Raw genomic sequence first — 72,089 nt, 5'->3', positions numbered from 1 at the left:
CACAGTTTCGAGGTAGGGCTCGGATGCATGGATAAAAACATCCCACAGTGCGATGCAGGACAGTGAATCCGGCAACATTCATTACAGAAGCATGCACACTAGAAGACATGCAGGAACACGATTGTGCAACTTACACAGGGGAAAGAGGGAAGGACACAGTGGTGTGCGAGAATGCCCTGAGCAAGGGGGGAGTGTACTTTGTAGACGGGTCAGCATCGATTGACATGGACACGGGAGAAAAACATGTGGGTTTGGCAGTGGTGAGATTAGAAGACGGTGAATATGAGACACTAGTGCAGTACCGCCTTCCATCACATTTCTCGGCACAAGCAGCAAAACTCATTGCCCTAATAGAAGCATTACATGCAGCTAAAGGGTGCGCAGTGACAATTTACACAGATTCAGCTTACATGACGACAACAGTACATGGAGGTCTGGCTAGATGGGGGCGGAGGGGGTTTCGACGAGCAGATGGGACTCCAGTGCAACACGCAGAATTGCTGAAGGAGTTAATTGAGGCCCTGTGAGATCCCACAGTGGTAGCAATAGTGAAGTGCCAAGCACAGACGTCCAACACAGACATTGTGTCTTTGGGAAACGCGGCAGCGAACGCTGCTGCCAAAGAAGCCTCATACTTTGAGAAACATGAAGCAGGTGAGTACATGCTGCAGCACAAGACAAGCGAGGAGCTTCCAGAAGGGTACAATACGATGCCTATATCACAAATACTTGAGTTACAGGAAGGAGCAAGAGAAGATGAAAAGATGATGTGGGTGAAACGAGGGTGCAGCCAATCAGCAACAGACTTACTCTGGTGACAAAATAACTCAGGAAAAGTGGTAATGCCAGTAAAGTTATTAGAAATAGCGTTTCAACAACGACACTTCCCAGCACACAACACGAAACAACACATTGCAGCATAGATACAAGAAGAGTGGTTTGTACCCTGTCTTCAGGAGCACATATCTAGATTGACAATGGAGTGCACAACATGCCAGATATACAGCTCAGGAATGACACTACGTACACTCAGGGGAACAATTCTAAAACCGATTGGGCCATTCAGAGAACTACACATTGACTACGCAGACATGGGAGAAAGGTGTAATGGGGCACGTTACATGATTGTGGTTGTATGCCCATTTTCGAGATGGGTGGAAGCAGGCCCATGTGCACGACCTGATGCTAAAAGCGCTGCAAAGTTCCTAGTGAGGGAAGTATTTCCACGCTGGGGAATTTGTGACGTGGTTCGCTCAGACAATGGCACTCACTTTGTGAACGAGCTCTTCAAAGAAGTAACAACACTGTTGGGAATAAAACATAAATTGTGCTCGATTTATCATCCTCAACGTAATGGTGTGGTAGAAAAAATGAACGGCCTGTTAAAAGGAAGATTATCGAAATTATGCTTCTCATTAAAGAAGAACTGGATTTACTGTTTGCCCCTTGCGCTGTTTGAGCTGAGAAATCAGCCAAGCAAGGACCACCATTTGTCCCCGCACGAAATCGTGACCGGGAGACGAATGCACACAGCACACTCCCCACTGCGCGAACACTCAGATGCGCATAGAAGCGCTGCGATATTGGGAGATGAGTTCACAGAATACTTGAAAAAGCTAACAAGGGCAGCGCGCGCAATATCAAAGCAGCTCTCACCACCATTCACAAGAGAAGAGGGGAACACAACAGGGTCTGTTACGGAACCTGAAACACACAACTGATGCCGGGTGAATTCATCTATGTCGGAGCTTTGTTCGCCGGTGGAATGCACCACGGTTCCATGGCCCATACGAAGTGGTATTTTGCACCCCTACGGCTGTAAAAGTGAAGGGCCTTAAATACTGGATACATTTGACGGATGTACGAAGGGCATATAATAGCGTGCAGGAAGAGGTGGATGAGGGGGCACAGACAACAGCAAACAATGCAAATGAAAATAATGAGTGAATATGAACATGTGTGTGGCGGAAATGCACCTGATTGAGAAAGTTGTTGACGAGAATAATTACATTTAAGGGTATCTAAAAAAAATTGAAAAAGAATGTGGATTTATATGTAAATAATAATGTGATAAAAATGTATAGTGCCTGCTCCCTTGTCTGTACATCCCCAACCCTACTCCCCTACCCACTTCCATTCCCCTTCAATGATATCTTGGCACTGGTAGTGCCAACAAAATGTTTACATGCATGCACTTAATGCACTTTTATATCTCAAACAGGAGCTACCATGGCATCTAACGGGCAGCCTGCAATGGATAGATTTATTATATATAGAGAATTGTTAGCTGAGAGATGTAGATATTCATATGAGTGTGGATTATCTGTGTGCATTACATTGTTTTTTACAATTATGTTTTGCCTGGTTACGTATTGGTTCATAGCGTTCATCTCGATCGAGATGAACGAGGGGGGAGGGATTAACAGGACTAATGTGACTAATGCAACAGCAATTGTAAATACTAAAGAAGGTGATTTTTTGGTATGGGATGGAACTAAACTTGTATGGGGATATTACACGACACCATCCAATGCTGTCATCTCGAAAAATGAAGGTCTGCAGGGAAAAATGCAAAACAACACAGTGTCCCAGCAAAAAAAATCTAATTACAATGCCCGCAGTCTAAATGATCGAAACCCCTCTGCCATATCCTGGTTGTATAACACCCCCACCAGCCAGCCCGCCCCCGTAACCAAAAACACACTGTTAGATAACATAAAGGAAGAAAATGAAAAAATGACAGCAACATATGAAATATTATATGATGATTGTGCAAAGGGGGGCAGGAAGGAGGAAGGGGGGCCCACTTTGTCCATCGCCCATGAAGCCGGGAAATACATTAGGCAAAGAAATAACAGACGGAAAAGGGAGGCGGGGAGGAGGAAGTATGATGAGTATTATGGGTTAGGACTAGACAAAATGGAAGACCCGCTACACCCCCACCAGACAAATAAATATTATGCGGATATGAGTGCAACAGCTAAGCAAACAACAAATGAGAGCTGTTATGTCTGCTCCCTCATTCCCTATGCTTCAGGCACGCCCAAAGTATTGTTACCCAAAGAGTTGCCTATTGTAGATGCCCAGTGTCTCCTTCATCTCACGTTGTGCAGAATTAAGAACACCTTCCAGGCACATGAAGTGACTTTTAGAATGCTGCAGAATGAGAAAACTGCTATCCAAAGACAGTAGGAGTGTATGTCTGGAAGAGCCATTTTCTATAATACAAGGGACAGTTTTTTCAGACAACAAGTGGAAGGACGAAGAAGTAATGTGTAAGGCTGAAGCACTGAGGGGTGTGGCACCAGAGAAACTGCAATGGATAGAAGATACATGCACACCAGTATGGAAGGAACACATCTCAAAACTAACTTGGGTAACGGCCATTGAAAAACCCTTCAAGTTGCAGAAGGAAATAGACTATGAACTGTGTTTTAAAGGAGAGGGGAAAGCCTCCATGGGGGCAAACAAGAACTGTAACAAGACCCTCACCATCCCAGATCTAAGAAAAGGGACAGCGGCCCTCATGGACACGTATTGGGTATGTGGCAACCAGGCATACCTGCACCTCCCACAATCATGGAGTGGCAGCTGCTCGATGGCCACTCTGCACTCAGCACTAATGGTAATCCCAGAAAGCCACATTGATGGGAGCAAAAAGATGCGAGAAAACACCCAACACAGTGCGGCCCAGCCAACTGTAGAGCCACAAGTATATGTCCTGTCTTCCGGGAACAAGGAAGGGGTGCTGTCCCGAAACAGACGATCATCGAACTACATATCAAAGGCATCGTCAGAATTTCTGGCACAGATCCCGGATAGGTATCGATTATTCAGCTCTGCAGAAACATTCTTCGCCTCACTCATCCCAAGTATCCAGGCGCGAGCAAATGCAAAATGGCTCCAAATGACACGTTGGGAGCTGATCCAGCTGGCAAATGACACCGAAGAAGGGTTCAACGTAATAAAAGTGGAACTAAGAGCATTGCGGCTGATGACCATGCAAAACAGGTATGTCCTATACCTGTTGACAGCGATGGACGGAGGTGTTTGCCGAAAAAATCGGAAGTGCCTGCTGCACTTTCGTACCTTCCGAAGACGCAGACGACGGCTCCCTGTCCCATGTGATCGAAGCAGTACATAACCTGGGAGAAAGAATGAGAATGGAAGGTGGAGCAGAAGAAAGCACGTGGTTCGACAATATCTTCTCCTGGGTTCCATCGTGGCTGGGAATGACTGTGAAATTTTTGATGCCGGCTGTAGTATTCCTCCTCTTTATTTTTTGCCTGTGCCAGGTGGGTCTTCGATGTTGTGCTAACGCAGTACCGAATGGTGCAATGATGATGGTGACAATGGGTAACACCCGCGGTACAATACAAGCTATGCAGGAAGTACAGGTACAAACAGGAACAGATGACACACCGAGATATCAGCTAGTGACTAGGTATCACGACAAGGATATAGTAGATAAATTGTGGCATACTACCATTAAGGAGCCCCGCATACTAGAATGGTACGAGGAGGTATGGGTAGACTTGGAAGCGGAGAGCGGATGTATATACCTGACTTGTACCCCAGATGAATATGCTAGGAGAGGTGAGAGGGGTGTGCAGAGCATGGATGCCAATAAAAGGCACACCTGCATGGGCTGAGGCATTAATTGACGAGGAAGAGTGTAGGAGATTGGAGGGTTTAAAGAATTTGTTACTTAAGTAACAAAAGGGGGGAAATGTAGGGGAGGATTGGTCCAAAAGACCCCCCTCCCCTGCACCCTCTCCCCTGGTGAGGGCCATGGCTCGTCAGGGGTCCCCTCCTTACCACCAGGGCCCAGGTGGTGGATGGCTCACCTGGCGAAGACATTGACCAAACCTGCTGAATTTAGCTAGACCTCGGAAACCATTTTGTCTAATGAAGATGGTGTAGGCCCGGCGCACCGCAGCGCGGCCCCCACCTTTGGAGAGTTTCAATTATCCCTGTGGCCGCAGCTCCCTGGCAGATCCGCTGTGAGCCCGTTCCCACGAACAACACGGACATGAGCTAGTGTAAAATACCAACACTGTAACATTTCACCTTCCGCAGTGTATCGCTGCTCCCAGCATGACCCGGCCAGCAGAGCCTGGGTGGAAAAAGAACTGTAAAATGGTCCTTTGATAAAAGCAAAAGTTCCCAAATACTAATGACAAAACTACCTGCGATGGAAGCGTTCTCTCCACAACCTCTTTGACTAAAAAACCTGTAAAATGTATAGATATGGCAGAATGCGTGCTCATATGACATTAGGAATGAAGCACCCACATCACTGCAGTTATGCACAAATAGTAAAAGCGTCCCGGGGGGTTTTTGTTATGCGTATCATTGAAAAGATTACACCCCACGGTCCCGCGCCATAACCAAACTAATGCTGCTAGAATGCAAAGAAAGACAAATGCAACCATATTGAGGGCTTGTGTAAAGAGTGCATGAAAATGCACATTTCATGTGTGTGTGTTCAAGCCCACTATGTGCCACTGCCGTCAGTTGTAGTGGCGAGTCGTTTCTATGCGCTCCACCATCCTCACTACTACCTCACTTACTACGAATGTATAAGCATATAACAAAATGTTGTAGTTGTTAAAAACATAGTGTACGAGTAATGTGCTCGGATTGGCTATATGAGAGACATTAACAATGTTAGAACATGAACTTTAGAATGTCTCAATTAGTATTGTATATTATTTGAATGTTAATGATACTTCTATCTAAAATCAGCAACACACGAGGAAAAGACCTTTGTGAGCATGTGCAAGGCCATTTCCCCTCCATCCCAGCAAAACCTGACAAACGAGAATGCAGAGGCCCGTGCCGCGCTGCCACCACCTCCCCCAACTCGGCTGGAGCCGCTTCAAAGATTTGTAGTTCCCTCTGCAGCGCCCAAGGCCACGGCCCGCCACCTGTATTATTTACAACCCAGCAGTAAACCTCAGCCTGAAAACACAAATCCAGAGGCACCCTTTCTTAAGCCCCACGACCCACCGGCCACCCTTAGGTTAATGGCCCTTGTAGAATTAGGACATCCAATATTATGGCAACATCACAGCAACACATCCATAATGACTTCTAACAAGACATGATGACATGTACCGCCTGTCCCATGCCCCGAGACCCAACCCCACGACCTATGGTACCCGGTCAACAGGACGCTGGTAACCATGTACTGATGAATCGCCATCAAACCCCGCTCTAGGTGCATTCCTCCTGTGTTGCTTTAACCTGTAGAATAACCTATTGGAAGATTTACTAAAGAAGATAATATTGCAAATGACTGAATGACTGCGGTGTGCATGGCCTAGGGCAAAGAAGTCAGGAAAAGACATTCATCTCTGACACTGGCCACAGTGGCACAACGACACCGCCCGGATGAACCCAGCTGAACCGCCAGGCCGAGCCAAACCCACAAGGCTAACCAGTGACATCCTCCAGCCGCGGCCAACCACATCGCAGCAGCACCTATAGCTAGTCGTCGCCACCCAATCCCACTGAACTTGTGCCCCCTATAGTATGTAGGTTCTGATGACGTTTTTTGTAAATATATATGCTTATCTTTGCTATTGTCAGACAGAGCGCTCTCAGAGTTTGCAGAGTTCTTTGCATGCCCTATTCTGATTGATAAACTCCCATTTACGCTCACCCGCACTTTGTCTTGGCCTTATTACCATCCTGGGAGAGTCCATCATTGTCTCTCATTGCAGCGAGGATCGTGCTGGTTGGGGACGCTTGCCTTCAATATACACATGTTCTAAATAGAGTTGAGTATTATTGGGAACTGGGATCTCTGCTGGAGACCTGGTACTCTTCCCACTCAGAGTAACCAATCCATATCCAGCCACTCCTTGGCCTAGTGGGAAGTCCTTCTCGAGGAGGCCCACACTAATGATGGCCTTCTCCATGAGTCCAACATTCACTATGGCTTGCTTGTGTAAGGCCTTGTAAGCAGGATCTCATTCCCTATGGCCCAGCTCCTTACACACGAAAGAGCCTTTGGGGGTGGGGGAGGGGTGGAGAACCTAGGTGTCCCAGTGTTAGGGGTGACTGTGTTCTTCTTTTCAGTGTGTTCAGCTGAACTAAGGTTTTCGGATTTCCCTTCATTATTTTGGGGACCTGACTTCGAAGAGGAGTGAGTTGGACGTTTGACCTTTCCGTCCTTGTTAACTTTTTTGTCTGAAGATTTCTCTTCCGGTTTGGATGTGCTCCCCTTAGTCTTTTTCTGGACTAGAGTATTTACAAACCTGTCTGCAGCCTTTGCAAGCTCCCTAGGGTCTGTAATATTCTTGTCCAGAAGATTCTGGTGTAGGTCAACCTCACAATTCTTCAATACATGCTCACACGCAATCAAATTGTAAATCCCTTTAAATGTGTGAACTTGGTTACCAAATGCCAACCCAATATTTCAACGACAAGTGGGTGATCGCTTCACATGTCTGCCCACTTTTCCTTTCAAGGTCTCTGAAGCTCTTGAGATACTGTTCTGGAGTTACATGCTCTCATAAACGGGCCTTTCCTCAGAAGTTATCTGATGAATTGCATCAGTCCCTTGTGTCGGTAAGCGACTCATCAGGGCTGCACCCCACAGTACCACGTCCACCTCCTGCAGCTTAAAAGCAAGCTTGAGCAGTCAACAATATCCTTCACCACTTCGTAAGCCTGCATTACGTTTTAGGGGATGTGGGGCCGGGGCTTATCCTGGGCACCCTGGTTTGAGCCAATACCGCTGCTTTCGCCAGAGGTGGATCTGTTGGCCTCCTTCTTCCCGTCGAGTACCAGCCTGCATAGCTCTTTAGAGGCCCTGTCCCTCTCCATGGCAACCTCTCGCTGTTTTTGTTCCCCCATGCTAGTCTCCTATCTTCCAACATGAGCTTTCTAGCCACTGCATCGTTAACAGCCAGAACAATTACTGGGCCACTCAGACTGTGCCAAGGCCTGGGACCTGTAGGATGCTGCCCTAGCCCCTGACCTCTGTGACACTCTAGAGTGTTGAGAAACCACACTTGTCCCCCATAGAGATGGTTGGCAAGAAACACTGCTCATTCTGTCTTCCTCGTCATCTTCCACCACCCCTCTCGGAAGGTGTTCTTCATTCAGGTACATGGGGATTAACTTTTCCCCTGGGGCCTTCTCCCCAGCTGCACTCACTTCTACCCAAGCTTGTAGGCAGGCCACCAACTCAGGTTTATTAACCTTAGTGCTGTGGCAAAGGCCCTTCTCTTGACATAGGACAAGTAGGACATCCTGTCATGAGAGGACAAAGGCAGTGAATATAGCAAGGCAAATGTGCACAAGAACACACAATGAATAGCTTTGAGTCAAACAACATGCACTCAGGAACCAAGCCACATGTACACTAAAACCCAGGATGTGCAAGTAGAGCGTGATAAGAATACAAATATATGAAAAAGGATGTGGGGTAAGCACTAAGAAGCTCCTTATGATTACAAAGAAAGTCAACAAGCTCCTTACCCACAAATGCTGTTACAGGCACTGTCGCTGCTAAGCCCACATGCAGAGAAAGCAACAACAGGATCTTTGAGCTAACACCATTGATGGTATTGTATAAGGTAACTTAAAGACAATACTTACAAGGACTCCTGACCAGCGACAAGTAGGAATAGTGATGACAGAATAGTGAGGAAAACATAGCCATTCACACAGGAGCTGGCTACACCAGCACACCACACCTAACAATCAATAGGGAACAAAGGAATAAGTGCAAGGGAAAACCTGGAACAGACTCCAAGTGAAAGTAAAGGAACAAGAGCATGACATTTTCAATTACAAGGGCAAGACCTACTCCCTCCCCACCCAGGGAAGGAAATGCAAACTGGGACAAAATACTAAATCTATAAATAAGGAGTGACTAAAGGATCAAGATTGTGCTGCTGAATAGGGCAAAGTAAAAAAAAAAAGAAAACTGGGCTGCACAGAAAAGGGAAAGCACTCGGAAGTAATGACTGCAAAAAAGAGGAAGACAGGTAATCCAGGAAGCAAAAATTATTAATAAACACACTCAATTCAAAATCTGGCAAAAAGGGAACAAGAATTTAGAAACTATGACCTAGACACTAATCTAAGAATCAGGAACGAGGGCCAGTCACAAACAGGAACACGGCATCAATGACCAGCGCGGAGCTGAATCAAACTGCAGCTTTTATAGCTGGCTAACGAGGGAAGTCACATGGAAAATAAGAATTTAGTGCTCCCAATTCACCACAGCACTGTTGCATGAAGTTAAGGAGGAAATTCCAGTAAGGAAAACAAACAAATCAGGCCCCCATGAGGCAGGAACGGGAGCGAAGGGAGCGAATTGTGACACATCCTTGCTCACGCCTTTCACAGTCTCTATGTCAAAATCCATGATTAGTTAACAATACCTAGCATTGTCTAAACATTGCCTGCAGCAGTACTTTTATCATTTGGGTGACTAAGCTGTGCGCAAGGCTCCAACTAGATCCGACCGCCTGCAACCAATGTGATGAATCAAGTGTTCCAGGGGTGAATATCAGTTTCTAAACCATCAATCCAGGGACGTCATTTCACCAAAATGCCAGGGGTAGCGGAAGTGATATCCCACAACCCTTGACCCCCCCTAATGACATCACAGGAAGTGATGTCATTTGATCCCACCCCGAAGTGATATCGCAGGAAGCGATGGAACACAGCCCTTCACCCGTTGACAAAACAGAAAGTGGCATCACATAGCATTGTACACTATGAAAAATATGGTTATGATATCACTATAATGTGATGTACATTGCATACAAGAATGGATAGCCATATGTATTGTTAAGATCAGTGTGTATAGGCCCATATTACCAAATTACTGTGAATGCAAGCAGACGTCCATGACCAAATGATAATGATGTGTTATTATATATGTAACGCTCACCTGATTCCCGCAGAGGCGCCGGTCTTGACTGGGTGAATGCCGTATCTTCAAAGGTGATGTGTAACACACGGTTGGCTCTTTGGGCTGGACCTCTGTGCACTGTATGTCTGACTCGAAGAGTAAGATGTCTGCAGATAGAAAATATGGGATTAATGAACTGGGGTTATTGGGTGCCTCTCTCCGCTTCCCTTTCTCTTCTCCTGTAGAACCCCAAAGGTTAACGCCCTCACCTTAGGTAAGTGAACGCCGAGCTCTCCATCTGCCTCAGGGCAGGGTGCCGTAACCAGTTTCTTCACTGGATAAGGGTGCAGGCCTCTTGACCTCAGAGGACTGCTGTCCGTCGTTAACTGAACGAACGGTAAGTTCTGAGCACTTCAAATGTCTTAAAAGTCTTTTGTAATGATATCTCTTGTTTTGCAGGGTTCCGGCGATGGCGGATGGCGGGCTGATGAGAGTTGAGGATCGAACCCGTGTGAGGAATAGAAGCGCCTGGAAGCACGTAAGTAAGCGCTTGTAGCCTGCTTCACGATGCGCACTAACTGTCCCTTTTATCTTGCAGGTACAAGTTCGGAGCTTTAGAGAAGCTGAAGGGTGCTGGAATACCCACTGGATTCGGCGTGGGAAGGAGTAATGGCACATGAGTAATAAAGTTGCCCAATGTCTTTAAATGCACCTTCTTTTTTCTTTCAGATGCGGGATGCAGCGCCGAAGGCCTCCGGAGCGTGCGAAGAGCTGGTAAGCTTTTGTCTTTCAGATGCCGGAATGCAGTGCGAAGACCTCCGGAGCATGCGAAGAGTAGGTAAGCCTTTGTCTTTCAGATGCCGGAATGCAGCGCGAGGCGTTGGTGACAGCCGATGGACCAGGTTAGAGATGCGCTGCCACTGAAGACCGTAGTGCTAACCTGTTCTTTCTTTGTCTTTACAGGTGCTGCTGAAGACTGGATTCCAGGGTGGTAAGCCTTTGTTTCCTTAGGCCCAGGATCAGAAGCAGAAGACACGATGAGCGTTCAGCTGCAGAGAATGCAGAATAACACAAAGCAAGATTCATCCATCGGGTGTGGTTTAAATAGCCTCCTGTAGTGCTTAGGTGTCTCCTTCCACAGCCACGCCTAGGTAAGAAAAGAGTTCCTGCTTTCCAGAAGAGTTCCAGTATTCTGAACCTAGGGAGTGGCTCCTGCCCCACCCAACAGGAAAAGTAGTCCCAAACAGAAGAGGATCAGGGGTTCAACTGGCAGGTAAGTAAGCAGCATGGTCTGCTGCAGGTAAGTCCACCCAAGCATTATGAGCCCGGCGCTTCCAGCGCTGGGACTGGGCATCTTTATGAGCCTGGTGCCACTGGCGCCAGGACAGGGTCCAAAAGGTCCCAATTGGGACTGGGTGGCACTCGGAACCGGGGATATGGGTCTGCTTCCAAGGGAGTCGGGCAAGTCCTGATCTTTTGGAAGCAGAGATCATGACAGCACCCCCCCTCAAGGCCCCTCCCAAACCGGGCTTCTCCGGGGGTTTGGGCTTGTTAGGAAATGTTCGATGAAATCTTTTGATTAGACGAGGCGCGTGGACATATTCTGCAGGTTCCCAGGATCTTTCTTGGGGACCGTAGCCTTTCCAGTCAATCAGGTAAAATAGTTTAGATTTGGAGATCTTGGAATCCAGGATGCTTTTGACTTCAAACTCGAGTTCTCCATCAACTAGAATAGGTTTTGGAGATGTAGTTAGTCGGGTTTGAGGTTGCACGGGTTTTAATAGAGAGACGTGGAAGACCGGATGTATCTTCATGTGAGGGGGCAAGTCCAACTTGACCGCTACTGGATTTACTATGGTAGTGATGGAATAGGGACCAAGGTATCTTGGGTTGAATGTGCGTGGTCCTTTTAGAGGTAGATATTTGGTGGATAACCAGACTTGATCTCCTACTTGATATTGGGGGCTTCCTTCCGATGTTGGTCTGCTCCTTTCTTGTATTGTTCTTTAGCCCTTTGAAGGTGAGAAACGGCTTCCTTAAAGGCTTGGGTGATTGTAGAATGCAGGTGGTCTACTGCTGGTGTTCCAAGATCTTGGAGTGGATCCAACTCCGAGGTTTGAGGGTAACTACCGTATAAAAGAAAAAACGGGGTCTTCCCAGTTCCCGAGTGGACAGAGTTATTGTAGGCATATTCGGCTATCCAAAGGATATCTTTCCAAGTTTTTTCAGTTTGTTGTAGCATGCAGCGCAAATACTGTTCCAGAGTTTGATTGGTCCTCTCGGTTTGTCCGTCGGTTTGAGGGTGGTGGCTGGTCGAAAGTCTCACATCAATTTGAGCCGACCGACAGCAACTTCGCCAAAAATGAGAAATAAATTGACTCCCTCGATCCGAAATTAGAACTGAAGGAAAACCGTGCAGTCGGACGATGTTTTCGAGAAATTCTCGGGCCAGAGTTGCTGCTGTTGGTAAGCCTTTGAGTTGAATGAAATGCGCCATCTTGGAGAATAGGTCCACGATTACTAGGATCGTATTGTATCCGGAGCATGGAGGTAGATCGGTGATGAAGTCCATCGAAAGCGTATGCCAAGGGCGAGGCGGGATGTCAATAGGGCGTAAGAGGCCGGCTGGTTTTTCCTTTTGACTCTTGTTTTGGGCGCATACTCCACAGGACATTATAAAGTCTCTGACATCTTTTTTCCAAGACGGCCACCAGAAGTAGCGCTTGATCTTTTCTGAGGTCTTGGTCATACCGGGATGTCCTTCCATTAAAGAATCGTGATAACAAGAGATTACCTTTTTCTGTAAATCTGTGCTGGGCAGGTATAACCATTCTTGGAAATATAATAGGTTGTCCTTCACCGTAAAGTCCTTTCCCTGCAGATGCCAATTCTGTATATCTGCTGGAGTTACCAGTAGCCTGGCTTTATCCTTAACTTCCTCTATGGATTGTGTGGCGATTACACCTAGAATTCTTTGTTCGGGAATGATAGGTACAGGTTTAGGATTGATCAAATGTTCTTCCACTCCCATCCGAGAAAGGGCATCAGCTTTACCGTTTTTTGTACCAGGTCGATAGGTAATTATGAAGTCAAACTCGGCAAAGAATAGTGCCCAACGGAGTTGCCTAGAGGATTGAGCTTTTGCGGTTTTCAAATATTGCAGGTTTTGGGGATCTGTAATCACAGTAACGGTGTTTCGGGCCCCCAGAAGATAATGCCGCCAAGCCTTAAAGGCGGACTTGATAGCTAGAAGTTCCTTATCAGTAATAGTGTAATTGATTTCAGGAGGCGAGAATTTGCGGGACCAAAATGCCACGGGATGCAACTGATTGGTTACTGGGTCCTTTTGTGATAGACCTGCCCCCATGGCAAGGCTCGAAGCATCAGTTTCAACGATGTAGGGGAGTTCTGGGCGAGGATGTTTTAAGATCAGTGCAGAGATAAATCTAGTCTTCAAATTCTGGAAAGCTTGTTCCGCCTCGGTAGACCATTCAAAACTTTGTTTTTCTTTAACAAGGCGGTGATGGGCTGGACTATTCGAGAGAATTCGGGGATAAACCTGCGGTAAAAGTTAGCGAAGCCTAACATGCTTTGAACACCTTTTACGGAGGATGGCGATGGCCATTTCAGAATTGCATCGACCTTCTTTGAATCCATACGCACTCCGCTAGGTGATAATATGAATCCCAAGAATTCAACTTCAGTCACGTTGAAAACACATTTTTCCAACTTAGCGAAAAGTTTGTGTTGACGCAATCTCTCGAGGACCATTTTCACGTGTTTCCGATGTTCAGTTTCCGATGAAGAATAAACGAGGATGTCGTCAATGTAAACAACAACACACACATCTATGAGCTCTCTGAGGACATCGTTCATAAAATATTGAAAGGCGGCCGGGGCATTGCAAAGTCCGAAGGGCATGACCTGATATTCAAATAGCCCATACTTGGTGCGGAAGGCCGTCTTCCATTCATCGTCCTCTTTTACTCGTACCAAGTGGTAGGCTCCTCTAAGATCCAGCTTTGTATATATTCATGCTTTTCTGACTTGGTCCAGGAGTTCAGGGATCAAAGGTAACGGATATCTATTCTTAACAGTGATCTGGTTCAGGGCGCGATAATCTATACAAGTTCTAAGGTCCCCTTCTTTTTTTGGAACGAAGAACAAAGCTGAGGAAGCAGGGGACTTGGAAGGACGAATAAACCCATTCGCTAGGTATTGATCCAGGTATTGTCGGAGGTGAAGATTCTCAGGCTCGGTGAGGGCATAAATTCTACTACAAGGAGGAGTAGATCCAGGTATCAGGTCTATCTGGCAGTCGTAAGACCTATGAGGAGGTAGAGAGTTAGCCTGATCCTTCCGGAAAACATCTTGGAATTCTAGGTATTCAGGAGGTAACTGGGGAGCCTCCGAAGAAATTGCTGCCAGTGCAACAGCAGGTCGAGGGTGACAAGTAGAGACACATTCTGGAAACTGAACCGTTCTTGCTCGCCAATCGATCTGAGGATTGTGCTTCTCCAACCAAGGAATTCCTAGAATAATCTGGAACTGAGGGGCCTTGATCACATCGAACACGATCTTCTCATGGTGTCCATCTTGACTTACTAGCGTCACTTCTTGGGTGGTATGCGTTACTGGTCCGGAGGCTATCTCCGTACCATCCACCGTAGTAATGACGTCCTTTACAGCCTTTGGACAAAGAGTCAGATTCATCCTCAAAACCATTTCATGATCCACATAATTGCCGATGGCACCGCTGTCGACGTAAGCTTCAATCGCATGCAATCGATCCGGATGTTCAGGGCTAATGAGGACCATAGGTATCACGAAATGCGAGGTCACTGAACTGGTTTTAACGCTCGGCAAGAGGACCTCTATTCTTGTCGGGTGAGGTCGTTTCCCTGCTCAGAGTTTGTGACCCTGGTAACTGCAGCTCCTACTGCCTTCTTGGCTGGTTTCACCAGACAGTCTCGAAGAAAGTGCCCCGAGTTTCCGCAATAGAGGCATAATTGCAGCTGTTTTCTCCTTTCCCGCTCCTTTTGTGTTAGTGGTCCTTTGAGGCCCCCTATTTGCATCGGTTCCCCGGAGTCTACTCCTTTGGTAGGAGTTGGTGGTTTGGAAAATACTCGAGCATCAAACTTGGAACGATCGGCCTTCCTGTTCTGCAGTCTGTGGTCAATTTGAACGACTAAGTCAATATAGTCCGAACAGTCTTGCGGGGGATTCACTACTTGGGCTAACACATCTTTGAGCTCTCCACGTAGACCTCTATAACACAGCGTAATCCTTTTGTCCTCAGGCCATCGAGTTTCCACTATCAGTCTGTTGAAAGGCGCAATATAAGCCAAAAGGTCTTGATTACCCTGTCGCAATGAAAGGAGCTCATTGTCCAAGGCCTGCCCCTGTGAATGTCTTGCAAACAGTTTTTCCATACTGAGCTGAAAAGCTTGAAAATCATGGAGAACCGGATCATCTTGATTAACTAGAGGGATCGACCAGTCTGCCGCATTGCCACTAAGGTACGAAAGCACGAAAGCTACCTTAGCTTGATCAGTTGGAAAGGCTGCTGGCCGGCATAAGAAGTGCAACCGGCACTGATTAATAAATACTGCAAACCTCTTTGGGTCACCAGAAAATCGTTCGGGTGGAGCCAGAGGTACATTCCCAGGTAGGTTGATCTGCACTGGGTTCGTAGAGGATGTTGAAGGAAGATTTGCCCCTGATGCGGGTAACGGAGTTTGTCCGGCATGTGACTGTAGCAATTGTCTAGCGAGATCGTCTGTTCGCTCCTTGGAAATAATCAGTTCCCTTCTTAGAGCATTCGTCTCCTGACGGGCTGCATGCACTTCTGCTCTTAGTTCCCCAAGTAACTGGGCTAGCTTGTCAGTATCCGAGGTTTCCATAGCGCCTGGGTGGGAGTTTTGCGGTAGTCTTTGTGTTCTGTAACGCTCACCTGATTCCCGCAGAGGCGCCGGTCTTGACTGGGTGAATGCCGTATCTTCAAAGGTGATGTGTAACACACAGTTGGCTCTTTGGGCTGGACCTCTGTGCACTGTATGTCTGACTCGAAGAGTAAGATGTCTGCAGATAGAAAATATGGGATTAATGAACTGGGGTTATTGGGTGCCTCTCTCCTCTTCCCTTTCTCTTCTCCTGTAGAACCCCAAAGGTTAACGCCCTCACCTTAGGTAAGTGAACGCCGAGCTCTCCATCTGCCTCGGGGCAGGGTGCCGTAACCAGTTTCTTCACTGGATAAGGGTGCAGGCCTCTTGACCTCAGAGGACTGCTGTCCATCGTTAACTGCACGAACGGTAAGTTCTGGGCACTTCAAATGTCTTAAAAGTCTTTTGTAATGATATCTCTTGTTTTGCAGGGTTCCGGCGATGGCGGATGGCGGGCTGATGAGAGTTGAGGATCGAACCCGCGTGAGGAATAGAAGCGCCTGGAAGCACGTAAGTAAGCGCTTGTAGCCTGCTTCACGATGCGCACTAACTGTCCCTTTTATCTTGCAGGTACAAGTTCGGAGCTTTAGAGAAGCTGAAGGGTGCTGGAATACCCACTGGATTCGGCGTGGGAAGGAGTAATGGCACGTGAGTAATAAAGTTGCCCAATGTCTTTAAACACATCTTCTTTTGTCTTTCAGATGCGGGATGCAGCGCCGAAGGCCTCCGGAGCGTGCGAAGAGCTGGTAAGCTTTTGTCTTTCAGATGCCGGAATGCAGTGCGAAGACCTCCGGAGCATGCGAAGAGTAGGTAAGCCTTTGTCTTTCAGATGCCGGAATGCAGCGCGAGGCGTTGGTGACAGCCGATGGACCAGGTTAGAGATGCGCTGCCACTGAAGACTGTAGTGCTAACCTGTTCTTTCTTTGTCTTTACAGGTGCTGCTGAAGACTGGATTCCAGGATGGTAAGCCTTTGTTTCCTTAGGCCCAGGATCAGAAGCAGAAGACACGATGAGCGTTCTGCTGCAGAGAATGCAGAATAATACAAAGCAAGATTCATCCATCGGGTGTGGTTTAAATAGCCTCCTGTAGTGCTTAGATGTCTCCTTCCACAGCCACGCCTAGGTAAGAAAAGAGTTCCTGCTTTCCAGAAGAGTTCCAGTATTCTGAACCTAGGGAGTGGCTCCTACCCCACCCAACAGGAAAAGTAGTCCCAAACAGAAGAGGATCAGGGGTTCAACTGGCAGGTAAGTAAGCAGCATGGTCTGCTGCAGGTAAGTCCACCCAAGCATTATGAGCCCGGCGCTTCCAGCGCTGGGACTGGGCATCTTTATGAGCCTGGTGCCACTGGCGCCAGGACAGGGTCCAAAAGGTCCCAATTGGGACTGGCTGGCACTCGGAACCGGGTTTATGGGTCTGCTTCCAAGGGAGTCGGGCAAGTCCTGATCTTTTGGAAGCAGAGATCATGACAATATAGTACTTATGCTTAAGCACTTTATATAGAAAAAATATACACCCAATATCACCCAACATGTGTTGGTACTCATTTATCGACCTCAGAAGGATGGAAGGCTGAGTTGAGGAGTTTAAGAACAGACTAAATCAGTGACTCACCCACTGAAGTGTGCCTGAAATAAACCTCTAATGAGTCTAGCAATTATTGCATAGAATTCCAGAAAGACCCATTATTTGGTATTCCTATTCTTTTCTTATTTAGTGTCAGTGCTGAAAGTGTTAGACTTGTGGCACTCCTGTTCTTATTTTTTTAAGGGGCCTGAACAAGAAAGCCAGACACTCTAGAAGTAAAGAGCCACATGGTGCGGGCCACAGCCCAGGAGCTTGCATTACAAAAAAAACAAAAACATTTTTTTCTTTTTTTTTTAGAGGTAGCAAGGTAAACCTCAGAGGTCATAGTTGCGACCTCTGGCGACCCCTAAATGATGTCCCTGCATCAATCAGCCCCACGCCTCTAGTACACCAGAAACGACCTGAACAGATTGGAAAAACAAGCAAATTATAAACCTCCTTGTCCATTTTTGGTAACCTGGATGGAACAGCAGCCTTATCTCTGAAAGGTGATGGATCTTTGGTTAGTTGCAACACAGCGACAATACAATTACCCAATGATAAACGGGACTGTCCAGTCAAGGTTGTATACAAATATTTACTTTATTATCACAACAGGCAGTTCTAGCAACACTATGAAATACACCCCCCCCTGTAGGAATGTAGAGGACATACATTTTCAAGGAAGGAAAAGGGATGCCCCCTGAATATTGACAGGAGGGTAGTCGGTAGGGTAAATAATCGCAACAGTTCAAGGTTACTTAGCTTCAGCACAAAGGGAGCAATCAGTCTTCAAATGGCTCTAAGAGCCTTCCTGGAAGGACCAGGGGGACAGAACCATAATGAACATTGTGCTGTAAGGGTTCTTGGTACTTGACAGGGTTGAGTCAGTTTCAGGGTGCTTTGCAGCTACTGTAACAGAGTTCAAGATGGAAGATAGCTGCGGGTATCAGTCAGCAAAACACAGTTTGGCAAGCAAAGCTGGACGTATAGCTGCTAGCTGGCCTACAAGGCGGCTAGGGTCAGGAATTGTCTCAGTACTGGTCTGCGGTTCTGAAGCACTGGTTGAGACGTCTAGGATGTTGTCAGTGTTGCAGTCAGTTGCAGCTTGAGGAACTCAACTGGCTCAAAAATGTCCTTTAAGGCAGATGTCGGTAGATGCTCGTTGATGCACTTCTTCTAGCTTCTTCACTGGGCTTGTGTCGTCCTTTAAAGCAGATGGGCCAAAGCTGAGGAGTGTGTTTCATGCAGCTGCCTTGTCCTTGGTTTCGGGTTAAGAGACCTTATGGCCCTTCCCACCTAGGAAGCTTGCTGCAGAGCCTAGCAGGGCACGCTGCATGCTGACAGGGTACTGGTTCTGGAGTTCCTGGAGGGTACTCTAGATTTGTTATCTCCCTCTGTTCCCAGGAAGATGTTTAGGGGAGCGATCTTACTTCCCTCTTTGGCAGTCCTGACCTTCCTTCACTGGCGAACGATGTAAGGCAGTCTGTACCTTGAAACCTTCAGATGATTTGCCAAAAGGAGGGCTTGGCCATCTTTTAAAGCCAAATGGCCCACAGTGATTGGCGTAGGCTAAGCCTACTTTAATAACCAAACTAAACAAGCCTTTGGTCTCCATCAACAATCTCCTGTATGCGTGAGGTCATAATCAGAGTGCTGTGAAACAGGAAAGGTAAAGGGGTCGAAGCATGTAATAGTAAGCCCGACCCATCTTCCTGTCTGTTGTGGACCAAAGAGTCTCTCTGGTTATTAGATTGCTGTGTGGTTCATGATTAAAGAAGTAGGTCTCCCTTGAAGCTCCGGTGAGACCTGATTGTCTGGCTCTTGCACACCATATTCTCAAACCTTATTACTTTGGTCCCCCTGTGGGTTGGACTACTGTAAAAACACAGTCCCAGACATGACAGTTTACTGCCATTGATACTGAGGGCTGGAGCTGGCGTCAGGTTGACACAGTTGCATATGAAAGGTTGTTGGGGTTTCCTGTCTCCTTTGATAACCTTTGCAGCCAGGTCCCGTTTGAGCTTCTTTGAAGTACACTCTATTCATATTATAATCGCTGCCGCCAGATAGGCATATGATATGGCAGGTACAGATAGTTAGTTAATAATTCAATTAATAAGTACATCAGACGAAAATAATGTGGCTTTTTTTGTATCTCGGTCTGTACTCTGCGTGTCTCTTAATGGCACAAGATCCAGAGTCAGTGCACTTCTTGTAGCTGAACCTATGATTTACTAGACTTTAGTTATTGACAAAACTAATAATTTGGACAGTTATAAACAGGGAAAATGCTTTCTTTATTGCAATATCGCCACCATCCGAAGAAACATGTTTTGTTTCCAAATGTGTGGGTCCCCCTAAAGATGTTGCTCTAGATGCTGTTTTCGAATTTTGAGAGGACTTTCTTTAATTAAATCACTGATAATATACTACCGGTCTTAAATGGCTGAGGAGAGGAAATTGGCTCTAGTTATAGATTGTATTGCGGATGATCACAAAAGAGATTATACAGAAGCAATGCCTGCTTTTTCAGCAGCAGAGGCCGCCAGATTGTGCGTTAGATAATGAATGTATACATGAGATAATGAAAATGAATTTTTTTGTGTGCAATATCGTCCACATTGCCTTGCCTTTTTATTGGTACTAGCATAATTGACCTAAACATTTGATCGAATTTTCCGGAACTTTTATTTGGTCAAATTTAATTAAATATAGATATGGGGCTGGGTGAGGGTATAGATTAGGTTGAGGGGAAGTAGGGCAGAGGCAGAGGGTCTCCCCCTGCATTCTTAGACCGAAAAAAGGTCAAATAAATTAGATCAAATGTGATTAGGTCAAATGTTTTAGTTCAAATAGACCCAAACCTTTTTATGACCTTTCAGTGCTATAATTACAAGTTAACAATAATAATATTGTGTGCTTTATATAGCGCTGCAGATATCCACGCTGTGTACAGAGCTAACTATCCCTCCTTTTATAAAGCTACCATTTCTCTATATTGCAAATATTTCATAATGTTGGGGAGGGATTGCAGAGTGGGGTTGGCAGCAATGAGGCCTTCCCGCATCACTCTCCGCCCCATGAATGGCACATCTCATGCACATTTTGTAAATCTCCTCCTTAACGTCAATGACATGTGCAGCTCTCTTTTGATTCCTAGGTAGGTTTGAGTTATAGAAAACCCGCAAAAAAAACTGGTGCACATGCTTGTGTTTTTCCTTGGACGCTATGTTGTCTAAAATCTGCCCTGCAGACACTCCCCCCAGAGGCCTGCTCCTCTCTGACAATGTTGTGAGCAACAGCTCAAAATATACCTGGTTAAAAGACTCACTATTGAAACACACGCAGTCAATTAAACTGGACTCCTATGGCTTCAAAACTCATTTCTGTACAATTCCACAACAACTAAATGGACTGAATGACCATTTTAGAGAACACATATTCATGGCAGAGGCACTCTTTCTTGTCAATCGAACTTTTGGGAATGCGACAGCACCTGTTTGACCAGCAGCCAGATAAGCTGAAGACGGAGCATGGTGCATGCTGCTGCTACTACGAAGCAGAACTCGGGGTTCAGTGATTACCTTCGTTATCATCCCAGTTCAGGTGCAAAGTCGAAATACTGGTTTGGGTCTACTTTACCCAAAACATTTGACCTAATCACATTTGATCTAATTTATTTGACCTTTTTTGGGTCTAAAATGTGGGTGGAGAACCCCTGCAACTCCTCCTCCCCCACTTCCTCCCAAACTAATCTATACCCATACCCACACACACATATATATATATTTAATTAAATTTGACAGAAAAACAGGTTAAAAAAAATTGATCAAATGTTTTAGGTCAAATGTTTTTAGGTCAATTATGCTAATACCCAAATACCTCTATTTTCCCTCGGTGTAAAGCACTGTGGTACTGTGGAGTGCAATGTATAACATTTTTGAGTCCTCTTTTGTCTTCTGCTTTATGCATAACATTGAGAGAAAATACAAAACCTCTCAGCCAGCTCAGCCTTGAGCGCAGACATGAATCTCCCAAACGAAAGTAAACTAATATATCAAAATGAACAGTTGGAAAATAAATTCATTTGCATCAGGGGGCGCTTTCCTGGGGGGGCAGTGCAGATAATCCTCTGCTCCATGTTTAATTTGACTCCATGGCTTTATGCAAATAGAATCTTAAAACTGCTAAAGAGATCACAGCCCTGGTGCAGGGGAATGTGTGAGGAGAGGAAAAGCTCTTTGGATAATTGATAAACTACACTGCCCTGAAATAATAAACTCCATTGTTGCCCAGCTTAATGTTACTCTATTTATCAACCATCAGAAGAGTGAAGAACTCAGACTGGTCTCATGATTCAAATCTGTGATTGTCGAATGCACACAGATAATGAGGCGAGGGCTCAACTTGGTAAGCTACGTTATCCGCTGTATGATATCACCCTCCAGGTCCAAGCTGCTGTAGAACATCTGCACACAACTCTGTATGATAGTTGGATGTGATGAAATCCCCTGCCTGTGCCTGGGGTTTAGGGATGACTGGATACAGGGGCTGGAGGCTGCAACCCACTGCGTGATCCTTGGAAGGAGGCGGTAGCTGGGGGATCCCCAAGACCAACCCACCTGGCCTCAAGACTGAACCAGGGGATTGTGATGGGCAGCCTATTCTCTAACCCCGTTAAGGAATCCCTAGGCATAGCAAGCGGATCCATGCCCCAATGACCATGTACGTTATGCCTCTTCTTTGTGGCAGCTAAAAGGGAAAAAAAACAGATAAATATTTTACTAATGCTGTTGGTGCCTGCAATAGTAATCTGTAGCAATCAAGGAATATGGCAAGTACGCCTGTGAGTAGTGCAACAGGTACTGTGCAAGGGAATTCTGCTTGGAGGTGACCAAAACAAGAGTATGAGTTTCAAGATGGCGGCCAGATCAGATATCAGCTCTTTCAACGTTGCTGCACACCACACCAGCGACACATTAGGCATCGGTGAGATTTATCAAGATCCAACGCTAACCCGAGCTCATATAAACCCACATTAGTTTACACAGGTGTAATTACTTCCTCCTGTGGTGACCCAATGTGAGAAGCCAGCTCCCTATAAGAGCAAGGAAGTTGACAGTGTAGTGGGAGTGAGCAGTTGGGGAATGAGATGTGGAAGCTGTTGGAAACGAGCGAGGCGTAGGAAGAAATGTGGAAGAAGAGAGCTAGCGGAAGCAGCTGGTGAAAAGAGGAGAGAGGAACCTGATGGAAACAGATGAGAAGAAGTAGGAAGAGGGTATTGCAGTGGGAGGTTGTATGCCTACGTGGTCTTGTGGATGGCTTCAATGGGTCCTTTGTGGTTCTCTCAGATTAGTATGCTGCATGCTGCATCCAGTGCGGAGGAGGGCAGATAGGCTGTCAGGGGAGGTGGAGGAGAACCAAGGTTCTGTTGTCAAGAGTTGGTCTAGTGTGTGGCGATGAAGTATGTCAGCTTCATGGTCTACTGCAGAAGGCCCATTAAGGGTCATGAGTTTGTGTAAGGGTTTCAGAGGCTATGGCTGGGTGGGTGTGAGTAGGACATTGATGACCGTGTATAGTTTGCAGGTGCATTAGGGCTGAGTGCGCGTTGGGTGTTTGTGTATTCATGTTAGGGTGGGAACGGCAGGTTGTGAGTGGTGCTTGATGCACACACATACCCGGGGAAGAGCGGTCCTTTAAACATAAGTAGCCCTTGACTAATTCTGCCTTGATACAGTGGTCTGGTGCAGGTCTGCATGTGTCCACATACCCAGGGCCTCATATAGAGTTTGGCATTCTGAGGGCAATGTGAACGTCACAAGGGAGAACAATTGGGAAAGTGTCAATTTTCTGAAAACATTCTCAATTTAGCATGTGGCAATGCTTGGGGCAAGATGAAAGGAGAATTGCAAGTGTTCTAGATAGAATGAAAGTGTGGACCAGGGCAATATTCCGGGTCCCTTGTGAAAGTGGCATGGGACAGTGTAAAAGGGGCATGGGGACAAATGTAGCGGCAATCTGAAAGTGACATCCGGGAAGCTGAAAGTGGCAAGGAGAACATTTTAACCCCTTAACTGCCAGGCTATTATGGAAGTCTATGCAAAAAGGACGTGCATACTTGTTTAAGGTGCAGTGTGAACGTGGCATGGGGCAACCTGAAAGTTGCACTGGCAATGTTGTGGAGGCATTGCGAAAGAGTCATTCGGCTACCCCTTTAGGGCAATACATCAGGGTAGAAACTATTCTGGGGAATTTTGAAGGAGGCGTGTTCTAGGATCAATGTGAGAGTAGCATGAAGAACTGTTTCAGGGGCATTGTGAAAGCAGCAGGGGTGTATGTTCTGAAGCAGTGGGAAATGGCATTGGGCAATGTTCTGGAGACTAGGTTGAAAAGGGCAATGTTGTGAGGGCAATGTCAAAGTGGCATGGGGCAGTATGAAAGTCATACAAGTTAATATTCTGCGGTCTATGTGGAAGTTGTATAAGACATTTTCCTGGGGCAATGGAATACTTGCTTTATCATTTTGTGGGAGCATAGTGAAGCTAGCATGACAACATGCCTAACTAGGGAAAAAAGCCGTCACATCAATGTTGAAAATAGCATGAGACCATTCTGGGAGCATTGTGGAAACCAGCAGGACACTGTAAGTATCTGAGGCAAACGTGATGGCACTGTTAACTCTGGCATGACAATGTATGCTTATCCGAGAGTATGAAATTGGCATGGCTATATTTAAATTCAAAAGCTAGCTCTACAGGGTGAGAGTACCTTAGCGTGTTTGAGCCACACGCGTGCCAGGTGACATACTGAGCATTATGTTAGTGCATATAGGAACATTAGAGAAACACCCTTATATTATAGCCATCAGTCTGCATTATTTAAACAATGCTCACATATACTTTGGAAGTAACCTGGCAAATAGTGGCAGCGCCCTTGCACATAATATTACTTCTAATTGTATTTCATTGGCTGGCCATTTTGGTATTGTTTTGTTAACTAGCCCTGGATTGATAGAGCATATTAAATATGACCTGTATATATCTCCTAATGTAAATTGTGAACTCGTGCTCACTACATATCTTCCTCTGTTGTTTATGCCTGCACTACTTCATGCTTTTATGCTGTACTTGCTTTGCATGGCCATGTAACCTAACCTAAGATATGTGCCCAGATGCCCCAGGGCCAGGCGCGCTTTACAAATAAAGAAATACAAATACAAATATATGTCCTGAAATAAAACGGATGTATTTATATGACCTGGCAAAAAACGTAAACTATTTGTTATGTTATAAAGCTTTTGTACTTTGCTAGATCACCGCTGTATTAGTCTCAGAGTTCTTAGGCTTGTCTACAGATTGGCGTACTGTGTCCCTGATAGAGGACGAAGACTCCAGCTTGCAGAATTAAATGGACACATGGAGAGATAAAAGGAAGGGATAGTAGAGTAGAGTAGAGTAGAGTACAGTAGAGTAGAATAGAGTAGAGTAATTCTGTGATGCTGGAAATGCATTGGAGGGACAGGGCCTCCATGTCCTTGCCCTGTAGTCCTTCCCATGGGTGGGGGTACAAACCTGTACCCCTAGTGTATGTTTTTGGGCACCTGTGTGTGGCCCACAGAGCAGGGTATGGGCTGGTGGCAGCTCCATGCTGAATTTGACAGGTTTGCTGAGTATCCTCCATTTTGGGATACCCAGGCCCTGCCATTGGAATCAGTTGATTCCTGATAGAAGACAAGATGGCCCCTGTGGCCTCTTGCTTTCTATTGCCTGTTACCTTATTTTCCCGAAGTCCTGGGAAGCCCTGACTCTGTCCCTTCCCCCTGACTGGCTGTTGGGTGGAAGTTCCATATATGGTATTGTGGGGAAGTCCAGGCCAGACTGGCTGGAGCCTTCTCAGTGACTGTATGTTGTGGGTACGCCCTTGGGGTGGGACCTGGGTGAATGGAGTGTTTGAACAATATGCACTTCCTGCTATTGGTGTCTGGTTTCTGGTATGTAACACAATGAATGAGACAGCCCTCCCCTAAACTGGTATGAATGCAGTGTGGAGTGCTGAATGGCCGGGTGCTTTTCCAAATCTACATTCTGTGTTGTGAGTGTCTGGATGGAGAAGAATGGCCTGAATGCACTATGAGCCTGATTGGCTCCATGTCTGCCTGAATGCCCTTCTGAATGATTGGTTGCCTTAGTGTGACCGAGCAGAGTGAATGGGAGACCAAACAGTATATCTGGGGACCTCTCACTGATGGAAATTGTTCAGAAGCTGAAGTCGATACTTGATACTTAATCTTGAAGCCGAGCCGGAAGAAGAAGGTGAACCGCTGTTCCCTTTGACACAATCTGAAAGCTGCTGTGCCTTCAAGAACCTGATCCAAGAGAGGACCTGGCTAGGATACCTCTTCCCGAGCTACGAGGGACCATCGTGCACCAGCTAACCTTCACCATGGCTCCCTGGAAGTCAGAACTACGAAAGGCTGCCAACTGGAGAAGGGGACCGCCGAGGAGTCCGAAGTGAAGCTCCCGGACTTTGTAGTCCATCACTGTCGATGACCGCCATCGCCGACCGGAGCCGCAGCGCTCCATTGCCTAAGACATTTGAATCAAGAACTCCCTTGCTCATCACCGTCGACCGCTTTGTCCTGCCAGAGAAAGGCTTCACAGTCAAGGTCCCCGACGAACCGAGGAAAATTCGCTGGTGGGTTTCCCGCCACCCGAAGACCACAAAGAAGCCGACGACCCGACGCCCTTGCTGGGCCAAAGTTCTTCAGTAACTCTTTGCGGCAACAAACTATCATCATCGAGGTGCACCGTACACCTCATCTTTGCAGGACGTCCATGAACAATCGTCGACGAGCACCGCCAAGACCGAAGCTGCTACCTCGACGCCTTTGTTCACCCTTTTCTTCACGGGATCTCGACGATCATTGGCTCCTGCTTTAAAGGAAGTTCACTCAAGAAGGATCCGTTGAAAGCTGCTATTCTAGTTACATTGGGGTGGTAGAACAATTGCAGAAGGAAATAAGACTCTAATAGACAATATATGGACTGGGCTTGTGTTATATCTTTATTTTCAGGTTGCCCAGGTGGGGGAATCCTCACACAGAACTGTGCCTAGCGCTAGGGGCCCAGTATTCTGCTAATTGTTTAACCAATTTGATTTCCTCCTAAGTCTATTGTTGGTTCACTTTATTAATTGATTTGTATGCAATTTGAAACTGTCTACAGTTGATGCATTTTAATGGAATCGAAGAAGTAAGTGTGGTACCACATAGAGACTCTATATATTTATCATTTTAGAATTGTCAGAGCACAAAGTGTGTTATTGTATGTGTACATAATCAAGACCTTATTTATATAAAGAACTGTGTTTTCACTAACATAGGGTATGGACATTCATTTGTGGGTGCTTGGGGACTACACTGTACTTAAGAACCAGCCTGCATCACTGTAAAGACCGATTTGGTGCAATTGGTATCCATTTTACATCGGGAGACCACTTATTGAATTCACATTAATCAAGAGAGAGCGGTAGGTCGTCCGATTAGAACATACACGGAAGTGAAGCAGGATTGTTACATGGCCGCAACATGGTTTAACCTCTAATTGTCCGATATGGACGAAATCTGGAAAGGATGAAAAATAATGCCTCCGACTCCACTGGTTAGCCTTTGCTGATGATTTGATCTTTTTTTTTATTGAACTCCTGTTGGTAACTCAATCTATTTATGCAATATGCCCAAGTTAACAACTTAAATGGCAATGCCCAAACATCAAAAATCGTGGTATTTTCAAAATCCAAACTGGTAAAAACGATGATCTGGGCCTTGGGTACAGAACATATTGAACGCATAATGAACATGCGTTATTTGGGGTATAATCTGTGTAATTCAGCTTCCGTCAAGATGTGGTGTTGCAGGTGAAGTGCATCTGCAAGCTCTGTAAATGTTCTATGTTACCAGCCATTAAATACTATATCTCCAAACTAGAAACCATTCTTCTATATGGATTAGACATGTGCCTTCTTGATTTGGGGGAATACCTCAATAGTTTGCAAAGTCGTCTGTGGAGAGAACTGCTTGGGTTTTCATGTGCGTTGCCAAACGCCATAATAAGACATGAGCTGGGACTAGTATCTCTGTCGTCTCGACTGCTCTGGGGACATTTACTTAACTACTGTAAAATGTTAAATCCACCTGCCAACTCCTTATATGAGAATTTAAATAAAATGATAGAGGAAAGTACACCTATGTCAATTTTGAGGTTTAGGCTAATAATGCAATCTCTGTTGTACGACATAGACGCAAAATTAATAGTCGTCCAGGGAGTGTCAAAAGAAAGCTTTTGAACTATGACTGGTCTATTACCATTGAACCTTTTAAGTGTCTAGAAGCTTCATAAAGCGTATGCACATTTTACCCACAAAAGGGAACACTTGAGTCCCTACCTTTTGCGTTTTCCCTGCAATCGTGCACGAGCACTTTACATGCGTTTTTAAATGTAACCACTTTGCAACTAAAGAACGCAAAAAATATTGCGCCATACTGAAGGCTCAAGAAGAAACCTGTTTTGTCGATTATACCATAGTTGTCAATCTCTGGGAACACTGAAACACCTTGTAACTAGCTGTCCCCGCCTTGAATCCACCAGGCTGCGTATATTTGGGCTTGATAATCTTGGAGTGACTGAGTTTTCCAGAAATGTTTTTTGGTTGCGTCTCATGTGGGGTGAAAGTTAAGCACTAATTATAGCCCTCACTCGCCTTTTACCTATAATTAATGTACAATTGCAATAGGTACTTTGTCACATCAACTTTTAAGAAGTGAATTATGGATAATGTAGATGTGAAACTGAATTTTATTTGTTTGTCGTTCTGAAACCTTTTCGTATTTTATGTGATTCTATTGTATAAACATTTTGAATAAACCAAATACAAATAAAAACAAAGAAACTAAAGAACTACAGGCAGTTGACATGGCAAGGATGACCCATGGCACTTGTACAAAGGCAATGTGAAGTGAATTATAAGCACAAATGGAGGCCTAAAGAAGTCCACTTTTCATCACCGCCCCAAAGGGGCAGCTGTTAAAAGAAACCGAACTCTCGATGGGTATGGAAATTACATGTAAATACAGACCGGCCACTTGGGGTCACCTACCCGTCTCTCGCCATCACGTTGGGACCTACATGCCATCCTTTCCCAATTCCTATAAACCCCACAAAGCTTGGTAGAGTCAAGCAAATCCATGGCAATACCTGCAAAATAAAAGGCATCAAACATACAGGACTATGCAATATCAAATCCAACAAGTCCATAAAAGAATTCATGCCAACATACAGCAAAGTTACACCACACACAAAGCTAAGAGATCCCTCTGTCCCGGGGACTCTCTGGCCACCGTCATTGTGATGGACAATGGTCAATGGTCTTTTGGTCACCCATGCCTCTTCTTCTTGGCAATACTTTCACCACCTCCAGTCCAAAATGGCTTCTTGATCAGAATAAATCACCTCCACCAATAAGAGAAAGGGCAGGGTCAAAGCCTCCCACCCCTCCACTGACCGAATGTACGAACTACCATAAACTGCAGCCCCCTGAGCTCTGTCTAATGAGAACATATAAATGCACTCAAACCCAAAACCACTGAGAACTAAGTTGGAAATGTTAGCAGAGTAGGAGTAGCAGGATCAAATGTCCAGCCCAGGATCACGCACTACATCCAAGCAGCAAATCCGGATCCCAGGTACTTAGCATGTGGTCTCCTAGCAGTAGTTGGTAGAAATAGTTTTTTGTCTTTAAATAATACTGTACCTGGTAGCGAATACTAGATAAGCTCACAAATCACAATAAGCCATTCTGCTAAATATATAACTCATAATAGGTCACTCTTAAAATTGTACAAATCCCAAAAGAAGCCAGTCAGGAAAGGCTCATTGCTTCAGAACTAATTTTCGGCCTAAGAATAGACAGCATCTACAATATGTAAGTGTACATTCAGGGTTTAAAGAAATAGGGCCTCATTAGGGGTATGCCGCTGCAGCGATGAATTGCTGGTAATGCCGTTTACCAGCATGTTACCACACCAGCATACTCAGAGTTTGCGGGTGGAGGGCCCGATTTACCTCCAACCAAAATCTGGAGGTAAGTCAGGCACCACACTGGCAAAAAGAAAACGGTATTTCCGGCACCGGTATTACTGGTGCCAGTAATACCAGCAGTCCCCTCTATGGGACTCCATGAAATGGGGATTAATTTGCCCTTACCAACACTTGGAATCTGCCGCTAATTCCGGCAGACTAATTACTGGTAATGGTAATTCCGTTTGGTGGTATCCCGGCAGATTAACCGACGGGTTACCACCAAACATATAATGATCCCCATACTCTGCAAATTCGACTCTCATCAAACTGTACTGGCTCCCAATGCCAGCCAGTATCATCTTCAAATACTACTGCACCATCTAGAAGGCTGTCACCCTGAAGTACCAAAAGTACCTCACTGAGAATCTCAGCATCTCTGGAGGCCTACAGTCCACCAGAAGTAAAGACTTGTGGAGACTTGAACTCTGTTGGTGCAGACAGGAAAGAGCTTGTCTTCATTATCTGTGGCCTTTGATACTGTGTTTCACCCTACTCTACTTTCCTCTCTTTCTTGCTTGGTCTGAATCTTATCTTTCTAGACGCTCTTACACTGTATCTTGGCTGGCCCGCTTTCACTCTTGTACGGTGTCCCCCAGCGCTCTCTCCTTGGTCCTCTTTTGTTCTCGTTGTACCTCATCCCTCTTTCCTCTCTCATCTCTTCTTTTAACCTTTCCTGCAACTTCTACGCTGGTGACTCCAAAACCTTTTTCTCTTTTTCTGAGTTCTCTGATCATCTTCACTCTCAAGTCTCTGCCTGTCCCTCTTCCATCCAATCTTGGATGAGCACTGACTTCCTTCATCTTAACCCATCTAAAACAGAAGTCCTTTTCTTACCTCCCTCTTCTGCTGCCCCTTCCCCAGACCGTCTTTTCTTTCCTCTCCTCCTTAACTTTTTTTCTTCATCCGCTCGCAATCTCAGCGTTCTCTTTGACTCTTCCCTAGCTTACACTTCCCATATCTCTCTTACTGACCGTAACTGTCGCTTTCTTCCCTTTAATCTTCATTGCGCTTCTAATTTCTGCCTTAATTTTGTCCCGTATTGACTATTGGTCTTCTCTCCTGATTGGACTCCTTGCTTCTCTTCTTACCCCTCTACGTTCTATTTATAACTCTGCTATTCATCTATGTTTCGGTCCATCACCGCATTCCTCTATTTTTTCCTCACTTCTAACACCTTCTATTCTATCATTTGATTCTCGTCTTTTGTTTTACTTTCTTTCCATTGTTTTTAAATGTCTTCATGGTCTTGTTCCACCCTGTCTTGCGTCTCTTATTTCTTTCGATTACCCCTCTCAAGCCTTACGCTCCCAATCTACCTATCACCTTGTAGACCCCAAGCCCCCTTGGGGTCCTTCTCACTTTAGCTCTTCTCTTCTTGCTCCACTCCATTGGAATTCTTTTCCTCTTACTATCTGTTCTTCCTCTACCTATCATATTTTCCGTACTCTTCTGAAGGCCTACTTTCTGTCCTCAATCTCCGCTTCTTAACCCGATGATGTATTTTGTCAATCTTGCTCTGTAATTTTGTGCCGTTCCCTTCTTTTGTAAAGGTACTTTGCTGAAAGCACGTTATAAATTCACTAAACACAAATACTATTAGAAGACAGACCTTCTCAGTCTACACCCCAAAACCCAGGAACCACCTTCCGGTCAACATCAGGCTTGCCCCCTCGCTTCTTTAGTTCAGGGAGGCACTCAAGACTCTCCTCTTTAAGGCATGTCTCCTCCCTAACACCTAGGCCACTATTATGACCTCTCCTTGGTCATAGGGTTCACTCATCAAGGACACTCAGGATACTCAGGACAGGTACTCTTAGTGGTTACTTTATTAGCTTCATAGTTACAGGATCAGATGTCATCAAGTCATTGAGATATCAAGAGGATCAGGGATAAGAGCCCACTGGCTCCCACCACCCAGGCTCACATATTGTAACTGCCTGGGTTAGAACCAATTCAACTCCAAACATTCTAACCTCACACTCCACACTCACAACCTACAGTATGATGATGACATCAATCCTGGCACAGCACACATGCAAGCATAAGAGCCAACCCTAACAGCCACACACCCTCCAGTCCCCACCCTGGAACTAGGTGATCAGATCCCCACTGTTTCCTCCCCTGGCTGTTTGTAGATCCCTTTCTGGCAAATTGTCCACCATTCCCCCTCCCCTGTAGTTAGCTCCCGGCTCACTTGTTTCTCTGCTCTCCTCGCCAAGTTCGTACCCCCTTGTATAGTGTGTTGTTGCTTCTCAAAGCTAGGTCCGCGCTCAATAAATACTGTAATAATATTAACAATAATAATAATACAGCACCGCGGCTTGAATACAGCCAGTGCTTGAAACAGGCATGCTGGACCATCTTGTGCCTCAGGACACCCAGCACATGAATAAAAAACACCTCAAACTCCCAGAAAGCTCCAGACATCCCACAATACCCCCCACCACACCACCGTGCTTAAAAAAATGCATCAATGAGCACAGAAAGCATGGCAAGCATGACAAAGCCCACACAGGAGTCAAAAATAAGAGTCAAAGGCAGTGGTCTTTAAACTGTGGCACAGGCCCCACTAGGGGACCCATAAGGATGGCCAAGGGGGGGGCGGGAGGCTATTCAAAAACAGAGTATGGTAACTGCTTTTACTAGACAATATTAGCAGGTATGGCATCTGTGGGGGCCCGATAACTCTATTAATACTCAAAGTGGGCACTTTGATTACCGCTGGTTTAAGGGAATGTGTGCAAAACAAAAATCTGTTACTGCAGAGGCTATGAAGGGCAAAAAATAGTCTACAGCAAACTTTTTACGAAGAAAACAGCGACCATTCACACAAAGATGGCTCCAACAGGAGACAGGTATGAGGAGCAGAAGTGGTATGGAGCTATATTTCAGATGTGCCAGAACTCAGACAGGTTATTGTTGGAAGGCAGACAATATATCTAAAACATTACAGAGTGGTACATTTCGGAGTACACCATAATACCGAAAACCAATGCAAACATTAATTAAATAAATAAATAAAGGGTAGTGGGGTAAAGTGGTTTAAATGGGTCAGGGTGGGGTTGGGGTGACGACATAAGGGTAAAAAAAACTGGGGATTTGGGAGGACCACAAATAAAAAAATAAAAATAATATTCTCGGGAGTCTCGGGAGGATTAGCTCAGGGGCAACGTGCTCGCCTTGGAAGCAAGACGACACGGAGCAAGGAACAACACAGGTTTGATCCCCGGGTCGGCGCTTGAAAACCTCTGGTTATTAAGCGCGTTATAAATAACCTATCATATCATATCATTCAATGTTTATTGTTATTTTGTCCGCGATGACATTTAGCACTCTGTAATTGTGGTCAGTAAAATCACATATAACCATTTATGTTGTGTGTAAAGAAGGGAGCTTGACCAGCTACATGTATGAGAAATGAGCAGACTTGTAAGATGGAAAGGTGGTAGTAAAACATCCAAAACTACGAGAGCTGAAAGGAAGTTAGAGATGACGTGTATGCCAACATTAGCCATTCCATTCGGAGGACAGTTGCCCAGTCCTGGTTTTAACTTTACACTCTGGCACTTGTATTGCTGAGTTTCGAATGGAGAAATGCAGAACTACAAGTCCCCAGAGGGCAAAGTCAAAATCGGAAATGGACTATTGTATAGAATGGAATGGATAATGTTGGCATGTATGGGGACTAGTGAGGTGCTATAAAGGTGGGCCCGGGTGCATAAGAGGCTAGAGCTTGTCTATCAGGCCTCCGTTGTTGTCTATCGGCGGCATAAGGTTCTGAAGGTCCCATAACCCTCTGCTGGAAAGATGAGGCCTCTTGCCCCGCGGCAGACATTGCACCTGAGGCTTTTGAATACCTTGTTTTGCCCTTCAGAATTGTCTGCAAATATGGTAGACGTTGTTCCCATTCTGTCCAAAATTGTGCCTCCAAATTTCAAACCCTTTTTTCCAAACTCTGCTTATGGCACCCCTCGACCCTACCATGGGAGGGCAAAAGGGGGTTAGGCTTGAAAGCCAGCATCTTCTGTACATTCAACTCAAACTAACATGCACACAAAAACGAGCCTTTACCCACTAAGCATCCAGGGTATGCAACACCCTACCTCTTCACATCTGCACTGTACCCTTCATCAATACGTTCAAAACCTGTTCTACAGATATACATCTGCCCCATATAAATCAATGCAAAATGAATAAAGCTTTGCTAATGTACTCTAATTGCGGGTCGGTGGGCATTTGCTGATGTCCGGCGCCTGCATTGCCCTCATTACCGACCTCTCCTCGCCCCCACAGAAGATGTCAAGACCGCACAGGCTTTGCTTTAGCGTTGCTCACCGAATGCTTGCCAAGTCATCCCACAGCGTGACTGTGCAGAATCATGCTGTGTGAAGGGACTGTTGATGTTGCTAAGTTGCTAATTGTTTCTCCGTTCACTTAATTTTAGCTTCCACCTTGGGCGGATTGCAACACTTTCTTGAGGGACAGAGGATAGTACATTGATCAGTTTCACCTGACACTTATCCTGCTCTCTCAAGACATATCTCTGAAAGGTGCTGCATTTTGCCGGGGACAGTATGCACAGGTGCTGTGCTGCTACGACCTGCGCTGAAGTTGGGTAAAGAAAGGTAGAGTACCCTCCTGCTTCCCTGTCATAATGCTGCAGACTAATTTCCATATTGACTCCCCTCCCTGGCAATCTAACCACATTACATTTTTTGGCCCTTATGTTGCTGTGTGGTGCCCCTTCCAGACTTAGATCCGAAGACCACGTACACAAGACCGACGTTGCGGAGGGCAGCCTGCGAAGGCCTGCCCATTTAAGGTCGGTTTTATGCCTTCCCTCTTCCCCCAGTCCATTTCGGGGGATCCCCTTGAAGCCGTGGGCAGCAAAAAACACAGGGTGAAAATCTAACATAAGAGAACTCAGGATCAATGACAGGCTTGTACTGTACATAAAGTCACGATATTTTAAAGGTTTCATTGGCACAGACTTTATATCTGTGGGCTCAATGCCACAGCACGGCTTCAACCATATTGCAGAAAAAATTGGGTGGGGCCCTGAAGGCAAATTATAGAGAAGGTTAATAAATGAGCTACTGGTTCCAATGGGACACGGGCAGGAATGTCTATGCAACAGCACTTCCTTCTGTTTTGGCCCCTTTCCAACTGCGTGGCTACAAAGTGATGAGGACAGTGCTGGAAGAAGCAAGGGTGGGGGGTGGTCTTCTCTCCCAAAGGGATGGAATTCAGGTTTAAAGGGGTCCATTAAATTATTCAAGCACAACGTGCTGGCAATCACATTCTCATGAGCTGCACACACCATGCCAGCTGCATGTAAAAGTACAGGTTTTTAACCTATGGTATGCCCTTTTTCAAGAGGGCCCATTTTAACACAGTGATGGCTCATGGCCATTAACCGGTATTTAGAATGTACAGGCATACATGGGGCGGGAATGGGATGCATCTTACAACTACTTGATTTGCTGAGAAATCTTTAATGCATGTGCTAGTATATTCACACGATATTTTTATTTAGAAAAGAAACATCACAATGTAAGATCATTGTTGTAGTCTGATCTAGAGGAGAAAGTAGCAGCAAGTTTGGGAGTGAGAGATCACAAGACAGGAAAGTATATGCAACGGATGCTTCAGATGATAGAAAAAAAGGACCTGAAAGGAAGCCAATCTAGAAGGGAATAAAAAGAGGGAAGTCAGTAAGGAACTCCCATATTGCAAACAGAGGAGTGACAGCAGACAGTTTTCCAAACCTAACACAAGTCCTTCCGTCTTGTCGGTATTATGTTTTGACAAGCTACCCCCTCCTCCTGTTTTGCTACTTAGTGATCTATACATACCTTTCTGAGCAGTTAAAGCTCTTACCCCTAGATATACTCCCAACACATTTCTGAACCTAACCTTATTCAAAACATACATCTTTGTATTACAAAACTCTAAAACACAACATGTACCACATATCACATTCTAAAGTGCAATAAGTCCAATTGTGCAAAATGGGGTTACTTTAAAGTGCCAGGAAATTGTGCAAATGAACAGAATTCAGTACAATGATCAACCACTACTTAAACATTGGTCTCAGGGAGTGACATAGTCTATCGAAGTGCAATCTTTTTGTACTATTACAATGTAGTGAGCCCCCATATTGTAAACAGAGGTGACAGGAGTGGAAGGAATGCTTCAACAATGCAGACCATTGTCCCCTCTTCTTTTTAATGTGTATGTATGCCTTTTGGCATCCCTGATTTCTGAGTCTGTAGTTCTCTTTTACACCTATGCCAATGACACACAACTAATGTTGTGACTGCCTGGATAATATACGCAAGTGGATTTCTGCCAAGTGATTAAAGCTGAATGGAAATAAAATGGCAGTCTTGGTGTTTGGTCCACAAACGGCTGGCAGTCTCTGGAATTCTCAATTCTGGCCTGACGCACGTTGTCCCTACCCACTAGAATGTGCGTCTGTGAAAAGCCTTCGGGTGAGGCTTGTTCCCAATGGTTCGAGAGAAGCACAGATTTCGGCAGTCTGCAATGCAGGGTTTGGGAAACTTAAAATCTGAGGAAGATACCACCACTGCTACCTTCAGGCAGCCATACTTGGATGGTCACATCTACTATAATGGGGTCACTGGACTATTGCAATGGCATATATTTAGGGCAGCCTAAATATCAGACACAAAGTATGCAGGTACTTCGGAACTCAGCAGCAAAATTGGTGCTTAAGGCACCTTGGCTGTCCCCCTTGCCAGCTCTTCCGCATCCCCTTCATTGCCTCCCGGTGGCGGCACAGATTGAGTTTAAGGTACTCTGTGTCACTCACCAGCTTTACACAATGCAGGCCCAGAATATTTAACAAACAAGATTGAGTGCTACTATCCTACTAGGCAGCTGCTCTCGGCCTTGCAATTTCTTCTTAAAATACTGAGCTATCAGTGTGCATGGTTGGGAGGTCGCTCCTTCTCATTTATGGCACCTACATTATGGAACTCACTTCCACTGTCACTGAGAGTCATAGAAGAGTACCTTTCCTTCCGCAGGGCACTTAAAACTCATCTGTTTTAACTTGTCAACGTGCAAATCAATTTAAGAGCTTTTTTCCTCTGTACTGCCAATACCAGCGCCTTGATGCTTTTGGGCCTTATTGTGCACCTTATAGTTTTGTAATAAATAAATAAACTAGAGTCGCAGCAGACAGTTTTCCAAACCTAACACAAATCCCTCAGTATTGGCGGCATTATGTTTCGGCCAGTGGCTCATTATTCATCTCCATTTCCCTCCTATGCATTCCCAAAACTGGAAGATGGTATGACTCCCATCTAGATACACCCATTACAATATATGTCATCTGTATAGAAAATAAGTCAGTGCAACAGGGCAAGATGCCCACAGCCAGGGGCTGATAAAGACATGGAAAAGTGGAGACGAAAGGGCACAGCCCTGAAGCACTATGTACTGGAGGGAACAACAATAGGAGGTAAAATATACAAAAAATACTCCCTAATCTGCGGTCACTACTGCCTGCCTACATTATCAGGCAACTGACCAAGAGAGTGAGAAGCAGGGCCACAACTGGAAAAAAAACATTTGCGGTAATTTGGGCCATCTGCAAGTTGAAACTTTACTGTCCAAACACAGGTCTCAGGTGGTCAGACAACAGGTGGTGAATGGCCATGCAGGGAGATAATCGAAAATTGCTGAGTTGGTTCATATCATTACAAGGACTGAATATGCATCCAGCACAAACCTTTATCTCAGCATCCAAATGCAGATAGCTTCAGGAGATATTTTCATCTTGAAGATGAGTCAGACCCTCATAGGGGTGGTACAATTATGCAGATAAATCAGAATTGAGATCTACTAATCAGCGTTCACTTTCGTAATTCTCCATGCTGAAATGTATAGTCTAAACAGGGAACTACTAAGCCCCTCTACTGACACACTTCAGCAACTGTCTTGTAGTTTGGCAACATGGCAGTTACAAAGTAACATGTTCATTCCTATCACCACCTGATGGAACCCAAAGTTACAACAGCCAGGTGATGACTTAAACCGTGGGCAACCCTGATCCAAAATTCTGGAATTGTGTGCTCCCAGATCCTGATGGCAGATACAAATCTTAATCCAAGCAAAGTTTAGTTAGTCGCCAAAAGGTGTTGGTGTCTTTTTATTGTCAGTGTGGTTGTTGGGGACTCATTACAGAGGAACTTATGTGTATCAACGTCTGAGATGGGTTTCATCCAAAATGACCATTTGGGGAAAGCCAGGGAACTGTCCCTTTCTGATCTCTATGGGAAGGCTTTTCACCACCCTCAGAAGATATGATATGGTATGATAGGTTATTTATAACACACTTAATACCCAGAGGTTTCTAAGCACAGACCCGGGGATCGAACCTGTTTTGCTCTGTGTCATCTCATTTCCAAGGCGACCACGTTGCCCTCCTGAGACAGTACATCTCCCCAGGTGCTAGCTGGCAACCATGCTTCAAACACGATCTCTGCCAGGGCAATGTAGAGCTCACATCAGGGTGGTAATTACAAGATACTCTTTGAAGCAGGGGAGATAGGAGAGAGTGTAGAGTTAAAGTAGCCAGAAGAGGAATACCAGTCCGCAGGAGGGTCCCACCAACATACAGGGCTCTATACTCCAAACTCCCTGTGCTTCCACCCCGCTTTCTGCAGACTAAACACTATGGGACTGACATCATCAGGAAAAGACTCTGAAAACTGCAGCCATGATTGGACCCTTACCAGAATGGGCCAATCGACTGTGGCAAATTGCCTATTTAATTGGGTGAGGATTTCCCTGTGTTGAATTATCTTTAGACTACAGAAGAAGGATTTCACCTGGACCATTATTGGTGTCCAGCTGTCCATCTACTAGACTCCTGCAGAAATCGTATTTCGAGAGATTTGTGGCCGAAGGAGGAAACCTTGAAAGCAAGTGATTTTGGGATAGACTGATGGGTGGACGGGGCATGTCCTTGATGATATAATTAGTTAGATGTGTATTACATATTCAAACTGTTGTCTATTTAAATTAAGATGAATTGGAAAAAACGGAATGTTTAACTTATGAGAGGAATTGTTTATATTAGGATTATACTATGGAGATTAATTGAATGTGAGATTTTAGTATCATGGGGTTTTTAAATCAGAATGTATGTAAAGATGTCAGTATGAATAGTAGATATAGTATGGTTCAAAGTTTATTTAAACTAATGACGTGGACCCCTTGCTCACTATTCTTAAAGAGGCACAGATTCACCCTACTGATGAGGTCCAACCAGACTGAAACACATTTCGGTACTGGACTGCCCCAGGGCAGGACAAAGACTGATATGTTTAGGATATTTCTTCTCTGTGAAAGATAGTGAGCTAAAGACTCTGGGTAAGTCTCTCGCAACCAGGACTATTGTCTGGCAGAGGGACTCCCAGGACCCCCCTTGTTAATTTGCATATGCAAGTAACTTTGGGTCTCACCCTAAGTTACTAGGGGAATCCAGACGTGGACCCCTTGCTCACTATTCTTAGAGAGGCACAGCTCCTCCCTACTGATGAGGTCCAACCAGACCGAAACACGTGTCTGGGGATGCTGTTGGTACTCTTGTTCAGAGGAGAATTGCCTAGCATTTCGGTGCTGGACTGCCCCAGGGCAGGACAAAGACTGATATGTTTAAGATATTTCTTCTTTGTGAAAGATAGTGAGCTAAAGACTCTGGGTAAGTCTCTCGCAACCAGGACTAATGTCTGGCAGAGGGACTCCCAGGACCCCCCTTGTTAATTTGCATATGCAAGTAACCTTGGGTCTCACCCTAAGTTACTAGGGGAATCCAGACGTGGACCCCTTGCTCACTATTCTTAGAGAGGCACAGCTCCTCCCTACTGATGAGGTCCAACCAGACTGAAACACGTGTCCGGGGATGCTGTTGGTACTCTTGTTCAATGGAGAATTGCCTAGCATTTTGGTGCTGGACTGCCCCAGGGCAGGACAAAGACTGATATGTTTAGGATATTTCTTCTCAAAGATAGTGAGCTAAAGACTCTGGGTAAGTCTCTCACAACCAGGACTAATGTCTGGCAGAGGGACTCCCAGGACCCCCCTTGTTAATTTGCCCATGCAGATAATACATTTCTCAAGAATCTACTATGCTTCTACTTATCATTGTACTATCTAAACATACCATCTTAAGAATACTTTAGTTGTATGACCCATACTGCATTCATAGCCTCATTACAAGTATGGCGGAGCAGGAAAACATTGGCAGTAATAAAATTACCACCAATTTCCCGCTCCTCCATACAATGAGTATGGCCCTGGAGTGGAGAATATGCCTTCAGCATCACAAAATTACTGTGGCAGAATGACCGCTGTGGTAATCCTGCCAAAAAAAAACATAGAGTCCTAAGGACTCCTAAAGAATGGGGATTTGCGCCGTCACCACCAATTGTAATCAGGTGATAATTCTGCATGACCAAGTGGCAGTAACAGTAATTCAGTTGGGTGGTATTCCGGTGGATTTACTGATGGAAATCCCCCACTTCTAATGAGGTCCAAAGTTTATTTTTAAATAAGCATCTTTTATGTGACATAGAGTAGTTTATTACAAGGCTACTGATCACATTTGATATGTTGTAAATGAAACTGTAAGTGGTACCCCTTATACAGTCCTTCAATTTCCATTGTTACATGGTAGTGATATCATATGTGGTGTCATCCATGAGGTCATCGATGATGTCATTTGTGATGTCATCTTTTATGTCCTGGGTGTAAGTGCACAATATGTGTTGTAGAGCTGAAAGGGCTCTGTAATAAGCAAACACAACATGTGTACTGGGGGATGTGCCCCTGTTCAGAGGCAGGCAGCACAGTCCCCTGTGCAAAAAAACACACAGAAGAGTGTGCTGTCTGCCACTCAGGTGTGGGGGCAATGCCCCTCGCCCATAGTAGTGGGCCACCACTGCTGATTCAGGAACTGCTAGGACAGCGGACAGGGATGGCTCCAACAAGGATAGCGTGTATAAAAGGTTAATGTTGTTGGAGAACACATGGGTGGGAAAGGCATGTAAGTAGTTGTTGAACAGATTCCATGATACATTATAAACCTGGCATTCATGAATCTGATAAGCTCTCATGAGCAGAATATATAGCTTTTCCTCCCCAAGACCTCTGCTCACGATGGTGCAGCCAAGGTCAATGTTGTCAGAGGCGATAACAAGTTGCAATATCCTCATAAATCAGTGCTCACACACGTCCAGGTATGTTGCCATGGAAGTTTATACTTGCGTTGCAACTATGTCAATAATGTGAGTTCCTTCCAAAACATCCTCAAAACGATGTATAGGAAAGAAGCAAAACAGAATAATGTGCACATACACACATTTTAAGAGCCACTGTTCCCTGTGTGGTGATCCTTGTGGTTGCTGGTAGGTCTGGTGTAGAGGAGCAGCAGAATGCATCTTCAGGAAGTCTGGCCCCCATACTTCCTATATGCTCGGAACCAGAAGTCACACCATAATAATAATAATAAATAATAATTTGGCATTTATATAGCGCTACGAACCCTCAGGTATCTGAGCGCTGCTTATTATTACCCACGGTGTGTGGTGCTCATTTATCGACCTCGGAAGGATGAAAGGCTGAGTTTGGCCCCGCCGGGATTCGAACCTGCGTTAGCAGACTCTGCACTGATGCCAAAGCGAGCGCTCTACTCGCTGTGCCACTTGACCGGCTGCACGACACTAGTGATTGTGCCTATACTACCTTTCATTCCCATGAACAAGGATACTTTACAAGGTTGAGTTCAAAGACAATCTGAATGGCAGAAGGCATGTGTGATGAGAGATGTGGGGCTAATTGAGTGGGGAGACACAGTCAAGTCCACCCACTGACACCCACCGTACATGCTGCTAGTGAGCCAAATGGTCCAGAAGGGCACGAGCGTGCCAACCAATTGTAGAGAGCCATATAATGAAGGGCCTTATAGTTTGAGAAGCAATGATATACCTTGTACCTAATAACTATCGAAGATGACTTGCACTAGGGGTGGGCATAAATTGTCCCCCTGACTGTAGAGACCCAATCAGAACTCGTCCCTATATAGAAAGTATACTTAGATGTTCCCCTCAAGCCAACCACAACCCCCGTAGGTTTTTCTTGTTTGCCACGTAGTATGACATCACGTATGATGAATTTTTAGTATATAAATGTGTTTTTTATGCAAGATGTTTGAGAGCTCCAGCGAACGTCCGGCGATGTCTGTTGTAACTACCTGTTTTAGACAATTGATAGTAAAACAGTCGGGAGAGACTTTTTGCCAACTTCCTGGGACAGTCTTATTATGGTGTAAGAGTTATTCTGCATCCCATCCATGCATGACATGTTAATGATTTAAGGACCCCCTAGGGTTCACTGGAGTAAAACCGAACTATGCCTCTGAACAAATCACATTCACCATCAAGTGATATATTGATGACACATCTTGTATAAGTGGAATCCAAACTATAACTGTAGAGGGAAATGGCACTGTAGTGCAGGCATAAGTCAGCACATTGTCTGTGCTTCCATTGCATAAAATGGAAATGTACCTGTGAATGTACCTATGTTCAATATAAGATATCACAGGTACCTGTGAATTTACCTGTCTTCAATGTACAGTATAAAAGGTACATGCAAATGTAGATATCGCAGGTACAGGTGAATATACATGTCTTCAATATACAGTATAAAAGGTACCTGTGAATGTCCTTGTGCTTAATCTTATATTTTGCAGGTACCAGTGAATGTACCTGTCTTCATATCACAGGAACGATGCATCTACCTGTCTTCAATATACAATATAAAAGGTACATGTGCATGTCCTTGTGTTCAGTGCAAAATATCACAGGTACCAGTGAATGTACCTGTCTTAAATATAAAGTATAAAAGGTACCTGTGAATGTCCTTGTGCTCAGTGTAAGATATCACAGGTACCGGTATTGGTCATTATACCTGTTTTTAATGTAAGATACCACAGGTACCAGTAAATATACTTGTGTTCAATTTCTTAGGGCCGAAATTGGAATACACTCAAGATCTGGCTGTTAGGGCATAGCTCAGAGATGCAACAGGGAAAGTACCCATCATTTTGCCCTAGCAGATTCAGCAGATCCAAACCTAGAGCGTCAGACACCATGCAAAGAATTCCTAATTGCGCCTATGGCCACAATAAAAGTAAACATTCAAGGCCAGGATTGCAGGCCTACATGAAATGGCCTTAGTCAAATTACATGATGTTAAGTGTCACTATGTGAAAATCACAAAAGTTAACACAAATTTTATATCATGAGTGCACTCCGTGGTGCTGATTCATGGAATTATTCGCGCCGAAAAACAAGGATTTGTGCACCATTCTGCCCGCAAATCCGTGTTTAACAAATGGGGATTTGCGGGCAGAATGGCGCATAAATTGCTGTTTTCCGGTGCAAATAATTCCATGAATCAGCCCCCATATGTATAGGTTTCTCACTATTATGCACATAGAACAACACACACTATTAAACTATAGAATGAGGAGAAGGGAGATAATTTATGGCCAAATATGTTTCTCATAATTAAACATAGCAAATTGACCAATATTAATACAAATATCAAATAGATAGAAGTCACTAAGCCTAAGCATAGCAAGTAGTGAATACTGCGCCATTTAGAGATTAGAACATAAAAGCCTTAAGCCAAATTAAATTAGATAGCAAGTGAACATGGAAATGATCATCTGTTACATTAATACAATTAAATGCATGTGTCCAGCATATCAAACAATTGTAATCAAGCAAGTGTAGGTTAATGCGTTCATATAATGCAAGTGTTTATATGAAAACCCTGATGATTGAAACATGAGACAGTAAAAGCTCCAGCACTTCAATGGGTATCATCACAAGTCCGGCGGTAAAACGGTGCAATTTCCGCACGGTGCAAATAGCGTTACTGCCGGGTAGTGTGGTTCAATCAGCACCACATCACAACCTGGCCTAAATGCATCTCGACACCGAAGGTAAAGCTATAATCGCCCGGAGGCAATTGCACCGGAATAAGGGCTACCACCAAGGAAGCAGCACTAATAGCGCTACGGCCGGCAAACCCCGTGGAAATTGCATCATCGTCTGAACGGAAAGCATTGCGGCTGCCATTTTGAAAAATACAATGCATTGAATATCTCCACAACCTACAGCCATCTGGTCCTGTAAAGCTGCAAATATGTCCCAGGAGAAGCTATGAGGCAAGGGGGCTGAACATGGCCTTAGAAAGCCTAAATGTAGTGAGGGCGAGCTTGTGGCCCACTCTGAGGAGCTATACGGAAGAAGGCAAAGGAAGACCAGTGGCCAGCGGAGGACAGCAATCTGGAACAGAATTGCCCAGAAGGTGACAGCAGTTTCCAGTGTACCCCATGATGGTGCGGACTGCCGCAAGAGTTGGAATGACCTGTGGGTAAGAGTGTGGGCACTGCTGTCCAAACACGGCTGTGAGTCCATGGTGACAGGAGGCACTGTCGAGCTACTGGTCCTCACCGCCTGGAAGGAGAAATGCAACACAGTGCTGGACCGTGAGGGGATAGAGGGAGTCGGCAGTGCCGAGGCGGAAGCCAGCAGTCAGGAGGCAGTAGGTGAGTGACCCTCCCACCTGCAACAAATGCATGCACAAATGACAACCTAGCATAGGAATCCCCAGTGGACAGTGACACAAGTCAGCAGACCCCAAAGCTGAGCATGCCGACAGGGCAGAGTGACAGGGTGGCACATCAGCCACCCTCCACAGCAGCCATGGGGCATGACAGCAAGGGCACCCCTGCGCGTCACAGCAGCGGGAAGGGCAGGCAAGTGAACCAATCAAATGCCATGTGCACCACACTCCTACTTGGGCACCCGGTGCCAGTGGAATTGAGAGGCGTGAGCAACCATGACACCGTGCAGTGTGCAGCAGTCACCCCAGCATGAAACTGTCCCAGGAGGCCTGCCCGTCCCATGAGGGCATGGCAGACAAGCCATGGGGAAGTACACATCCCACACACAGACACGTGACCAGCCTACCAATCACCGTGCACCACGGTACAGCCCTTCTGGCTGCACAGCATTGCCCCATAGATCCATGACAGTGCCATGGAACAAGCCACGCCCCCAACACCCCCATATGAGTTCCACCCGGGTTGGGGATGTGGGGCCATGAAGGTCCCACATCCCCACCTTAGAGGGCCCGGCATTTCCCCATTCAGGGAACCCGGTCCATCCCCATTCCCATTGAGCCCCCAAGGGGCTCAATGGGAATGGGGAGCATGCTAACAACGGGCCCGTTAATGACAGGCCCATTGTTAGCATGCTGGGCTGCTCGCGGGACCCGCAAAGGACGTCTGGTAAAACCAGGCATCCTGAGCGGGTCCCGCGAGTGGTCCTCGTAATGGGGCAGTAAGGGGTTAACGGCTCTGGCACCTTTGCCTCCTCGTAATGAGGCCCCATGTATGTGTGGGGTCACACTCTGTACCATTGCTATTGTGTCTTGCATGCCAACACACATGGGGGAACCATACCTGATGACATTTCCTATGTCCCCTACAGGCACTCACACATTGCCAGTGGCCTCGGAGGAGGAGGTTGCAGGCCCATCAGGGAGTGGCTCTTCAAGGCCTTCAAGGTCTGCCAGCACCACCCCCATAAAGGCGCACACAATCATTGCCTAGGCGCACGGACCGCCTTGCAACACCTGCAACCAAAAAGGGAAAGCCTGCAGGTGGCTATGCAGGCCTTGTGCCAACACCAGCAGCCACAAGGATCAGTGCAGGACAAGTTGCACCCATACCTGCAGCTGTATGCACGGACACAGAACCAACACCTGCTTCCAGTGCCACTGAGGAGCCACAGGAGGACACCAGGCTGGAGTCAACACCTGCCGAAGGCCTACACTCCCCAGGAAGCCCTGCACCCCACCAGCACATAGCAAACCGAGAGCCAGATGTGGACACTTCATCTGATGGCTCACCTGCATTCAGCCCTGGCCCAGTGCAGAGTCCCCCAATCGGACTGCGTAGGCCGTCACACAGCGTGCTGCTGCAAAGGCTGGATAACATGGAGCCCAGACAGTGGGAGATGAAGGAGATTTGGCACACTCACTACGCTCATCTGGAGGCCATCAGGGAGAATATCCAGGGGGCCACCCACAGGGCTGTGCAGCAAATGGTGCGGAAAAGGGCCGACACATCCGCCCTGACACTATATGCACAACGTGTCAGAGAAATGATGGAGGCTGTCTCTAACTTAACGGAAGCCATCCGATAGGGCAATGAGTTGCAACGGCAGAAGAACTTGGTGACATGCCACAATGACAGTACCAGCGCCTACTTCGCACAAAGTCACCACGGTTCGGAAGGGGGGAAGAGGCCCCAACTGTGAATGACTCTGCGACATGTGTGGGTATGCTGGGGAGCTGGTGTTGGGGGGTGGGAGGATAGTGTACTGGGGAGTTGGTGGTCGGAGTAGATAGGGGGATAGTGTGCTGGGGTGTCGGTGGTGGGAAGAGGGAGGGGCGATAGTGTGCTGGGCAGTTGGTAGCAATAAGGTTGTTTAAATGAATTAATCAATGCAAGGACATTGTTGTTGTTTGTGTCAAAGCCATGTTTGTTTTCAATAGTGGGTCTCGCTCAGTGTTGAATGTGTTGTGCCATGGATGTGCTAGAAATAATTGTCAATAATGATCAGCATCCTCATCCTCTGGGGGTAGCATGTCCACATTAGGGGCTAGTGGTACATTCCACTGCATGCAGATATTGTGCAACATGTAACACAGTAGCACGATTCAGACAACTTTTTCAGGGGCGTACATCAGTGCCCCCCAGTGCGATCAAGGCAGTGGAAACCTTCAGCAGGCCAAAGGGGCGCACAATGCAGGTGCAGATCCTGCTGTGTGAGTGGTTGTACGCTGTCTCTTGCAGTGTTTCGGGATCCCACACAGGGGTCATAAACCAAGGCAGCTGCATACATCCAGAGTCACCTGCATGGGGAGAGACACGGCCATTAGTCACTGTGCAACGTGGGGTAGGTTAACTTTTACAGTATCATGAAATGGAAATCATCCTCAGGTATATGCAGCATCATTCTGTGGAATGTGTCTGTCCTATGGCCGTGCATTCTGTATCACTCACACGATGCATAGTTTTCAATTTACATGCGCCCTGTCCCCTACCAGGAGATGTGATGTGCTGTGTCTGTCAGTGACATGTGATACCGACATGGTGGTAGTCCTGTGTAGGTGTATTTCTCTGGTGCATGGGGCATGCTGGGTTGCCTATCGGCAATCTGTATGCCTCTGGGTGCAGTGGTTCACCATTGGGGGTTAGATGTAGATGGGTGCATGTCAGTGATACTTGCAGGGTTGCTGTTGCAAGGTTCTATGTGGCACTTATTTAGTCATCGTTGATGTTTTTGCATATTGCATTCAGGTACCTGTAGGCTTATTGGTGCTCTTCTCCTCCTCCACTCCCTTCCCGTGTGCTCCCTGTACCCTGGCCTGCTCCTCCTGCCTATTTGCTTCCAGGTGCAGCTTAGCAACTGCCTGTCCCAGCTCACAGTGGCTAATGGCAGCATGGTGTGCAAAACAGTGTTTGGAATATGGGTGTGCCTTATGTACCCATTTGGAGTGCATTGGTTGCACCTGTGTCTTGATTTCTGCCTCTTGTGTCCATTTACATCCAGCTGGTTTTCGGCACTAACCACTGGACATGGGCTTGTGATGTGGCTGGGTTTGTGCCTCATGTGGCCGGCTATAATTGCGGCGGCTGATTTTTTTTAGTCAGCGGTTTTTGCGCCGGCTCTTGATCCGGCAGAGCAGTTTTGCCAGTGCTATTTCCATTACCGCCACTTTTAAGGGTTACTACCGGACTTGTGATGAGGCCCAATGTTATTACAGAACAATCCTTGTTGTGGAAAAATCGAGGGTTTGATGGTTTTGGAAGGAGGACTTTTTGGTAATGTCTCTCACTGAAGTGAGCAATGAGCTCCAGATTTGAGGTGCTAATTTAGAGAAGGACGGCCACCAACCACACATTTATTTAAGGAAAAAGAAGTACAGGAATGGGTATGTGAGCAGATGTGTCAACATATTTTTGATTCGCAACAGAGGAAGGGTGCTTAGCTAATTAGGTGGATGCAACAGTGGGCGAAAATACACATTCTCCGCCCACTGCTCAGCCACCTGACACCCTTGTCTGGTTGGCGCCAATTTTTTTTGTTTCATGTTCAAAGACAACAGGGACCCTCTCCCTATTGCCTCCCCACTCCCTCATTCCCCCAAAACAAAACATACTCCTTCCCACCCCTCCCTACTTACCTACTGGACCCTGAGCGTTGTGCTCCGGTCCGAGCGGTCCTCCCGTCTCCCAGCCGCTACCATAGAAATTAAAATGGACCTGGTCCCTTTTTCCCTATGCTGGCGGGCATCCACTTTTCTTTTTTTTTCTTTCTTAGGAGTTTTTCTGCATAAGCTATGCCAATCTCCGCAGGGAAAGAACAAACATTTGTATCCCCGGATAAACCCTGTGGTCTGAATGGCTTTCACCCCCGCTAAGGGGGGTGGACATAGCCTTTAACAGCCCACAGCCCTCGTGGAGGCCCTCGCTATCCGGGCTTGGGCTGATGGGCCATTAAAGGCCATATCTGCCCCCATATCAGGGGTGAAAGCCATATTTATGGGCCTACGTCGCATCGTAGGCCCACACCAGGTTACATGGCAGCAATCCCCAGATGGCGTACAGAATATCCCAACGTCCTACATATGTCTTGTCATCCTTTAGGTAGTAGAACTTTGTTCCTGGAGGAAACAGGGGATTTATTTCATATTCTCACAGGTACTGCCCTAATTGTGCATGTGTTCACCAGTTTCAACATCTATATCGATCATTATCTTCATCCCAATAGCTTTCTTGGCTGTCTTCTGGCATTGTGCCCAAATTATCCTTATAAAACAGAATCCTAGCAATACCAACATTAGTATTGCTCCAGGTAGCTTGAAAGCAATTGACAGCCAAGTTGGAATCCATGAAAACAGAGACAAAACCAGTCATCTCCTGCTGTCTCCTCAACGTCATCCTCCATCTTGGTAAGCAGGGTTGTCAGCATAGTGATTGGTTCTGTCAGCGTTCCATTTTCTCCCTCATGGGAAGGTTGTAAGTACAGCAAGAAGGCATGACTTTGGCGCACACACCTATTTCCATTGCTGTGATTAAGTCCAAGACATACCTGTTCTGGAGGGTCATAAACCTAATGGCCTTCAGTTGTTCTCTGATTGCATTAAATCCATTTATTGCTGATGTGGACCACTTGCTCACTGTGCGTTAGAGAGGCTCATCTTCACCTCACTGATGAGGCCCGACTAGGCCAAAACACATGTCTGGGGTTGCTGATGGTACTCTTGTTCAGAGGAGAACTAGCATTTTGGTGCTGGAAAGCCCTTGTGGGTGGGACAAAGAGTGATATGCAAATGGGTATTTCTCCTCTGTGAAGGGTCCAGTGAGCTAAAACGTGGTTGTAAACCCTCCTGAGTGGAAGAAATTCCATAGAACAGGGTATTTGACCCATGTTTGTTCACAGTAGAGGGGCTCCCATACTCCTTTGTATCTTTGTAAAATAATTGCCACAATGATTCTAAAAATAATATGATTGCTTATAGGAATGGCAAGACATTTTATAATATCCACATTTCGTCTTGTCAGAGCTTGTAAGACTGCAAGATATTGGTCAAAACAGCATACAAGATTGTGTGCAATGTTATTACGATGGGTAGCATAGAAGATGCAGTGTGTTCCTTTTATTTTGGTTCCAGTACATCAACACATCGTTCCCTGTTCCTATCTAAAAACATTCCAGGATAGCTGTAAGTCCATTAATTCCTTATTAGATTTAAGAAATGTCTATTTTTATGTCAAAGGTATTTTGTTATCCCATAGACTCTTTTTCTTTCTTGGTTCTTGGTTGCTGATCTTGTATGCATGCACAGAACTTCTTCTCTTGCTTCACTGTCAGTAGATGCAGGAACGGTTGAGGTTTCTCGTTTGTATGGTTTGATGTCAAGCAGATGCAGCCATGTCTCCTTCCTTGTAGCTTGACCGCTATGTGAGTAACTTCTTCCACCTCGTAGGGTCCCTCAAAACAAATTTGTGCCCCAGCACTTGGTCCCTTGGGTGTAAACTAAGCTTTTTTAATAGGATGTTTGGATCATTTGATTGGCTTTCTTCTTCAATCTTCTTTGACCCCTCCCTTCGTTTCTTGATCTGTTGAGAAATAAAAGAAACAGTAGCAGTCATAGTTGCCAAATAATCATGCATCTCATAACCTAATGTCTTTGCTACACTGTGGGCATCAGTTTCTAAGCTAGTTGAAGGAGCAAGCGGTGTTCTTTTTTTATTTATGGTTTTTGGTAGTAAAAATTGATTTACACCTTTACACAAATATTTCAAATACATGAAATAAAACAAGTTTCCATATAAACTCTCAATATTCCTAAAATAATTCAAAGTTTAAAATCCACAGCATAACATAAAACAAATAGATGTTAGTTTTGCCCAATGCATCACATAATTCCAAACACAATCATAACTCACTTTCTAATACCAATCACAAAATTCACTAAATTTAAAGTTTAAAAAAAGAAAAAAACAAGAAGACACATCATAAGAACCAATGTAAAAAAAAGAGGAAATCATGTCATTGGCAATTATAACAGTGCCTACATTCTTGTTGAACATTTGAAAGAAAGAAGAAATTCACAATGTTAGGCTGTTACAAGGCGTTCCTCCTTCACAAGAGACAAACTGTCATTAAACAATTGGAGATCTTTCTCAATTATATTCACAAATCTAACTGACGCCAAAATGATCACATTACTCTGCCCCCACATACAGCGCAACCAAACCAGGTTGCGTTCATAACAAGAGTGAGACCCCAGATAGGCACCCAAACATTTGCACCTTTGTGGTTCAAAGTGCACACAGTACATGAATAGATGTTCCAATGTTTCAGACTCCTCTACTTTAGCACAAAACCTGCAATAATCCCACCTCCTGAACTCTTTGTAGCAAGACCAATTCCAAATACGAGAGCCCGTATGAATCAAATCAAGACAGAATCTCATGTAGGTTCTTCTGGCATTCTTGTCTGCGAAACACATTATACATCGCAGGCATGGAATGAAATCATGTCTAAATTTGGCATACATACTAAATGATGAATAGCCTGCAATTAAGTCTGAGTTGCGTGCCCAAACATTCCTAAAGAACCGGCATTTGGACGCCCCCGGGAAGTCAATTAGGTCTTGTGAGGACATGTTCAGGGAGCTTTGCACTGTAATCATACGTTTGTGAAATGCAGATATTGATAGTGGGTAATTCACATGTAGCATTGACAAGAAACCCTCATAAAGGGAATTCTTTGGAGGAGCATTTTCTTAAAGGTGCTAAGCATACGCCATTCATACTTGTCAGCTAAAGGGTAGAGGCCTAACTCGTGTATCAAGATGGCATTTGGTAGATACCCCGGGAGACCTAAAACCCTTTTCCAGATCTTTCTCTGTTGAAGGTTCAAAGTGGGGCTCATATTCGATAAACAAACATCAAGGATATACAATAAGATAGACTCTACCTTCATTATATAGAAGTGTATCGAGGGCATAAGGGAATATTTGCAAAGCCTAGAGAAAATGATTCTCATCTGCGCAGTCAGAGGATTCAACTTGGTGTCTAAGATTGCTCGCCATATGCCGACGGACATACCGTTTGAAATGTGGTACCCCAGATATGTGATCTCACCCATGATATTAATGGGTTTGGAGTTCACAGTGTATTTATACCCCTTGGTTTTCTTATTCGTCGTGAAGACTATAATGTTAGATTTAACCAAATTGATTGTCTAGTTGTTCAGTTGACAATATTCTTGAAAAATGTTCAATTTGTTTTGAAGCCCAAAGGGTACCTTATCAGACAGTATGACGTCGTCGCCAAATGCCAACCAATTCAAGCGCAGCTTACCTAGGCTAACAGGAAAGATGTTTGCTCATTCCCATATTTTATTTATATCGGCGAGGTAAAGATGAAAAAGTACCGCAGCCAGGTTGCATTCCTGTTTCACTCCAAGTCCGGTAGGAATACTATCAGATAGAGGGCCCTCTTTATTGATACAAACCCTATATGATGTGTTTTGATGAAGAGCAGTGATTATTGCTACCAGCCAAGAGGTGTTCTCATTTGGTGTCCAGTCACCACCTCATGAGGAGTTAGGTGGTGATCTGAGCCATGTTGATTTCGCAGAGCATATAGTGCAAGTAGCAGGCAATGTAGCCACCCCTTCTTTAAAGTAATTCTAATCTTCGCTATCCACTCTTTAAGTAATCCATTCAAACATTCACAAATCCCATTCACCCCCTGGTGATAGGCAGAAGAGAACCTATGTTTTATCCCTAGTAAAAGAGTGAACTGCTCAAATAGTTCATTTACATAATTCGGTCCATTGTCAGACTACAGGACCTCGCACATACCCATCTTGGAAACACCTCACGCACAAGGAACCTGGCAGCGCATGTGGTGTTAGGGTGCATACAGAGCTCTGCCTCAATCCATCTGGAAAAGGGACATCCCACGAGCAGCATTTACCTATAGCCTTCTGTAGCATGTTTAGATAGTCTATATGTAGATGCTGAAATGGGCCTTTGGGTCTAGGGATTGCTCCTGTCACTGTTCGCAAAGTGTGCCCTGTAATACATTTCTGGCACACGATGCAATACACAATAAACAGTTCTAACACATTTGGTGAAAACCAATCTTCTGCAAATGTAGCAGCAAGACTCTCAAGTCATATGCATGGGGTAGTGGAGCTGTTCCAGCCCCACCCTCAATAATCCTAGAGGCATAACTGGCTTTCCAGTGCTATGCTGCCTCCAGATTTCCTCAGGGGGATAAAGAACACCACAATATTTTTCCATATATCTTGCTCCTCCTGTGAGGCTCAACCTTATATCTCAATTAATGGAACAATAGAGAGCATGTCAAATCCCTCCTTTACCAACATACACTGTCCTGCCATCTGTTTAACACCTTTTAGTTCAAACTCAAAAATATTTGGGAAGTATGTTTCCTTTTTGGCTTCTAAATCTGCAGATTTGTTTCCACGAGAAATCATGCCTGTTCTTTTAGCATACGCTGCACATTATATGACTGCGATAGTCAATGGAAGCCTTAGTGCCTCAATAAGATTACACATGTTGCACTGGATTGCTGTCTGTGCGGAGGAAGCTCCTCCTTTTCCAGCGTGATAAACCGGTGTGTACAGTTGACATCACATAGGCGGAGTCAGAGTAGACCGCTTCATCATCTTTGTATCTTTGGAGTGTGACGATAACCGCCACTAATTGTGCAGTCTGTGCTGAGCAATGCAAAGACAATCTAGCGTTTGTAACTACTTCAAATTCACACTCTCGTTTCAGCTTTACTACTGCTGACCCTTAATGCCTGTTTGGGCAATTTTTGAAGACCCGTCCATAAAGCGAACCCCCGCCAGCACCTCAGAGAGCATTTTCTCTAACACTGGGAATGTCATCATAAAATTCAGTTTATGATGTGCAGTCATGTACATAATCATCCTTCCCTACTGGTTCTGCGATGAATGTCGCTGGGTTTACTATTCTACATCTAACAATTTTGATCACAGGTTTTGAGATAATTACCTCATACCCTGATGCTCTTTGTGTGGTCAATGTACTTCTAGAGATTTCTAAAATAGCAAATAATGCATGCTCAACATAAAATGTTACTGAAAACCTCGTTTTAAGCAAATGCAGTAGCAGCTAAAGCTTGCTCGCAAGGGTAGTGCCCTTTCTTAACTGGATCTAAAATCCCACTGTAAAGTTTATGTCCATGTCCTAATGTCATTTTCTGTGTAAGGACTGCTGTCAAGACTTCGCCATTTGAATGACAAAATGGATACAATTCTTCATGATAATCTGGAATTCCTAACAATGGGGCTGTACTGATTGCCTTTTTTAATTCCTCAAAAACTTCAGTCATTTCATCTGTCCATGTTATTTTACTATTGTCTACCTGTGCTTCTTTAAGTCCTTTTAAAAGTGGTTGAATATATGTGCTGTAATCGAAAACCCAGGCCCTAAAATAGTTACATAGGACTAAAATCTGTTGCATTTCCCTCACTGTTTAGGTTCTGAAGTCTTCATAATTTCTCTGCTCTCTCAGGTGTCCCTTTTCTCCCTTCTTGAGAGATTACCTGTCCTATGTACAGGACTTATTCCTGGCAATATTGTAGCTTCTCCTTGTCTACCTTATATCCTTTCTCTGCTAGTCTGGTCATGAGTCCAAATGAGTCTGTCTCTTTTCTCGCTCACTGCACACTTAAATGCCACCCACCTACTGAATTATTGCACTTTCGAGCTGAACATTACCCAAATCCATCTGAAGGACCCTGTTCATGTCGAATTCTGTAGCTTCCAGCCGTTCTTCCTTCCCACTCTCCTCACCTGCGTCGTGGATCTCCAAATCTCCGGGGCTGAGGTGCCAACGTGTCAGGTGGTGTGTGCCTGCCTCGAGAGGAAGCCACAGTGACTGCTAACAAACCAGCTGTCCTCCGGCCCCGTTCCTGTGGCCAAGCAAAAAAAAAGGGAAAAAGCCAAAACGGCAGAAAAAGCCCTTTTGCAGCAACGAAGTACCAGGGAGGTGAGATGAACCAGCTACGGGTGATGGAGCCGGCAATAGGAAAACCACAGCGGAACTGCACCAGTTTCCTAGCTGAAGGATACCGCAAGAGGCGGCGGCAAGAAACAATAACAAACAGCAGGAGGAAGGAGAGTACTCGCAGCAGAGTCGAGCGGAACAAGAGAGAACAGCCGAAGAGAAGGTAAGGAGGGAAGGATAGGAGGCAGAGGTGTGGAAACGCCAGTGGAGCGAATCAGAGGGAAAAAAAGAGTGGCTGAGTATAAGCTGAGAAAGGAACACTTAGCGTTTTACCCAAAGATGAGCGAAAGCCTAAACTGAGGGGTTGCAACACAACGGTCGCCGGGAGGAGGAAGAACAAGTACCTCCCGGCGGCCGCCATCTTGGACAACAACTAGACCTGCACCGCACGTATGGAAAGGCACGTGCCGGAATTAGTGATGCACTCGTCCGCGATGAAGCCACCAACCTGGAAGTAACCGCCACTCAGCGTGGCGGATGACAGTATGCCCCCCTCTAGAGTGAAGGACCCCGGCTTACTAGGGTTTAAGCTGTGAAATCGGCTTAACAACCTAGCGGCATGGACATGAGAAGTTGGTTCCCATGAGTCCTCCGACTCGGGATACCCCTTCCATGAAAGTAAGTATTCCAAACGTTCCCGGTAATACCGAGAATCCCGGATAATGGAGACCTCATATTCGTCTTTGCTGCTGGAACGGGCAAAGAATTGACTGGGAACTGATCTCTGATATGTGTCAGGAACAAAAGGTTTGAGGAGAGAAGAGTGAAAGACAGGATGTATGCAACTGAGGTGAGGGGGTAGGTCTAGCTTGTAGGACACTGGGTTGATCTTAGAGAGAATAGAAAAAGGACCCAAAAAACAGGGTGACAGTTTAGAAGGATGAACCCATTTGGGCAAAACCTTAGTAGAGAGCCATACTTTGTCACCTTTTTCCCAATTTCGACAGTTCTGGCGATGCTTATCTGCCTGCTCCTTGTTCTGTTTCCTACTTATGTCTAAGCACAGTCTGGCTGAGTTGTGAGCTTCTCGAATAGACTGGAGTACGGCTTCAGCAGTGGGAGACTTAGTGGGAATGGGAAGAAAGGATCTAGGATGTACTCCATAAGTACAATAGAACGGAGTTTGACCGGTGGCTGAATGTTTTGAGTTTTTGTATGTAAATTCGGCCGTGGGCAGTAAGGAAACCCAGTTATCTTGGTATTTGTTACTGTAGCTTAGTAGATACTGCTCTAAAGTAGCATTGAGCCATTCCGTCTGGTCGTTTGACTGGGGAGGGAAACCAGAGGACAGGGCTCTTTCGATTCCAACGCGGGCCCAGAGAGCCTTCCAGAAGTTTGAGATGTATTGGCTTCCTCGGTCTGAGATGATCTTATCTGGAAGGCCGTGTAGTCGGAAAATGTCTTGCGCGAATGTCTCTGCCGACTCAGTAGCCGTTGGTAATCTCAGCAGGGGAGAAAAATGTGCCAATTTGGTGAAAGCATCAATCGTCACCATAATGCAGGTACAGGAATCCGAAACAGGTAAGTCGACTATAAAGTCAGTCGAAACAAGTTCCCAGGGGCGTGTAGGCATCTCAGACTGGGCAGCAATCCTAATGGTTTACCTGAAGGGTATGTGGCTATGGCACACACCGGGCAGGCTTTGAGATATTCTTTGACGTCCTTTCTGAGCCCAGGCCAGAAGAATGATCTTGCTACAAGTTCAGTGATGTTCTGCTGTCCTCTGTGACCTGCCGTGGGTGGATCGTGGCAATAACTGATAATCCTCCGTCGCCATGTACTGGAAGGGATATATAGTTGATTACCATGATAAACCAAGCCGTCTTTCTCGGTGTCGATCATTCCTCCCTGGCTTAATAGTTCAGGCATTTCGGATGTCAGAGCAGTCTTGATCTCTTGGAAGAAAGTTGCAACAAGGCCCAGTATCTTGTTTCTTTGGAACATACGTTCCCTGGTAGGGGTAATCCCCTCGCTGTTTCTTTCCTAGACAAAGCATAAGCTACTCTGTTGTTAGTCCCAGGCAGATAGGTGATTTGGAAGTTGTATTGTGCAAAGAAGTAAGCCTATCGGGCTTTGCCTTGAGTTAACGCACTCCATGTTTTGCAAGACTCGCAAGTTCTTATGATCGGTTCGAATGAGAAACTGGTGACGAGATCCCATAAGCAAGTGTCGCCATTCCTCACAAGCCTGCTTCATAGCAAGTAGCTCTTTCTCCAGTACTGAATAGTCAAGATGACTGGGGGACACCGTTTTTTGAGAGGTAGGCTACTGGATGTTCTATGCCTTCGTAGGACTGAGGCAGAACCGCTCCTATGGCAGAAGCTGATGGCATCTGTCTCCACGATAAACTGTCGGTTCTGGTCAGGATGTCAAAGAATGGGAACGGAACAGAATAGCCTCTTCAGCTTATTAAAGCTCTGTTCTGCCTCTGGAGACCATTCAAAAATGCCAGCACTCTTCTTAAGTAGTTTGGTGATTGGAAGGACAATCTCTGAGAAATTGAAAATGAATCTCCTGTAAAAGTTTGATAGACCGAGGAATCTTTGTACTTCCTTGACGTTAGTAGGAGATGACCAACCGAGTATAGCGGAGACCTTGCCAGGATCCATGGAGATACCTTCTTCCGATAGAATGTACCCTAGATAGGGTACAGAGTATACTGCAAAGACACATTTCTCTGGTTTGACGAGGAGTTGGTATTGTTGAAGACGTTCCAAGACCTGTTGGACATGATGAATATGTTCTTCTACTTTGGACGAATAGATCAAAATATTGTCTAAGTAAACGATGACTGTTACCGATAGTAGGTCTGAAAACACTCGGTCCATAAACCGCTGAAATACCGCCAGCGCATTCACTAACCCGAACGGCATGACTTTGCATTTGTATAATCCATAAGGGGTGCGGAAGGCTGTCTTCCACTCGTCACCTTCAGCAATGCGAAGTAAGTAGTATGCATTTCCTGTCATGTTGGATATCAAGAATCCAACTTTAGATTGATCAGTGGCGAAGGAACGGGGTCTGAAAGTGAAGTATACAATGGAAGCTTCCAGAAATTCCTTCACTTTTTTATGAGAACCAATAAACCTCCCCGAAGGGAGTGATATGGTTGGTAACTCAGCCCGTGGAGGTTGCCGTGCTGTGGCTATTTGTCTTAGAATAGCATTTTCTGCTATTACCGTCTGAAGTTCTTGTGATATTCCCTGAATCGCCTTCCAGAGTTACTGGATTTGTTCCTCTGCTGACATTATGTCTGGCCATTGCAATCTGTCCACTTCTGTAGCTTCCAGCCCTTCTTCCTCCCCACTCTCCTCACCTGCGTCGTGGCTCTCCAAATCTCTGGGGCTGAGGTGCCGACGTGTCAGGTAATCTCTCTCTTTCTTTGGTGGTGTGTGCCTGCCTCGAGAGGAAGCCACAGTGACTGCTAACAAACCAGCAGTCCTGCAGCCCCGTTCCCATGGCCAGGCAAAAAGAAAAAGGGAAAAAGCCGAAACGGCAGAAAAAAACTATAACTGTAAAATATTTGGCCTTGGATTTACATAATATTGTAGCAGGATTTGGAACTAAAGGAAATTCTGATTTGACAATATTGTTTAGGGGTCAGAGAGCCTGAATAAATCTCCATGATCTCCCAGTTGATTTCTTCACTGGGTACACAGCCGTGTTATATGGGAACTCAGATGGCACTAATATTACTTACTTAATTAAATCAGAAATGGTCTTGAATATACCATCATCTGCTTCTCTAGACATGGAATATTGTTTTGCTCATGGCAAAATTGCTCCTGGTTTCAGCTTGATTTTAACTACTGCTACTCGTTTTCAATTGTAGTCCATAAAATATTTGTCTGTTTCTGTAAATCTTCCTGAAAAAATGACACTTTCTTTTTTTACCATTGTCATTCTCTGTGGTATTTCTCTATTCTCCAATTTAATCCAATAAGTGAGACTTATGGAAAATACTAATTCATCATCAGAATAATCATCCCTAAAAAGCTCTTCATCTGTCAACCTGCATCCTTCACTGAGGCCTATCACTGCTCTCCATCATCTCCCCTCATCATCTGTCCAATAGAAAACCACCCTTTTCCTCTAACCACTGCTGCTTTTATCTCTAAGGGGATAATGTGTCCTTCTTCATCATACTAGGTATTTCTTGTCTAAACATACACTTCAGGTATTCTCAATATTTTACCTACCAATTTGGGTAACCACAATAATAAGACAGTCACTTCATACAAAAATACTTCTGAATTTAAAGGGACTCCTTGTAATGCCTTCTGGCCTGTAAAGACTAATATGAAATCTTTCACCTTCATGAAAGGTATCCCTGGAGTAGAGCACACTATTCCTTCGTCAGTAAAAGATATCATCAGGTTAAGTTTTGTCGTCACATCATGCCTTAATATGTTAACTGTTGTCTGCTGAGTATATAATAATGGCATTGCCATGTCGTGTTCTCCTGTAGAGACTGGTCATTTGTCTGTAAAATGAACTAAGCTCATCACCCCAGAGAATCCCTGCACATTTATGGTAATGCCTGACATTGGGTATTTTCCCCTCATGGACACAGGAACGAGTTGCTTCAGTGTCTACAAGAAACAAAAATGTCTTTCCTCTTATCGTTACCTTGATCCTTGGATCCTCTTGGAGGTCCGGTGTTACTGATAGTACTGAACACATCAGGTCGCTCTGTGGGCTATCTTTTTGTGGATATAAATACATCCCTGTACTTGTGAAAGGATTTCCTCCTACCACGGCCACACTCCCCAATCTAGGTGCAGGTTTTTGCGGTACTCCTACATTTGTGTTCCATTGTGGTACCATGGCCTTTTGTTTCTACACCTGCTGAGTGTGTTTCTGTTGTGTTTGCATAGGCACTTGCTGTGATTGCTCTAGCAGCAATTGCATTTGTAATGCAGCTTGCTGTGTTTACAGCGGTTGCGGAGCACATTCCTGATTCTGTGTGTGATGTTGAGCATGATACGCCTGTGGTTCTGTATTATATTGTGGAACATAGCACATCCCCCTCTTGGAGGTTGCCAGTTTTACTGCATGCCCTTCTACTTCTACTTGTTCTAGCTATGTGTCCTATCCTTCCACAATTCCAACATTGTTGCGGTTGTCCGCCATTAAATACTCCTCCTCCCAGAGGGTTCTGAAATCAACCTCGTCCTCCCATAGGTCCATTCCCTCTTCCTCTTGGCCAAAAGGTTTACCCACTCTGACCCATAGGGTATATTACATTATTTTGCTGCGCTGGTCGCATCTCTTGTGTCGCCAAACCTTCACCACTCATCAATACCACTCCTTCTATGGCTAGCTTTGACAATGTTTTCTGAACTTACTTTGCTTCCTCCTGCTTTCTACTCTCAGCTTTCTTCTTATTCTTCTCCTTTAACAATTGGCCATGGTGCACGATAGTCAATTGTAGTTCTGGCCATGGCTTCGCTTCCATCACTACCTGTTTCTTCCTCTGTCTTTTCACTGGCTCACGCAGTCTCTGGCATAAAATGTGGTAAAATAATTCCACTGTTTTGTCCCACAGTTCTCTCGTCTCAAGACTCCATCTCTCTTGAATACCTTAAATAAAGGCAACATCCTCCCCATGTTCCTAGATATAATCACACCCATATCTGAGCACACATCATATATCATCTCTGCAATTATTAAATGGCGCTCCATAGTGTGTCGTGTTTTGTGCAGTCACACCCGCATAATCTGCTCGCTTCCAAATGTCATCAGCCCTCTCCCCTACAATGGCTGCTAGCAAGCCTTTTATGTAACCTATGATGCATATGACATGATATGGCATTTATAACGTGCCTATACACAAGTGTTTCCATACACTATGGCTAACTGTGGGATGTTCTGACCCACTAGGCTCTGCCCTGCAACATCACTGTGTGTTGCTTTCATCAGAAACAACAGAATGGCCGCCAAAAAGCCCTATGAGCTAAAAATCTCTGAGAAGTGCCCAGGGAAACCGGAAAAATAGGCTGCCAATCCATTTTGCCTATGTCAGTGGTAAAACAGGAGACCACACTGCCAAAACCTGTCATTGGGCTGCCCATAGAGTGAAATGGAATTACCTGAAAAGGCAGTGCTGCATTGCCAGGAAAACCCAGAAGTGCTCTAAAATCCATTTTTTCTTGGCTATTAAATTTGCAAAATAATGATTCTCAAACAGCAGAGAAGATCCAACATCCTTGTGGGGTGTTCACCATCACCTTATTTAAGGAATCCCCATAAGCAAAATGTCAAGAGAAGCACCTTTCATCACAGAAATATCCCCATTCTAAAGGGTGCTTGCCTGGAAAAACCTGTCAGATATGTTAAATGTTAAAGGTATTTTTACCGCGCACCGTCACCAACGGAATTGGTCCCCAGGCGCTCTGGCGGATCTGCAAATGATAAGGTGGGAAGGGTTAGTAAGGTGAAGAGGGGGTAGGATAGTGAGAGGAGTGGTGTTCTGTTGGCAGCTTCAGCTCGGTATACACAAGATACTGAGCTTTGGTGCGGGTATTGAATCAGTGTCAGTCCGCGTGTGCTGTTGCTCCGGCTTATGTGTTGTTACTGTGTTGTGAAGTGCGTGCGGCTTGTTGTGCGAGAGATGGTTGTGTGAGAGTTTTTTGAGTGAGAAGAGTATGCAGAGTTTGAGCTTATATTGGTTAGTGGGTTACCTGACCTTTAGCATGCTAACATTCACAGTTTTGTCTAAATGTGGCACTTGTTTGCGTTCCTAATCCTATCTAGATGCGGTGCAGGCCGATGTTCAGAAATCTGTCTAGGTGTGGGCATGCCAACATTCACAATCCTGTCTAGATGCGGCGTTGGCTAGTGTTTAGAAATCTGTCTAGGTGCGGGCATGCCAACATTCACAATCTTATTCGGATGCTACGTAGGCTGGTGTTGACAATTCTGAGTGTGGCACATGCTAACTTTCAAGTTTCATCTAGGTGCGGGCATGCTATCCTTCAAATGAAAAGCTGTTTAGATGTGTCGCAGACCAGCATTCACAATTCTATCCATCTGCGGACATGCTAACATTCAAAGTACCATCTAGGTGCGATGCAGACCAATGTTCACAATTCTAAGTGTGGCATATGCTAGTCATTCAGGTTTCATCTGGGTACGGACATGCTAACATTCACAACTGTATCCAAGCATGGACATGCCAATATTCACGTTCTATCTAGGTGTGATGCAGGCTACTATTCACAATGCTATCTAAGTGTGGACATGCTAATATTCACAATTCTATCTAAGTGTGGGCATGCTAACATTCAGAGTCCCATCTAGATGCGACATGTGCTAATATTCACAATTCTAAGTGTGGACATGCTAATATTCCCAATTCTATCTAAGTGTGGGCATGCTAACATTCAGAGTCCCATCTAGATGCAACGCGTGCTAATATTCACAATTCTATCTAAGTGTGGACATGCTAACATTCAGAGTCCCATCTAGATGCGACGCATGCTAATATTACCAATTCTATCTAAGTGTGGACATGCCAATATTCACAATTCCATCCAAGTGTGGACATGCTAATATTCACATTTCTATCTGAGTGTGGACATGCTAACACTCACAATTCCATCCAAGTGGGGGCATGCTAATATTCACAATTCTATCTGAGTGTGGACATGCTAACACTCACAATTCCATCCAAGTGTGGGCATGCTAACATTCAGAGTCCCATCTAGATGCGACGAGTGCTAATATTCACAATTCTATCTAAGTGTGGGCATGCTAACATTCAGAGTACAATCTAGATGCGAAGCGTGCTAATGTACAGAATTCTATCTAAGTGTGGACATGCCAATATTCACAATTCCATCCTCGTATGGACATGCTAATATTCACAATTCTATCTGAGTGTGGACATGCTAACACTCACAATTCCATCCAAGTGTGGGCATGCTAACATTCAGAGTCCCATCTAGATACGATGCATGCTAATATTCACAATTCTATGTAAGTGTGGACATGCTAATATTCACAATTCTAAGTGTGGACATGCTAATATTCAAAGTACCATCTAGATGCGATGCAGACCAATGTTCACAATTCTAAGTGTGGCATATGCTAGTCATTCAGTTTTCGTCTAGGTGCAGGCATGCTAACATTCACAACTGTATCCAAGCATGGACATGCCAATATTCACATTCTATCTAGGTGTGATGCAGGCTACTATTCACAATTCTATCTAAGTGTGGACATGCTAGTATTCACATTTCTATCTAAGTGTGGACATGCTAATATTCAGAGTGCCATCTAGATGTGACGCGTGCTAATATTCACAATTCTATCTGAGTGTGGCACATGCTAACTTTCAAGTTTCATCTAGGCGCAGGGCATGCTATCCTTCAAACGAAAAGCTGTTTAGATGTGACGCAGACCAACATTCACAATTTTATCTAACTGCGGACATGCTAACATTCAAAGTACCATCTAGATGCGATGCAAACCAATGTTCACAATTCTAAGTGTGGCATATGCTAGTCATTCAGGTTTCGTCTAGATGCGGCCATGGTAACATGCACAACTCTATCCAAGCATGGACATGCCAATATTCACATTCTATCTAGGTGCGATGCAGGCTACTATTCACAATTCGATCTAAGTGTGGACGTGCTAATATTATGGCAGTCTATGTTATTTGGAGATAAGATAGAGTGACAGGGGCTTTCTGGAGTAGAGTGATTGCTCTACTCCCCACCCATACCACACTCACAGTGTTGTTGGTGTCTGTTATCTGCTGGCTTCCTTTGCTTCACCTGGTGACACCAGCTCGGATGCCAATAAGTGCTCGCAGCAGTGCTACAGCACACGGGGCCAGGGACACGTTTTTTGATATGGGCGTAGTACCACCGCTCGCCTGTGTCAAAGCTGTCATTTACTTACCCTGTAGTTTAAACTTGTACATTAAGATCAAATTGTGGAAAAGAAGAGACTTGCCATCAAAAGCAATATAGGTTGCTACAATTCAATTTCTATGTTTTAAAAAGACTGGAATTAAGAGATCTGTGTGTATACTTGTTGAAAATGTAAGATTTAGTTTAGCAAAAGACAATTTTGAACAAAGTGTTTTACAGTGAACCGAGGCCAGCCACACTGGACATCAAAGGCACTTTCCACTGTTTGCTCCAACAAAGCGTGCCTTCCTTTTGCTCTCTGCCCAGGAACTATCATTTAGATGCTAATGAAAGAATAAGGGGATTTTACTCTGCTTCTCTGGGAGAGACAATAGGCTTCCTGGACTGAAAGGGAATGCAAATTCAGGTGTCAACAGAAACCAACTGCCAGCAGCAAGAGAGCCCTGGACTGCTCTGGGCCCAGCAAACCATGGAGGCGGGACCAGACAGATTTGTGTATCTTAAATCACAAGGAAATATCTTTTTGAAAAAAGGCTCACAGAGAACTGTGCAAAACTTGTAAAAATCTGTAATTTATAGGTTGTTAATATGAAAATGCTGCTCACCTTTAGAAACTCTGAACTCTGTGCTATGTTTAGAAACAGGACTACCAAAATGTTTATGTTGTAGCAATTGTAATAATGCTAGGAATATGAAATTTCAAAGGATTATGCCCGGATGTCATGCGCATGTATAGAGAAAAATGTGGACAGACCTGACACTGGGTACCCAACCAAAAGCGCAAATAACTGTCAATTTTGAACCAAAGCTCTCACTGAGTTGGGACTCGGACAGATACGTGCTCTACTAAATCTGTGATGTGAATATGTATTATTAACAAGTTGGTGATATTGTAAATATGATTTATGTGAAAAATAGATTTACTGTACTGAAACAAAGGGGTGGTACTCCCTGGATTGTAAAATGCCACATCATCACTAAACCTTGTGTTCCTTCTCAAATCAGGAGAGAGGACAGACCCTGACCAATAGGATTCCTAGAGGGTGTGCCTAGTATAAGTTAGCATACCCACCCCTTGGGAAATACATAAATAGGGACAGTTTAGGACCTAGACACAGACAGATTCATCCATCAACTGATTTACTGGTGAAGCGGTCTGCAGGAGAAACCCAGATCCAAGACTCCAGAATTCTGAAAGCAGAGGAATTGCAATTATTCATAGGGCTACACTTGATATCTCACACTTAAATACTCTTGATTGGGGTGATGATTCTCAGGGTGGACTAATGACTTTTAAAATGTCTCCTAAATCTACTATACACTTAGTATTAGCATACAGACCCCCTGGTCCATGTAAACAATTTTTAGAAAATCTAGATGCTTTTCTTAGCGGTGAAGGGAGTAAATATAAAAAGCTACTCTTGGTGGGTGATTGGAACATATGGCTGGATGATCAAACAAAACCAGACTCTAAAGAACTCTGGGAGTTACTGGATGTTCATGACCGCCATCCCTTGGGCGTCAACCCCTCACATGTTAAGGGCCACTGTTTAGATGTGGTCATTACATGTGGCGGACGTACAATTATGAAGAAGGTTATGCCAGTATACTGGTCGGACCACTGTGTTAAATTCTTTGTATTGAATATTGCCAAACAGGCCAAATTTAACACTAAGACTAGGCAGGTTTCTTACTCTTGAAAAGCCAGAGACTTAGATAAAATCGCCGGTACCGAAATTTCTAGGTCTCTTGATTCTATTGATCCTACAGCCCCTTGTGAGGAGTTTTTTACTATGGGACTCTCGGCTTTGAGCGACATATGTAACAAAATAGCTCCACAAAAACCTAAAGCCAAGAAAGTTTCTCAACCTTGGTTTTCAGCTAATTTACGAGAACTACGCAGGTCTGTTGGCAGAACTAATCAGACGTGGTTTAAAAAGTCTACTTTAGAAAATCAAATTAAAGCTAAAAATGCTCTGTTAGAATATAAATTGGCCATTTTTGCGGCCAAGAAAGATTTTTTGGGTAAAAAATTACAATCTGCCAGTAATCAACCGAGAGAAATGTTTTCCATCATATCTAGGTTCTTTAATCCAGATTGTAAAAATTCAGTACCTGATCTCAGAGAAGCACGAGCTAATCTGTTCAACTCCTTATTTATAGACAAGATTGAAAAATTAAGGATAGACATTGAACATACTATTCATACAAACCCCTTGATATCCACTACAGATTCTGTGGTATCTAAATCTATCAGTCTTCAAGATCAGATTTCTTCATCTGTGTTTGAATTTCACCCAGTTACTGAAAAAGATATCTATCAATTAATTACCACCCTTAAACCCACCATCGACTCCCTCTCTCCCTTACCAGCTTAAATAGCAAAATAATTGGCACATGAGTTAACCCCATTTATGACGACTTTTGTTAACAAGTCTTTGCTAACAGGGATCGTCCCGGAGAGCCTAAAGCTATCCATAGTTTCACCTCTACTAAAAAAACAATCATTGGACGCAGATGTTCTGCAAAATTATCGTCCTGTTGCAGGACTGTCCTGGCCAGCTCAAATCGTTGAGAAAGTGGTTACTAACCAGCTCCAGGAGATTGTTGAACATGAATTATTGCTAGATAAACTCCAATCAGGATTCCGACCAAAATTCGAACCCGAGACAGCCCTCCTAGTAGTACAGCATGAATTACTGAAGGCCGCAGACCAGGGAGAGATCACACTTTTGGTGATGCTGGATCTGTCCACGTCTTTTGATACAGTGAATCACAAAATCCTTTTAGAGCGACTACAGGAGGTAGGAAGAGTCTCAGATTCTGCATTGAACCGGTTCAAGTCTTTTCTGACTAATCGTCAGCAGCGTGTGAGACTGGGAGAGTTCTTGTCGAACCTCATTTGTTTAAGTTGTGGAGTCCCACAGGGATCCTCTTTGTCACCGTTACTGTTTAATTTATATATCCGACCCCTTTTGGAAATTCTTAGACGGTATGGGTTGGATTTCCATTCTTATGCCGATGATACCCAGATATTCCTGCGAATTATTAATTTTCAGGAAGCGTTTAGCAAACTGGAGCAATGTCTGACAGAGGTAAGCAGCTGGATGTCAATGAACTATTTACAGCTTAATGCTGCTAAGACCGAACTCATATTATTCGGTCCTAAACATTTGCTGACAGCTGCTAAATAAATGTACCAACACTATTGGGCAAACATCTTCAGTTTGCCTCAAAAATTAAAATAACTGGGATGCATGTGGCAAAAAGACCTGGGGAGTGAAATACAGGTAGAAGCTAAACTAAAGCAGTCTATTTCGTCCTGAGAATGCTACGCCAAGCTCTTCCTTATATCCCCAATGAGGCTCATGCCGCTGTGGTAGGGGCACTAACCAGCGCCCACCTTGACTATTGTAACAGTCAATTAATGGGCATCCCCTCCAAACAACTTCAGCGACTTCAGAGAGCCCAGAATGCGGCCATTAGATTGATATTTAAATTGGGCAAATGTACTCATTCATCATTTTACCGGAGAGAGCTACACTGGCTCTTAATTGCTGACCGCATCAAATTTAAAACGGCCTGCATTATTTTCAAATGCATTGATGGCATTGCCCCTCTGTATTTGAGAGAGCTAATTCAGCCTTATCACCCAGTAAGACATCTACGCTCTAGTGACAGTCATCTTCTGCTTATTCCCCATTCAATCTGTACCTCTAGAGGTGACGGAAGATTCTCTGTTTTTGGTCCTAGGTTGTGAAATTCTTTGCCCCTGCAACTTAGGACCATGAGCTCTCTTCTGCAATTCCGCTGAGCACTGAAAACCTTTCTATTTAGGTAGATAGCCCTGTTTTCTTGGGGGTCCTGTTTCAACTGAAATATTCTACTTTTGCTGTTGTCACCTGCGCCAAAATACGATTGAGTTTGTCACGTGCGCGTTACAAATGTAAAAAAATCAAAATCAAATCAGAAGGCCCAATTCCAAAGTTGAGCCCTTCTCAGCTTGGGCTTTAAAATCTTGAAACCTGATTTTAACCCCAGACATCCAATGAGAACACAACAAAACCAATAGAACAGCCGGTCTGTGCTAATTCTGCTTTCTTGCCAAGAACTCTTGCTAGAACCCAGAGATCCAAACCAGTAGAGCAGTGCTGTAACCTGATAGCTGCAACCCAGAACCAACCCGTCAGATCCATTCCCGAAGCTGTGCAGTGTCCAGAGTGCCGTGCTGAGTGCAGAACCGAGTGCATGAATCCTGTCCGGTGGGCTAGCAGAATTCCAGTACAAAACCTTTGACCAGATCTTTGACGGGCCTATTCCAAACCATAGTTGTGAGCATCTATAGCATAGAGTTGTCCATAGCCAGTATCTTATCCATAAGTAATCCTATCCAAACCATTCTATCACATCCAGAACTGCATTGTAGAAAATCTTTTGTTTTCCTAAATCTTTCCCTTATCCATGTAGTCCTTTGTTAATTGTAGTGATAATATCATCTTTGCGCTAATATATTTGCTGAAAAAAGACAAGTGTCTCAGCAAGCAAAAGTCAGAACAGAGGCGCCGCTGATCTGGTGGTTGTCCCGTTGGGTATCTTGTATCTTCATAGCCTCCCTAGTGTAATGAAATTCCTGTTTGTAATTCAAAAGCGCATCTTTCATTTGAAAATCTTGACTCTTTCTGAGAAAAATTGGCCTCTATTAAAACCTTCATAACTTCTGAACCATACATGCTAGAAACAATATTTAAGTGTCAAATCAAAACTAACATCCTCAGCTCTCAAATGAATTCCAACTTCTTATCGTTTTGACGCAATCTCATTTCTCATGCGCGGAAAAGTTTGCAATGAATTTTTAGTTTGGCTCAAATTCATCAAGTGTAAAACAGCTATTTCTTGCATCCAACCTCAGAATTCAGTTTTCAATCTCCTAGTTATCCAATCTTCACTGCTAGTGTTTATTTGGAACTATACAAAGCGGCTCCCACTAGTTTTGAATCCCATTTAGAGAATTAAATCCATTTTTCAGTGATTTTTCCCAAGTTGCAAGCCACGTTCAAAAGCATTTGACCTGTTTGATATCATTCCTGTTTCTCTCTATGCTTGCTGGGGGGAATTGGGTAAGATTGTATATTCCTGAAACCTGTTTTCTCTCCTTCCATCTCTATATTGCATATTAGGGGGGATTGAGTAGTATCAGGGGGAAAGAGTGACATTGCATTTGATTGAACCCATATCAAGTATTATGTTATGCTGCATTGTTTTCCTATCCATATCAAGTATTATTCCATGCTGCATTATTTTTCTTAGCCATACTCATTCTGATTAAAGAGATTGTTGATTGCTGTGATGTCACCCAATGCTGATCATTGTATAAATATTAATAGTGTGATATATATATTGTTCAAATTCATAGAAGTGGATATATATCTTGTTCAAATGAATAAAAATAAATCTTTTAACTTTGCAAAACAGCCTGCTTCCGTGAGGCCGGGGGGTTTCAAAGAGAGGGGCGTGATATAAGGGTACATCATTCAGAAATAAAAGAACCTACAGACATAAAAATATATAATTAAGGGTTCCAACTGTGCATCACACGCTAGACATTGACTTAGGTGGAGTGCCGGGTTGAAATCACTTACAAGATTGGGGGCTCGTCGCGGGATTTCTGAATTAGATATACCACTTGTTACAGTCTAACACAGTGTGCTAACTAGTGGGGTACATAATCCCTGCTGGGCTACCACTCTGTGTTACACTTTTTAATTTTTTTTTTATTATTGTTGTTTTGGTCATGAAATAAATCAGACCTTTCAACAAAATTGTACAAAAAATAAAATATTCTCATAAAAATGAATTACTATACATACAGTGACTTTTACATTCAATTACATTCACATTCATTCAGTTACATAACAGATTATGTCCAGCAATAGTAACCATCAAGTTGCCAGCGTCTAATTCTTCATTATTACCTTAGATTTTGAACTTTAACTGATTTAAATAATTTACAACTGCATATCTCATGCGCTTCAAATTCCCATTATACATTTTTAACCATAATTCATCAGTAGATAACAATTGATCATCTTCGAGCAGCTGCTTAAAATGATAAATTTGTAGTGGCAATAGGATTTTACACTCCACCATAAGATGTTTCATGGTTTCTGTCGTCAAGTTGCAAAAGCGACATACAATATTCTCTTCCAAGATTTTTCTCCATTTATACAATATTTCCTTTGTTGGCCATGTTTTTAGTCTAAACCTCAAAAAGTCAGATCGATGATTCGGATTAGGAGATTGTTGCAGGTATTTTTCAACTTGACCATACACTTTATGTAAAAACGGGTTCCGAATGAAGTGTTGTATTTTCATACATGCAGCTCTTGTCTTGATCCAATCGGATTGCCATAATTTAGTTTTGGCTTTATTTGGGTTTTGTATTAATAGCGATTCAGTTATGTTTGCACCTGACAAGATTTTCTTAGCAAAGGTACACCAGGTCCTTGCAAATAATTCATCAGATGTTAATAGATAATTGGATAGGATCAAGAGCAACCTATTACTGTTTTCTCTCAATATACATTTTCTATACATTAAGCATATTTTCCATTTATAAATTGCAAAGACTGATATGAGTCCCAACTCATGCCTAATCACCGGCATGGATTCAGACATTGGTAGTGATAACGACTTCTTCCAGTATTGTTTTTTGTACTTCAACCAATAGGTATAATTTTGACATTTTTTTGATTCAGACCCATACAATATAGATGGAATGTACTTTTGCTTGTAGTATACAATTAGAGGATCGATGTAAAATTTACAATATTTGGCTCGAATAAGTCTCATTTGGGACAAAGCTGTATTCTGTTTTAGGTGAAGCTAATCTTCATACGGTTTGTCAGATTTGTGATCATTCACACATATTCCAAGATAGATATATGTGTGAACCACTTGCAGATTGATGTTTTGTAACCTCCACTGATGACATTTTTGTCTGTTTTTTATTTCAAATTGCATTTAAGATTGATGCTAATACTTTTGTTAGTAGCATAAGAATCCAAAGCATTCAGCATATTACGCAATCCGACAGGTGTTTTCGATATAAGCACCATATCGTCAGCGTACAGAAGCAAGTTAATGGCTGAACATTTTAATTTGATTGGATCTGTTACAAGGCTACGAAAACCAAGACCAATATCTAAAATAAAGAAATTAAGCAGAGCTGAGGCCAACAAACATCCTTGTTTAAGACCACGAGTGGTTTCTATCGGGTCTGACAAGAGTCCATCGTTACTCAAGGGAATTCAAATGGAGGTGTTAGAGTGAAATTCCAGGATCCATTTTAGAATATACCAGGGACATGCCAAATCAACTAATTTTTTGAATAATAAACTCTAGGGACAAGATCAAAAGCCGACCTAAAGTCGACCAATGCAGTATATATAGGTTGTTTATTTTGTCTACCTTGGGCAATAATGGCATTCAGTGTTGTTAAATTAATGGACGTGCCCAAACCTGGAATAAAACCCGTTTGAAACGGGTCACCATAGCACTATTTATTGAGCCATTTATTGAATTCACCAAGAACTACACGAGCAAAAAATGTTCGCGGACAATCCAGCAGAGCTATGGGTCTATGAGAAGATGGATTTGCACGGTCTCCTTTCTTAAATATGGGAAGGATCACAGATGTTTTCCAAGACGGAGGCAAATTCCCAGTTTTCATAATATCAGAAATAATAAGATGTAATATCTCAGCCCATAGTATTTTCTTCTGCTTGATTAGTGAATTATGGAGCCCATCCGGACCAGATGCTCGGGAGGTGCTCAACTTGGATATATAATGAATAATATCATTCTAGATCAAAATTGACTGTATGATCAGCAACTATGCCATCCCAATTGAGACTGATTTCCGGAAAAGGAGTACAATAGATGTTATCATAGTAGATTTTCCAGTCATGTTCCGGAATAGGATTAATCTGAGCAAATATCTGATGCTTACAACAAGCAGAGTTCAAGAGCACCCAGATATCCCCGGATGACTTGACAATGACCTGTCTCAACATGGGTTCGCCATCGCGCTGATATTGTAATGCGCGCGGACCCAAGAGCCATCTTTTGTATGTTTTTTTTTTTGTTTTATCGGTTCATAATTGAAATCCCTAGGAAATCTAGACAACATCTTTATATGTTTTCGTAAATCTTGCTTTTTGCATTTTACCTCTAGGTCAAAACTGTGTAGATTAGAGTGATTCCCAGGAACATTCACACCTCTAGATGAAAACATCTGCATAGCATGGATATAACAAGGGCTGTCAGAAACATTGGATTCACCATAGCCATCACTCAAATTTTGCATATAACGGAGTAATTTAGATCTAGACCATTTATGCGGTTACCCACATTATTGACAATTAAGTTGTATTTTGATTTACAACTCTAGATTGGGATGAAGGCCAATCACAAATTAAACTTAATTGGCTATGGTCACTCATTAGTGTAGATTTTATATTAAAAGATAGAATTTTTGAGAAGTACTGGCTGTTAACGTAGATGTAATCCAGCGTGGAATGACAGCCATCGCCATACCATGTAGGTCTAGAGGGAACATCTACCTGGATAGCACCATTCAACATCACAAAATTTCTGTTAGCCATTAACATTGACCACTGGTGTTCATCCGCTGATCTAGATGACATGGGTTCAGACAATAGATGTGAATTCAAGTCCCCCATAATAAAGGAATCCACTATAGTATTATCCAATAACAGATGATGCTATTAAATTGGTCAAAGAATTTATCCGAGGTGAGATGTTTCTTACCCCAATAAACATTTACAATGGCACAACAGGTTACACCTCTTTGAATCTTTGTGATTTGAAAGCATGGAGATGGGGATTTATGCCAA

This window comes from Ambystoma mexicanum, chromosome 5q (genome assembly GCF_040938575.1).
Source record: "Ambystoma mexicanum isolate Mex_15411 chromosome 5q, UKY_AmexF1_1, whole genome shotgun sequence".
Lineage (NCBI taxonomy): Eukaryota > Metazoa > Chordata > Amphibia > Caudata > Ambystomatidae > Ambystoma > Ambystoma mexicanum.
Note: the sequence above shows the minus strand (reverse complement) of the source record.